Source organism: Peromyscus eremicus, chromosome 2 (assembly GCF_949786415.1).
Source record: "Peromyscus eremicus chromosome 2, PerEre_H2_v1, whole genome shotgun sequence".
NCBI lineage: Eukaryota > Metazoa > Chordata > Mammalia > Rodentia > Cricetidae > Peromyscus > Peromyscus eremicus.
In genome coordinates, this window is record NC_081417.1 from 138,422,167 (window position 1) to 138,492,268 (window position 70,102).

A 70,102-nucleotide genomic window follows, 5' to 3' on the forward strand; every position below is an offset into this window, starting at 1 on the left:
TGGCCATGTAGAAGTAAATCTCTGACCCTAGCCTCTCAGGTGTTCCAAGCTTGCACCACGCATTTCTCCTACTGTGCAGAATAAGGGGTATGGGACAGATGAGGAGGCAGTGATTGCTGTCTTGGGCTTCATGGGGAGACCCCTCTCAGTAAATACTTCACATAGGGTAACTAATGGAATGCTTGCCTGGCCTGTGCAGAGCCCTGAGTTGGCTCTTCAGCATTGCGTAAACTGAGTGTGGCAGCACATGCCTAGAACCCCAGTTCTTGGGTGGTAGAGACAGCATGGTCATCCTCAGTTACATAGTGAGTCTGAGGCTAGCCTGGGCTACTCATCTCAAAAGCAACAGCAACAATATATATGCATCAAGCGTTCAGTTGACAGGACAGGTGGATGGCTATTACTGTTTCTGCTGCTTCTCGCCCTGCACACTTACCTGCTGTGTTGCCTGCCCCTCCCCTTCCCATTCTGTTCTTGGATCCTCTAATAAGTCTGGGGGTTCAGAGGAGAACCGGGCTTAGGCATTCCTGCAGCTGGGGTGGGGTCAGAAGTCTTCAGGCAGAGCTGAAGGGCAGGAGAGTTCACCCAGGAATCAGCCAACAAAAGGCCCTTCAAAGGGTCCAGCCTTGTGCTTGATTCTCCTGTGACACCAACCCAGAAGGCGAGGCTGGGCCTTTGTGCTAGACATCCCTGTGCCAGTTACATAGAGGGCGTGGGGGGAACGGTAGGCCAACCCTAAGTTGTAAATTCCATGGCAGGGAATACGTGACCGGTTGGCTAGGTTGGAAGTAGAAAAGGCCATGGACTTGGCCTGGCACAGAATCACGTGTCCCTTGGACCCCTGTTGGGACGTGGCTCCCGCTTCTCATTTTCTGGTGGCCATGGCTGGCACCAGCTTGGAGGCCAGAGCAAGTCACACACAAATGAAAGAAAGTGCTGTGGTGTTCATGCCAGAATTGACATGAGAATGGAGACCCATGCACCTTGTCTTGGATTGATCCATTAGTTACTTGTACAACGTAAGGGGCAGATACGATTGTCCCATTTTACAGATGAGAACACTGATACCCAGGCAGAGGAAACAAGCTGTTTATGGTTCAGCTGAGGTAGCATAAGTGCAGGTAGATAGCTGCCTTTGTCTTTCCAGTTCCCAGTTTGAGGTTGTTAAGCTTTTTCTTCTCGATCTCTGGAGTGGGAAGAGAAACTGCCATTGATGGCCCAGAGGTCTCTGGAGGCCTGTGAACCAGAGGGCTCTAATTCCCTCGGGTCCCACCATTTTGGGGCACCAGGGCTGCTCTGCTGTGTTCTGCATGCTCGAGATGTGGGAGGTCTCCAAAAGCTTCCTAGGCGAGCAAATTCCTGGATATACAAAATGAAAGAGTTTCCACAGTACCCATTTCTGATCCACCAGGCATGGCTGCAGTCTCTGCCCAAGGCTGTCTGAGAAATCCTCTCTAAGAGGCCCTGGGTTTAGTTCTCACACATTTAAATGGCTTTCCCTTCATCTCTAGCCAGCCCTTGGCAGTGCCCAGGACATCTTACCTGCATTACTTTAATCCTGTGACATCGCAGACCCGAGGGAGAGACTGTTCTTGCTCCCGTTTGAACATGAGGGGTGGGGTGGGGTGGGGACTTGTGAGAGAGGAAGGCAATTCCTTAAGGCCCTTGTTGATTTAACTGGTGCACCTGGTCTATAAACCTGGATGGTTCAGCTCAAAACTTAGAAAAGACACTCTCTGTCACCAGCCACCCCTGGAGAGAGCCTCAGAGGAATTCTGGTCCTGGGATGACTCCTCTCAGCAGGAGGAGACTCCCAAACTGGGGATCTTGGACCCTTGAGGCGTGGGAGTGGGGTGGGGGTGGACATGACTGAGAACAGATGAGCTGGAAGTCGCTGGCCATGACGGGTAAGGTTGGTCAGTGTGGCTGTATCTCAGAGGGCTTTTGGAAGTCCTGAGGAGGGAGAGGAAGCTCACACTTCATTGGTAGGGTTTCTTGGCTCCATGGCCCCAGCTAAAGAAGGAGCTGGGATCCAATAAGTTTTAGTGACAGGATCTACTCAGGGCTGGTAGTGGACGCTGAGCCTCCTCACAGGCTCGTCTGTCTCTGCGGCATCGCAAGGGCCACCCTTCTCCTTCTTTCTTCTCCACCACTCCCTTCCCTCTGCAGAAGAGCACATCTGGGTAATATAAGCAGACAGGAGGAGCAGAGCTGTGTTTAGGGGCAGAATTTTGAATACTGATCTTTCTGAGCTCTCCAAAGCCCTTGGAAGGAAAGATGTGGAGGTCCTTTCTGAGGCTTCTGTGCACAGAAGAGTGGGCAAAGTCAGCATGGAAACCATTCATTCACATCTGCTAGTACCAGACATTCTAGATCACAGACTCCTGCAGCAATGAGACCAGCCTAGTCATGGCCCCTTTGGAAGGGGTGCTTTACCACTGGAAGGCATAGCATAAAAATGTAATGGCTGAAGAAAGTCATTTCAAACATCCGTAAATGCTATGGGGCAGCAGGACAGGGTGATGTAGAACGAACCAGGGTAGGATAAGGTTGGACTGTAGTTAGAGTGAGTGGTCAGGGAAGGCCTGTCTGAACTGAGTCCCGAAGATGAGACAGAGGAAGCCATGGGAATATCTGGGGCAGAGTGTTCCGGCAACAAGAACATCAAGTGCAGAGCCCCCTGAGGTGGGATTTTCAAAGAGATTATAGGTGGTATGGGTTATTCACAGGCTTGCATGAGCCTGTCTGATGGGTCAGGAGATGCATTCAGACTCGGCCCTGCTGGAATGTCTTGAGTGTTTTGGAAGAGTAAGCCCATTTTCTGCAGACTTCTTGCCCCCAGCTCCCAGGAAGATTTGATTAAATAAAGTAACGAAGGGAAGGGAGTAGGTCTGCAAGCTTCTCTCCTTCCCTTCTCTTCCTCCTCCTCCGTTTCCTGTGGCAGGGAAGGTAGGAGAGGTATTTTCCTTGGAGTCTTGAGGGCCGGGGTTGGGCCGTGGGGCTGGACTGAGGGAAGCCAGGGACCAGGGCGCCCACCTAGCAATGGAGATATTGTCAAAGGTATCAGAGCCCAAGTAAAGTCAGATTGGTCAAGGGGGCTCAGATCAAAGTGGACGCGAGAGAAGGTGAGGGGGTGGGAGGAGTCCAGGGGCCAAGATAATAATTGTGGAACTTGAGTTGTGGGCCAGGGGTTCTGGGCGCTTTACTGGTTCCGCCATTCCCAGTGGACGTGCAGCCCCAGCCATCTGACCTGCTGTCGGGTGGGAGAGGGCTAAACAGGGAAACAGGTACAAGTAACACAGGGAAAGGGGATGGTTAGGTAAAACCTGAAGGCAGAGCTCTCCACAGCACACATGGTTCAGTCACAGGCATGGAAGAACCCAGGCTTCCAGCCACCAAACAAACCCTAGGCCTCACCTGCTGGGAAATCTGTTATGTGAAACCGGCAGGGGGCTGACCGCATGGGCCCCCGCCCCCCTGGGAGTGGATAACACTGGCCCCCTGTTAAGGAGCTCCAACCTCCATTTGCTGCTATCTGGACCATCCCGTCTAGCTGTAGGGCTCCCAGCAGCTTCCCGAGGAAGCAGTGAATCAGCTAATATTTAATTTTGGAAGTCTCCATCTTCACCTAAGGCATCGCTTGTGTCGGTCTCTGAGATACTTCCTTGAGCACATCTGGATCCCTCCCTGGTCCCCAGATGCGGACTGTCAAGAACAACTTGTCTCTTCACTGGCAGAGTACCACTGGCCTTAGATGGTTGTCTCGGAGAGCGTGAATGACCTGCTCAAGGTCACACTGTAAACCGGTGAAGCAAGGGAGAAAAGTAAAACCGCACATAGTGAGGGACACTTGTTTGGAATATTTACTGTGTTAGCCGCAGTGCTAAGGAGTTGATGTGGTTTATTATTAACCACGTCATCAGCGCTTTCACGATGCCCCCATTTTAGAGATGAGAAAGTGGTGTCAGAGCGGTACATCACTGGCCCCTGTACACACAGCTAGTGCCTAGAGAGGGATTTGAACGTAGCTAATGAGATGGCAGGCCCCATACCAATGACTGCTTTGATCTCGGGGTGGGGGTGGGGTGGCGCATCTGGGAGTCAACCTAGGTTTCAAGAAAGGAGTATGGAGTGCTTTGGCTGGGTAGGGCCCTGGGGCAGAGGAGGAAGTACCCTGACTTCTGTAGCCAGCACTTTTCTGTCTCCCATTTTCCATTCTTTTTCTGGAAGGTAATTGCTTGGGGCAGTGACAGCCTCCTGGCGAGTCACACAGCTGGCATCCCAGTGAGATTTGTAACAACAACCTCGCCAGCCTGGCAGCCCCCAGCAAGTTCCGGTTTAAGAAACTAATTGCTGGATTGTGTAGTTGGTGCTAAATTGGGTAATTTCTTGGTGACGGCATCTGTGCCACCTCTTCCATTCCCGGATAGATTTGAGGTCTGTCCACAGAAGGACCCGTCGCACACAGCACCCTCCCAGACCCCCTCACTTTGCACTTCCCAGCCAGCCACAGGTAGCTGAGGAAGCGGCTGCCTCCCGGGCCCACAGGCTCACCGGCTGGGCGGCAGCTGTCTGTGTCACGGGATGAGAAAGGTGACTTGATGTGGAGAAAGCGAGGCTGGGGATGTAGCTCAGTTGGTAAAGGTGTTTGCCCAGCCAAAGCCCCATAGTTTGGTCCCCAGCACTGCATAAACCCGAGTTCAGGCATGCCTCGATCCCAGGACTCAGAGGTAGAGGCAAGATGATCACAGATTCAAGGTTGATACATCGTGAGTTAGAGACCAGAGAGACAGGGAGAGATGGAACCAACTTCAGGAAGTTTCCTTTATTCTCTTTATTTGACCTTGAACTTAGTATACAGTTACACACCCCACACAGGGAAAATGTCAAATGAGGCTCTCATTAGTGCTGTGGTATGTATGAAATCATTTTATTTGTTTGATTGCTTAGTACCTGTTACTTTCAAATGATGTTTCATCTTCTCTGGGCTAATAGCATGCTGGGCAGTAGCCAAGCCATCGGGCCGTGGAGTTGGGCAATGTGGGCTTTGCTATCAGCTGTCAGTGTGATCTTGGGTAGGTCCATGCCTCAGTTTCTTTGTCGTTAGATGGAAGTGTGTAGAGGAATGATAGGCTAGTTTGGGGAATCAAATCAAATGCTTTAAGTGAAAGGACCTTGTTCTTTTCAGGCACACATTCACTCCACAAATACCTACTACATGCCAGGCATTGTGCCTAGGGGCTCGGGGGATGCACTGAGGATGGTCAGAATTCCTGCGTGGAATTCAGTCTATCGGGAGGGACAGGCAGTCACAGAATCGCACAGATTTAAAATGGTAACTAGATAAGAGCAGGGTACAGGATGCCTTGAGAGCAAACAGCAGGGGGATCTGACCTAGTCAGGGAGGCCAGAGAAAGCTTCCCTGAAGACGCAACAACTGGGCTGAGATCTGAAGGGCACACAGAAGTCAGCGAGGCAGAGGTGGGTGGGGAAAAGCTTTCTGGACAGGGAGTAGGCCCCATGATGTGAGGGATCATGGAACAGAAAAAAGGCTGGCTTGGCTGAAACAGAGTGAGCAAGCGAGGGGGAGCGTGTGGGGAGAGGATGCTGGGAAAGCAGGAAGGGACAGGTGTGCAGGCTCGGTTGGCCAGGTTAAGGTGCTCATCCAAGGACACTGGTGAAGAAGCAGAGAAGTGACACCATCCATCACACCTGCATCTCCAAGTGATAATTTGGGTTACCGGAACAGGGAGATCAGTTAGGAGCCTCCTGCATATGCCCCAGCAGAAGGTGATGTTTGAGGTGCAGCTGGATTTGGTAGCACTGCTTTTTGCTGCAAATGCAGAAAATCTGGCCAACGGTGGTTTAAAATAGTTAGTTCCTTATCCTATATAGGCCTGGAGAAAGGCAACCGCTTGTGTTGTTTCGGTGGCCTGATGGTGTCAGGACTAACATCTCTGCGATTATCTAAGCCTTTCTCCCACAGTGAGCTAGATAGCCTAGATAGCCTAGGCCATCATTGTCTTGTTCCAGCCGGGAAGCAGGGGAGGAAAGATGGCACCAGCAAGCCCCACCCCTTGTCACAAAGGCAGACTTTTTCCCAGGAACCTCATATTTTCGTGTATAAATCATTAGCCACAATGGGATGGCCTGGCCTCTTCACAAGGGGGACTGGGAAGGGAGAAGGGGTTTGAGAATCAGTCTTTGCTATCAGCCAACAGTGATTGGTGGGTATGGAACTAAGTGGGCATGGCTATTTTTAGGACGCAGAATCCATAGGAAGTGGTGATGGATTGGATGATGAGGCCCCTCCTCACTCGCTTTTCCTCCCCATCCATTGTATTTAGTAATGAGGTGAGGCCTGAGGGGGAAGGCATGGATCTGAAGAATAGTACACAGGAGAAAGCCAGTTCATAATTCAATCTCTCCTTTGAAACTGGGTGTGGTGGCACATGAATGCATTCCCAGCACTCTAGAGGTGGAGGCAGGAGGATCAGAAATTCAAGGTCATTTTTGGCTGTGTAAGGAATTTAGATCTGGCTTGGGCTGCATGAGATTGAATTTTCCTTTTCTTTAGGAAATACAGAATGGAAAATCCCCTTTCTTCAGTAACAGTATTTAGCTGCATTATTTGCTGTTGGTATGTGAAGGTTCTAGACGCCCAAATAAAGGTTTCTGGTGGTTTTCTTGAACACCTGTAATCCCAACACTCAAGAGGGTGAGGAAGGAGGGCCTCCATGCTTGGGCTACGTAGTGAGATCCTGTCTCAATAAAAAAAAGAAAAAGAAAAAAGTATGGGCTGGAGAGGTGGCTCAGTGGTTAAGAGCCCACAGTGCACTGGCAGGGGACCCAGGTTCAGGTCCTAGCACCGTGTGGGGTGGCTCACAACCACAACCTTGACAACCACCTGTAACTCCAGCCCTAGGAGGCTGACAGGCCTCTGGCCTCCGTGGCCATCAGTCTTCACATTTGAGTACCCCACACAGACAGACACACAGCATATACATAATTGAAAATAACACATTTTTTACAAATTGAAAGCAGTCGTCAAATAAAGGTGTTATGTTAGAGATTACATTGTGTAATCTTTGGGGGTTTAAAATTTAAATAATTAGTTAATTAATTTAGTGTGTGTGTGTGTGTGTGTTCATGGGGGTGTGCACAAATGTTATGAGGCCCATGTGGAGGTCAAAGGTCAACGGTTAGGAATCTATTTTCTCCTTGCCCTTTGTGGGCTCTGGGGGCCCAACTCAGATCGTCAGGCTTGGCTGCAAGTGCTTTTCTACCCGCTGAGCCAGCTCGCCGGCCCCGATCTTCCAGAGTTGTAAAATGGTCTCATATGCATGGTGTCATTTGGTGTTCACTGAAGTCCTGCATGATGTATGAACAGGCGGTGTTAGGCTTGGAAGACCCTACCGTTTGTCCGATACCGTAGACCTGGTCCTGGGGGCTGAGAGTTTTATTCCTAGACAGTTCTTTCCAGTAGGGCGTGAGTGCTCGGTGTCTGCCTGGAGAGGAGTGATTGTCCAGGCTAGGGCTAAGGGAACTTGGATTGGTGAGAATGAGGAGCAAGCTTGGGAAGAACTTGATGACAAGCTGGGTGGGGTGGCTCACACCTGTAATCTCAGTAGTTGGTGGGTAGACTCGGCAAGATCAGGAGTTCAAGGCCATCCTTGGCTACAGAAGGAGTCCTAGGCCAGCCTGGGATATGTGAAACCTTTCTCAAAAAGTGAGACAGAGAGGGCTGGAGAAACGACTTAGTGGTTAAGAACATTTGCTAGGATCTGGGTTTGTTTCCCACATCCACATGGTGGCTCACAGTGATCCGTAACTCCAGTTCCAGGGGATTTGGCTCCTTCTTCTGACCTTGGCAGGCGCCAGGCACACGGGTGATGCATATACATGCATGATGCAAAACACTCATACCCATAAATAAATCTTAAGAAAAATAACCAAAACTAAGCTAAAGCAAAACAAAACAGTTTGATGGCAGCCCAGCAGCTTGGTGGCAGCTGGTGTGGGAAGCTGGAGGAAGGGACACCTGTGAACACCCACTGTTGGGACGTTCAGTGTGAGGTTCCAGTTTGATATGACCATAGACAAGGTGAACGGGGTGGTTCGAGATTCAGCCAAAGTGGCCTTTGTGCTGTGAGACTCGGGTCTATGTCCTTCTTGGGGCAGCAAAAGGAATATGCCGTAGACAAAAGTCCAGGCTAGTCAAAGCTTCGTCCCAGGGGGGAGACGCTTCTGAATGGCTTTCTACAAGAGCCGTCTTGGTCTGAACTCCCCCTGTTATCCTAGCAAAAGGACAACAGAGGGGAATTGCCAAGCCAGTAAGGTCACCCCCGTGTCCCTCTCGGCAAGATGACGGATAGCTCCTTTGGTTCGGGCCCTGGAGCTGGGAGCTGCACATGTCTGAACCTTTCCTCTATAGAAGACTCCTACCAGCTTCTACAGTCCTCTTCATTGTGTCACATTCCTCAGGGCCAGGAAGTTCTTCCTGATGTCTGATTGTGTCTCGCTCACTGTTATTAATCATGCCCACAAAGCTAGCTTTTCCTTCTGACATCCCCGTGTCTAATAATGGCTTCATTAGTTCTTCCAGTCACGGCTGCTGCAAACTTCAGAGTCATCCTCCCCTCTGACTCTCTCTCTCTCTTCCAGTTTTGCTAAACCTTAACCGCTTTCTGGAGCTTTCCCAGACCACCCCTCAGAATTTGATATTTGCATTCTTTGTCTACCTTGTACCCACCATTTTCTCCACTGGGAATTATCCCACACCCAACCTTTGCCTAACCCATACTGTACTTCAAATACCTCTTTCTCCAAGGAGGCTTCCTTGATTTTTCTCTTCTGAATCTGGTCTAGTTGTTAATCCAAGGTAGCCTAGCATTTTGTCCTCTCTCTCTGGCACAGCCATTTCCTCATCCACTCAGTGGAACACTCACTTAGGACAGGCTCAAGTCAGAGATGACCCAGTCCTATTTTTCACCTTACTGGAGACCTTGGTAGTTGGGGGAGATGGAGGCTGAGCAAACAATTTCAGTGCAGCCTGCTTGCTGCTGCCTGGGGGTACCCGGAGTGTCATAAAAGCCCAAATGAGAGGCATAACCCAGAATAAAGAGTACAGAAAGTCTCCATGGGAAGGTGAGGCTTCATATGAGTAAGTGTTTGCCGGGAGGAGGACTTGAGGGTAGAGGAGAGGCCATTCAAAGAGGAAGGAACAGCTTGTGCCAGAATATAGGAACCATAATTCTGTCCGGTGAGACTTCAGACCCTTTAAGGACAGGGGCCACACTTAAATGACCTCAGTACACTTCTCATTCAGTCTGCCTTGCAGTAGGCGCTCTACAAATGTCTGTGGAATGCAGCCATCTTTAAGGGCAATGAAAACGCTGAAGCTGAGCACCATAGACAGATCACACAGACACCTGCAATTGGAGGTAGTCCAACCTGTGAGTGCATTTGCATACATTTGCATAATGAAGCCAACTTCATTTCCCTGAGGGTCTGAAGCCTCTGCATCATGGGGGATCCAACCAGTCCTGGTTTGGGGGGTTGGGAAAGAAAACTGTCAGGCCAGGGACCTGTCCTGAGGACTCCAGAAGGAATCTCATTCCTCCTCTATTGACTATTCACTTCTTTCTTGCCTGTCAGGAGCCAGTGGTCCTGCGCCTGCTGAAGTTAGGATTCTGCCTGGTGGTGGGGATCCTGATGGCGAGGATGGGACACCCTGGATGGTGAGTATTAGGGAGATGGAGGTTGTATTCAGAGTCTCAAACCCAAACACTCGATTTGAAGTGACTCAGCCCCTTTACTGGCTTTTCCATCTCCCCATTCTGAGTTCCATTTTCTCATGGTAAGTGTGGATAACGTCTACATGACAAGATTTTTCCGTCGGCTGAGAGGCCGCAAGGTGTGTGCGGTAGCCGGCGCATCACTAGTGTTAAGGAAATAGGAGGAGATGAGCTGCCGGCAGGGTCTGGAAGAAACCAGAAGCAGAGTGGGTGCGGGGAATCGGTGTGGGAAGGAGGGGAGATTGAGTCTTAGGAGGTGCTGCTGTCTGGAATCTCTGAGACTGCCATCTCCCAGTCAGCAGATGGCCCAGGAGCTGGTCTGGGGTGGGGGAGGGCTCCGTCTGCCAGATCCTCTGTCCCTGTCCCCCCTGCTGTCAACTCCTCCTGCCATAGCTCCTGTCCTGGCAGCTCCTGGAGTCCTGATTGGAGGCAGTTCTTGCTGAGAGCTGACCTCTCTTGTCCTGTAGCCTTGGCAAGCCTGGGATGGGGGCCAGAGACATTGGTTCCACAATGGCTTCTCCACTGGCTGCTGGCCTCACCGACCCCCTGTTCCTGGGAGGAAGAAGTCCTGAGTTCCAATCTCAGTCTGGTGTCACATGTGGTCTGGTCTAGACAGCATCCCTTCTCTGTGGTCTTTCCTCCCTTCACAACGCCCTCCGTGGGGAGGGAGTGTGGCAAAGGGTAATAGTCAGGGGGAGGGCAGGGATGGACTCAGTGGGGAGCATCTGGAAGCCAGCAAAAGTAGGAGGAACCTCTGGCATCCCTGAGGAGGGAGGAGCCTGTAGTCAGATTGGAGGAAGTAGATGTGGAAGGAAGTGGGGGTGTGTGTTAATGGAGTGGCGTGGAGATGTGGACGTGAAGTTAGTGTTCCCTTCCGTCGTGGTGCTGGGTGCTCTGCCTCCAAGGCCTGGCGTCGGCAGCAGTGGGATGTGGGCTAGGGTTGAGGCAGAGGGATGGCTGTGGATCAATTTGCTCCAGCTTAGCTTGTTAAAAGCCAGTTCACCTAATGACTGGTTTCTTTGAATATGTTGTATGTCTGCTTGGGTCTCCTTTTGTTTTTAATAATCTAAGGATATTTAAAAGCCCATTTGGCTGAAAGCATTTCCTCTAGTGAATAAGTATTTATCAAATTTGCAGCATTGATGAATGATGGGATTATTTTGTGCCCTTGTGTCTTTGTCTATTATGACTGTTTTAAGGACTTTTCAGTCCATGTGTGGAAAGATAGTATAATTAATCACAATAAATTGGTATGTACTACCAAGGGGATGCCACGGTGCCTAGTGAAAGATGATTTTAGGTGAAGTGGCCTGTTGTTCAGTCCAAATCCCTTTTCTCCCTCTTTTCTCAGGAGGTTCCTGGGGCCTGGCCCCCAACAATATGAAGAGCCTTTGCTGAGGCCATGAGGGGTTACCATGGCGACCGAGGCAGCCATCCCCGCCCAGCCCGCTTTGCTGACCAGCAGCATATGGACGTGGGCCCAGCTTCTAGGGCCCCGTACCTGCTGGGCTCCAGGGAGGCCTTCTCCACCGAGCCCCGCTTCTGTGCCCCAAGAGCTGGCCTGGGACACCTTTCTCCAGAAGGGCCCTTGAGCCTGAGTGAGGGTCCATCATCAGTAGGCCCTGAGGGAGGCCCAGGGGGGGTGGGGGCTGGGGGAGGCAGCAGTACCTTCCCCAGGATGTACCCCGGCCAGGGCCCCTTCGACACCTGCGAAGACTGTGTGGGCCACCCACAGGGCAAGGGTGCCACCCGCCTGCCTCCCACACTCCTGGATCAGTTTGAAAAGCAGTTGCCAGTTCAGCAAGATGGCTTCCACACACTCCCATACCAGCGAGGTCCAGCAGGGCCTGGGCCTGGACCTGGATCTGGCCCGGCCCCTGAGGCTCGCAGCGAGAGTCCTAGCCGCATCCGGCACCTGGTTCACTCTGTGCAGAAGCTCTTTGCCAAGTCCCACTCTCTGGAGGCACCTGGGAAGCGAGACTATAATGGGCCCAAGGCCGAGGGAAGAGGTGGCTCTGGGGGAGACAGCTACCCTGGCCCAGGCTCTGGAGGCCCTCACACCTCCCACCACCACCATCACCACCACCACCACCACCACCACCAGTCTCGACATGGCAAACGGAGCAAGAGCAAGGACCGCAAGGGGGATGGGCGACACCAGACCAAGGCCACAGGCTGGTGGAGCTCTGATGACAATTTGGACAGTGACAGTGGCTTTCTGGGGGGTGGGAGGCCCCCTGGAGAGCCCGGTGGTCCCTTCTGCCTGGAAGCTCCAGATGGGTCCTACCGAGACTTGAGCTTCAAGGGGCGTTCGGGCGGGTCGGACGGCCGCTGCCTTGCCTGCACTGGCATGTCCATGTCACTGGACGGACAGTCAGTCAAGCGAAGTGCCTGGCACACCATGATGGTCAGCCAGGGCCGGGATGGATACCCAGGGGCCGGGCCAGGAAAGGGGCTCCTGGGTCCAGAGACCAAGGCCAAAGCCAGGACTTATCACTATCTGCAGGTGAGGCTTTGTAGGGTGGGGAACCATGTTCTGAGTCCTCACCAGTCTGGTCCACTGGGGAACAGTGGACATGGTGGGGTGGCATCCAGCTATCCCTGGATTGGAGGTCCTGAAGGCAGGAGGCTCTGCTTCTGGGATATCTTGAGTCCGATTTGGGCATTCACTTTACTCATTTGTACAATGAATAGACCCCTCTAATCTGACCATGCATGCCAATACCAGGAAGACTTCTTGACCTTCTGGTTTGGACAGGATGCACTGAACTCTGTCTTCTGGGGTTGAAGGCAGTGTGAGGTTAAGGGAAGGCAGTGGATGGGACAGTGTGGTATTACCTATAGCACTACCTTGGAGCTTGGAGTTCAGCAGTTGGAGAGACGTTCTTCCAGCCCCAAGCCTTTCCCTAGACCTTTTATACTTAAATCCAGTTGGTCCAGTTATGGGAATATGAAGATCAGTTTCCAGAACATGCGTCTACTTGGGTTTGTCATTCTGGGCTGTGGTGTGGTGGGACAGTCCAGGAAATTATGGAGGAACCCAGAGGCATGCATTTTGGGGGTTTTCCAAGGCTAGTGACATCCTGAGGTTTGAGTGATTCCAGGCAGGGCTTCTTAAGAGTGGATGACAGAGTGATGGCTGTGGAGATCTCTCGTGCTGTCCCATGGGACCTTGTGGTCCTTTTGCCCAGGCTGGGAGCTCTGAGCCCTCCCCGGGGCTTTTGTTCCCACTTCAGCCGGCCCGTACTCCTGTCATTTTAGGAGGACAAATCAATACAAGTCTTGGCGATCTAGCAGATGTAGGGCTATCTCCAGAGTCCACATGTCTCCTAGGTTGTTAATCCACATCCATTCATTCAATGAACGTGTCCTTGATAAACAGTGATCAGGACCCCTGCCGCCGAGGACTCACAGTTTCTAGGGACTAGACCAGGAAGCAGATGGTAACACAGAGGAGGTTCCTCGCTCACCTGTGGGTGGTGGCTAGGGGTGGCTCGGGGAAAGCTCCTGTGAGGAATGTCTCTGTGGAGGAGCTGGAGTTAGTCAAGTGCAGACTGAAGGTGCCCCAGGAAGATGCTACAGCGTGTTGGAAGGTATGGAGAGGTGAGCTTGCATGAGCCTTTGGGGTGACATTGGCCTTGCATGTCAGTTATACACATGTTAGTACTCTCCTGGGGGATCTCATGAAGGCCCAAGAGAGCAGATAGGCCTATAGCAAAACTAGGACTAGACGTCTTGAGATTTGAGATGTGTAGGTTAGCTTCAGATTTCTCCCTCCCTGGGTGGGCAGGTAATCTAGGCTGAGAACTGAAATGCTCAGGGAGGAAGCACTCACCCCTCCTCCCTTGTAAGCAGACCTGGCCACCATTTTGCTGCTCCCTGCTGCTTCTCCGGGGCTGTCCTGGCCTCCCTGGGGGCTTCCTTTTTAACATGCACCTCACAGTGTCCTGCAGAGGAGCAGAGAGCTCTGCAGTGGCTGTGGAGTGGGAGCCCTGCAGTGTGGCCGCGCGTGCCCTGGCCATCCCATTTGCTGGCCCCCTGCCACGCCTCTCCATAGAGGATGGGGGTGGGGATGGTTCTCAGAGCCTGGGGTTCCAGAGCATCGTAACGGGATGGGGTTTGGGTGGGGGCCTGAGTCCATTTGTGGGTGAACCAAAGGCTGCAAAGACCTTCCAAGACAGCCTAGTGCTTCCCTGGTACAGAAGTCGGGGAGGTTGGCTTTATGTGACCTGGTGTCTTCATTGGGATATTCCCCTCTCCCCCTCTCTTTTGAGATAGGGTCTCATGTAGCCCAGGGTGGCCTCCAACTAACTGCGTAGCCCAGGTTGTCTCCATCTGCCTCCACCTCCCAGTTGCAGTAATACATCACCACAGCCAGCTTCCCACGCCTTTAATGGAGCCCGATTTCTCTCCCTGGACACCAGTGAGCCTGTGAGCCTTTTCTTCCCCCTCAGAGCATCGCTCATTTCCTCTCTGTTTCCATCTTCCTTCCAATGGAGCTCTGGTCCCTCACTGAACCTGCTCCCTTAGGAGGGTGTCTCCCTGTACCGTCATTAGCTTCACTCCTCTCGTGAGTGCCCCCCTCCCTCAGCCTCGCTCCTTCTTGGAACCTCCATACTTGCTCTGTTTAACCTCTTCCTCCCAGGATGTGCTGTAAATCCTTCTCCCCTTAGATCTCATTCTTCACAACGTGGTGACCGTCACGGACTCGAACCCATGCTGGCTTGGTCCCTCCTCTGCTAAGGCTCCTCAGCCCCTTCCTCCCCCTGCTGCCCCTGTAGTTAAAGCTGATCTTGACTGGCTTTCTTGAAAATGCACCCACAGCACCTTTTACCCTGAAACATTTCTCCAAATCCTCACCCCCTACCACTTTCTGCCCATCCCTTTCCATAGAGCATAGATCCCTTCCTCACTTCCTTTCACTTTTCATCCCAGTCGGATGTTCACATCCTGCCCTTGATAGTGCCCTGGGTGCTGGTCACCAGTGGTCTCAGGGAGCAGTCCCCAGAGGAGCCTTCAGTGCCTAGAATAAGAGCCACCATTTACTGAGTGGTCCCTTGTGCTGGGCACTCCGTTGCCTGTTTATCTTTCCCACCAACTGTTCTGATGTAGGTATAATTACTTTTACCAATTTATAGACCAGGAGACTGATGCTTGGAGCTTAATTAGCCTTGCTCAAGTTCACCTAGCTAGCAAGCGACAGGGCCAGCATTTGCTCTGGGTCTCCTAACTCCAGAACACAAGTTACTAACCTTGGAGAGCACTGTGGCATTTGACATAATTGACTCCCTTTCTTCTCGAAATGTCTCGTTTCTGTGACATGGCATTCTCCTGACTCCCTCCTACCCCTCTGCCCACTCCTTCTCAGGTGACTTCACAGTCCCCTTTCCTTTCTCTGCAGTCCTTTTTAAAATGCCAGTGGGTCTATCCTCAGACCCTCCCCCCTGGGGTGTCTCCTTTACCCCTGGGCATCTGGTTGCCGCCCCCCCCCCCACCCCCGATTTCCGCATGTCTGCCCTCCAGCCCATCTCCACCGGTAAACCCAAGAGTAAGCAGAACAAACACCTCAGTTCTAGGCTAAAGTCAGGTACTCAACATTGAACCTGTCACCCCTTCCCAAATGGATTTGTTTGGAGTTCTGGGCTCAGTGAAGGACAGTACTCCCACCCCCAGGTCCTTAGCCATCCCAGTCATCTGGGACTCCTCTCAGCTCCTCTTGCCCCCCCCCCCCAAATCAGACTCAGTGATGCTCCTTAACACCTCTCATCTCCGTCTCCTCCTCTTCCCCTTGGTCTCATTGTCTTAATTTAGGCCGCATCATCCCTTGCCTGCAGAACAGCCTCAGCCTCCTAATTAGCTTCCCTCCTGCCACTTGAGCTGCTGCCTGGGCCCTGATCTTCTGACCATCTAGCCTCGGTCTAGACTGTGGAAAGTGACGATGCTCTCCCTGCCTAATACCCTCTGTGGTTCTTTGAGAGCTGGGAGAGAGCCAGAGGATGGGGGAGTGGAAGCATGTTGAAAGGATGAAGAGGATGGGCGAAAGCTGACAGGTCAGGTGATGCTGGACGTATGGGGATAGGATTGAGAGGCCACTCAGGCCTCTGGTCTTCAGTGTCTTGGCGTCATCTGAGATGTCACCCAGAGGCTCTTCAGCTGACCTTCTATTGAGTGGCTAAAGGTCTCTGGAGGATGATGCAGCAACTCCCACAAGGGAGAGGAACGCCCCTAAGACATCCCCTCTAGGTCCTTTGTGCATTCTCTTCAGAGTGACTTGCTCCCCAGCAGGGCAGAGCGCCTCCCGCTGGCGGTGGGAGGAAGAACACCCTCTCCTCCACGCCGAAGGATGACTGAGTCTGAGAGATAGAGGCTCTTGTCCTTGCAGGTGCCGCAAGACGACTGGGGGGGTTACCCCACGGGTGGCAAGGATGGGGAGATCCCCTGCCGCAGGATGCGGAGCGGCAGCTACATCAAAGCCATGGGGGATGAGGACAGTGGAGACTCAGACGGTAGCCCCAAGACATCTCCCAAAGCACTTGCCCGCCGCTTTGCCTCCCGCCGCTCTTCCAGCGTGGACACAGCCAGGATCAAGTAAGGAGGGTGGTGTGTGTGTGTGTGGGGGGGTCAGGGATGATTCGGAGTCCCTGCAGGGACAGTCCTACTCTCTGACTTAGCGTTTCTCTTGTGGTGGGAGGGGAAGAGACCTGGGGAGCTTCTTTGTCGGGTGGGGGTGGGGGGTTATGAGGTACAGAACCTAGTCGGAGGCCCTAATATTATCATGCCCACTCTCCCCCTCCTAGCATACCCCCATTCTGACTGGGTATTTCCTTTTTCAGCTGCTGTGTCCCACCCCGGATCCATCCCCGGAGTTCCATCCCCGGCTACAGCCGTTCCCTCACAACTGGACAGGTAGGGAGTGGCCCTGTATACCCGGAGGGAAGGGTAAGAAAGGGAAGCTCTGTGCTCTTTCTATGCGGTCATGCCAGTCTATCCGTGGAGAGAAAGCAAGCCTGGTTGTGGGCAAGCCCCGAAGCCTGCCTGTGACTTCAGAGCTTCTTGGGCTGGGAAACCCCGAGAACCCACCACGTGTGCTCCAAGTGTGAGCATGTGCGGAAGGACAGCATCATTTCTCTGCGACTCTCCAGCCCTCCTCAGGCCTGACTGCACCCGACTCATAAGTGAGAGGTGCAGACAAGGCAGAGGCAGATTTGAAGTCTCCCAGGCTATCTGGGCCTGAGTTCTGCTGCCATGACCCCCACTCCCGTGGACTACATTCCCTTTCAACACCTCTGTTTCCTCATCTTTGAAAGGATAAGGGTAAGCCAGAAATGACGGCACATGCCCAGCAGTCTGGGCAGTCTTGGCACGTGTGAAGGGAAGGTGGGCAAGGTCGTACGTAGTTCAAGGCCAACCTTGGCTACATAGTAAGACTCTGATCTCAGAGAAACAAAACCAGAGGACAGTGTTAGTGTTAGATAACTCTTAGGGGATTTGTGGGGTTCAGTAGAAAACAACAGTCAAATGCAAGGTACTGGCCCCAGACCGATGTTTTATAAAATTGAGTTCTAATGCTGGAGTTCCAATGTAGCTCACTTAGCAAAGTGCTTGCCTTGCATTCACGAAGTCCTGGCTTCGATCCCGTTGAGGCACACACCTGTCTCAGCAGACAGATCAAGAGTTCAAGGCCATCCTCAGTTACTTAGCAAGTTGGAGGCCACTCTGGGGTACAGGAAACCCTATCTCAAAGAGAGTAAAGTGATTTCTATACCTGAGTCTAGGCCTGCCTTTCCATTAAATGGAGGCAGTGGTAGTTTATATTTGAATGTAGGGGACAGAGGGTTGAAGAGAGGCTGAACTACTTACCAACTGAGTGACCTGGGGCAAGTTACATGACTTTTGAGCCCCTTCCTTCCCTTTTTAAAAATAGGCATCATAATAGCATTCTTGGCGCAGAGCCAGTGCTCAAGAAAGGTTAGCTATTTTTACTGTTTGCTGGGGGGTGCGGGGAGAGCAGTGCGCAAGGCCGCGCAGAAGACCGTCCATCGGCTCCTGTTGCGAGCCTCGGCAGCCTCTCAGGACCCTTTCCTTTGTTCCGTTTCCTGAATCCGATTCTGATTTGGCACAGCTGTCTCTCTGCATCAAGCCAGCCTCTGTCCCTGGTGCCACTAGTTAACGCCCGGTCCTCATGTTCCTTGACCATCGGTGACGTCTGACATAGGGGATGACCCTTCTTCCTGGAACACTTTCTTCTGGTGGCTCTTCGGACACCACACCCCCTCCACCTCCCCCGACTGCTAATTCTTATCTGTGTCTCAGGATGTCACCACCGGAGTTTTCCAGGGCTCTGTCCCTGCTCTGCTTTGTACACCCACTCCGTAGGTGATCTCATCCAGGCTTGTAGCTTTGAATATTACCGAGAGCCTCTTGACTCCCAGATGCATAACTCCACAGCCCAAAGCCTCCCTGGGATGCCAGACATGTACATGGAGCTGTGTATTGGAACACACTTGGATGGCTGGTACAGAACCCCTCCCCCCATTCTCTTCCCCCCAGATCCCTGCTCCACCCACTGCCATCTCCTTTTCAGATAATGGCAGTTTTATTTTTCTAGGACGTATGGTCCGAAAACCCAAAGTCAGTCTTTTTTGGTCTTCCCTCCCTCCCTCCCTCCCTCCCTCCCTTCTGGAGCTGTGATTGAACCCAGTACCTTACTCATGTTGAGCACACACTCCATCACAGAGCTATGCCCCCAGTCCATGAAGTCAGACTGTTCTCTCTGCTGTACATGCCCTGTCCTTTGGTCCTTCAGCTAGTCCTGTCCGTGGTATTTCCAGGCTCCATTCACCCTTCACCAACTGCACTGCAATCCCCACGGGCTTGGTCGGGGCGTTGCACTGCCTTCTTGTTGGTCTTCTGTGTTTATCCTGACTCCGACTCATTCTCTGTCAGTATAGCCAGAACAGTTCTTTAAAAATATAACTCCAGCTGTTTGCCTTTCTGCTCAGAGGATAGCCACCCAGGGCTTTATTGGGGTTTACAAAGCCTTGTCTGAGCTGGCCAGTGTTACCTTCTGTTCATCTCTTAGCTCTGTTCCCTTCCCCTCCTTCCCTACACTGCCCCCGCCTGCTCCCCGGACATGGAAGCGAGACTCCAGCCTCAGGACTTTAGCATTTGTTCCTGCCTGGATTTCTCCTTCCCAGACTCTCCTGTGGACCACTCTTCACGTTCTTTTTTTTTTTCAGCTCTCTCCCAACTGTTCTGAAATTTGAATCTAAACCTTCCAAACATTTCCTATTCCTCGCCTTCCTCCTCCCTCTCTCTCCCTCCCACTTTACATTATCTAACAGTGTATATACTTGGCATATTTCTCCTGGAGGTGTGACTTAAGAGTCTTTGCTTTACAGAAGAGGAGAGCGAGGCTCAAAGCGCCAGAGATGCTGTCCTGTTATCCCTAATGATGCTTTTTCCTCCCGAGTGGATTTATCTCTTTAGTATCTGCCTTGAACATCGTTTTCCATCTTTGGCTTTAAAGTGTTTTGTCCCATATGTTTCAGGTATGTCTTTTTAAATAGTTTCTGACTAGATTTGCCCTTACATCCGTTTGATAATTGCTTGAGAGTTTTGTACATTTATATTTATTGTGGTTGCTGATACACTTGGATTTATTTCTATCATCTTACTTTGCAAGGCTTCCATTTATCCTGCCTGGGTAAGGGAGTGCATGCTGGGGCGCACGTGTGGAGGTCGGCTGGCAACATGGAGGAAGAATCGGTTCTCTTCTTCCATCGTGTGGATCCTAGAGGTTGAACTTAGGTTGTCAAGCTTGGCGGCAAGGCCTTCACCCGATGATCCATCTTGCCTGGTTCTGGCCAGCGTTTTAATGATGCTTTTCTTCCTTCCTTTATGTCTGTCAGTCTGTCTTTCATCCTTGTTGTGATAGGGTCTCACTGTGTAGCCCAGGCTGGCCTATAACTTGCTATGTAGCCCAGGATGGCTTTGAACTTGTGACCACCCTCCTGCCTCAGCCTCCTGAGGGCTGATGACGGGTTTATATCACCACACCCAGCAGAGCTGGTGCTTTTTTGCTCCTTTGCTGCCGTCTTTGGATTGACTGAGCTGGCTTTTTTCCTCTCTCTGCCAGATCCCACGCTGGCTTGACAGTTACATATTCCGTTTTAATCTTTATGGTTACTCCTGTAATTTTAATGTGCATACTTGACTTAGTCTGAAGCCGACAAGGTTTCCCACTCTCGCTCTGAATAATGCAAAGTCCTTCGGGTGCTTTAATTTTGATGACCTCCTCCTTTTCTTTTTTAAGCCATAGGAATTCATTTGGGGACAGGAGAGAGTGCCTCTAGCTCAGTGATGGAATACTTGCCCAGCATAAATGAGGCCCCGGGTCCTCTCCCCAGTGCCCACACGAAAACGTTATTTTCCTGACATTCTAGATGCTGGAAATGGAGTGTTAAGATGTCAGCCACGGTGCTTTCCTCTGTTGAAGGGACTTGTGTTCGGATTTTGTTTGAAGAAAAGGCATTTGAATGTTGTGGTTATTATTGTTACATTTATTCACTTATTATCTGTTTATGTGCATTTCCCTGCGTGTGTGCTGCGTACGGCACACATGTGGAGGCCAGAGGACAGCTTGGGAGAGTCTGTTCTCTCTTTCTACCACGTGGGTTCTGAGGTCGTCAGACTTGGTGGTGGCAGTCACCTTTACCCGCTGTACCACCTCACAGTGTGCAGGCTCTCTCTCTCTCTCTCTCTCTTTTAGTCCTAGGGCCGTACACGTGCTGGGGACGTGCTCTGATATTGCATTATATCCCAGAATTCTTTTGTTTTTACTTTTTTTTATTGTATTTTTATTTTAGTGTGTGTGTCCATCCGTCCATCCGTGTGTGTGTGTGTGTGTGTGTGTGTGTGTGTGTGTGTGTCCATCCATCCATCTGTGTGTGTGTGTGTGTCCATCCGTCCGTGTGTGTGTGTGTCTCCGTCCGTCCATTCGTCTGTGTGTGTGTGTGTGTGTGTGTGTGTGTGTGTGTGTGTCCATCCATCCATCTGTGTGTGTGTGTGTGTCCATCCGTCCGTGTGTGTGTGTGTCTCCGTCCGTCCATTCGTCTGTGTGTGTGTGTGTGTGTGTGTGTGTGTGTGTGTGTCCTTCAGTGTGTGCATGTGGAGGTCAGAGGACAGCTTGTGGGAGTCAGACCTTTCTGTCATGTGGATTCCAGAGATTGAACTCAAGTTGTCAGGCGTGGTGACAGGCTCCTTTACCTGCTCAGCCATCGCCGGCTGCCAGAAGTCTTTTAACTTTTTTTTTTTTTTTAAAGAAATGATTTTTGTTACTGTTGTTGTTGTTGTTTTTTGTTTTTGAGACAGTTTCTCTATGTAGGTTTGACTGTCCTGGAACTCACTCTGTAGATCAGGCTGGCCTTGAACTCACAGAGATCCACCTGTCTCTGCCTCCTGGAGTGCTGGGATTAAAGGCATGTGACACCACCGTCTTTCTAAGTAGGTCTTGAAGTCACTCTCCTCCTTCCCCAGTCTCTTGAGTAGCTGGTTTGACCGTCCTGTACCACCAGCCCCCCCCATAACTCACATTAAATTTAATGGAGGTATATTAAATGGAATTTTTTTTTTCCAAAGTTTTTGTTTTATTATAAAATGGAAAGCTTTGCCTAGGCCATGATCACAACAAAATTAATGTCTCTTGCATTTTATTTTAGGCATATGATCAATTTTGAGGGTGTTTTTGTGGGGAAGGCATGTGACATTTGATTTTCATTTTTTGGGGATCTACATGAGGGTCTCAGGCTGATTTCAAATTCAGTATGTAGCTGAGGATGATCCTGAACTTCTGAACCTCCTGCTTCCACCTCCTGAGTGCTGGGGTGACAGGCCTGCATTGTACCACTATGCTTGGTTCTCTGCAGCCCTGTGGATCGAGCCCTGGGCTTCATGCATGCTTGGAAGGCACTCTGCCGACGGAGCGCACTTCAGTCCTTATTAGTTTTTACTCTACTTTTTTTCTAGTTTTTTGAGGTAGGGTTTCGTCGTGTAACAGCCCTGGCTGTCCTGGAACTCACTCTGTAGACTAGGCTGGCCTCGAACTCAGAGATCTGCCTGCCTCTGCCTCCCGAGTGCTGGGATTAAAGGTGTGTGCCACCGCCGCCCGGCTGTTTTTGCACTATTACTCCTGTTATCTACGCCCCTGTCGTCGGCCCTTTTCCGTGTCATTCTAGCTTCCTGTGTGAATTCCTTCCTCCCAAAGTGTATTCTTTAGTTTTTCCAGTGACCGTAGGTAGCAAGCTCTGACTGATGGATGTAATTTAGCTTATTAGGGGACATCCAAGTCAGTATTTGTCCCTCTCATTGTCTGATACTAAGAAGTCTGCTGCAACATGACTGTCTTTGTGTGTAATTCCCATTTTTCTCTGGTTGCTGTTGAGATTTTGTTCAGACTTTGGTGTCTGCACTTTTACTGTGTTGTACGTGCGTGTTTGTGGGTACACCTCCTAAATCTGAGGATTTGTGCCTTTCATGGATTTTGGAAAATCCCCTTTCCTCCCTCTTACTATTTGCCAGTACACTCCTACCCTTAACCTCCACCTCAGCCTAGTAACTGACAATCGAACCTATAGTCGTGCACATATTGGGCAAATACTCTTCCATGGAGCCATACCCTCAGGCCTCTCTCTCTCTCTCTCCCCCTCCCTCCCTCCCTCTTGGTTCAGTGGTGGTATGTACCTTTAAATCCCAGCACCAGGGATGGAGGAAGGCTCTCCTCAGAGGCCAGCCTGTTCTACACAGCAAGTTCAAGGCCAGCTAGGGCTACATAGTGAGACCTTGTCTGAACAAAAATTCTCTTCTTTTTGAGACGAAGAATTTTGAATTTGTTCAAGGCTGACCTTGAACTCATTCTGTATCCTAGGTGGGTCCTGAATTTATGGTCCCTCTGCCCCAGCTTCCTGAGCGGCTGGAGTTCTAAGGCTGTGCCGCCATGCCTGCCTGGTTTATGAGGTGATGGAGGTTGAACCCAGGTCGTCTTGGGGGATAAGCAAGCACTCTACAATTGAGCTACATTGAGGCCTTTGACCACGACTCCTTCAGTTTGTTTTTGTCTCCCCTTCCCCTTCTCTTTCTCTTCCCTCTCCTCCTCCTCCTCCTCCTCTTTCGGGTCTCCCATCACATGTGTGTCTATGTGCTTGCTGTTGCCCTGTGCGTCCCCAGGGCTTGCTCACTCTAGTCTGTAGTTTTCTCCTCTCTGGACTGGACAGTCTGATTGGTTTGTCTTCAGATTTGTTGATCGTGTCTTATAACTAAACCTCTCCATGGAACTTTTCATTTCAGTTGTTGTACTTTTCAGCTCTTGAATGCATATTTGTTTCTTTTCTTAATTTGTACAAATTCATTGCGTGTGTGATGTCCATATGTATATGTGGTATGTATTTTGATGCACACACATGCTACAGTGCCCATGTGCAGGCCAGAGGGGAGCTTTATGGAGCTGGTTCCCTCCTTTCACCTTTCTGTGGGTTCCAGGGTTGGAAGGAGGGTAGCCAGACCTGCTTGGCAAGCGCCTTCACCTCCTGAGCCATCTCACTGGCCCCCCATTTCTTTTTTAAAAACAAATTAATAATAGTAAGGGCCAGCGAGATGGCTTAGCACTTAATAGAGCATATTGCTCTTGCAGAGGACCCAAGTTTGGTTCTCAGAGCCTACATCTTGCTGTAATTACAGTGTGCTAGGGGATCCAATGCTTTCTTCTGGCCTCTGACACCACCTGAATGCACATTTACATATAATTAAAATAATAATAATAATAATAATAATAATAATAATAATAATAATAAACAGGCTGGATGTAGTGATGCATGCCTACAGTTCTAGAAAGCCAACACAGGATAACGTGTTCGATGTCAGCCTGAGCTACATAGTGAGTTTAAGGCTAGCCTGGGTACTCCCAGGAGACCCTGGAGTCTAAACTCCTCCTCCTCCTCTTCTCCATTTGCGTATTGTGACTTCTGTCCATGAAATCATTGTTATGCTTGCCTTTCAGTCTTTGAACATGGCTTCCTTTAGCTCTTTGAATATGATTATAATAACTACTTTGTTGTTTGGGTGTGATAAACCCGACCATTTATACTTTCTTCTTTATTTGCATGACATAATATTTTGTTGAATACGGAGCATTTTAGGTAATATAGTGTGACAATTCTGGGCTCTTATTTTACTTCCCAAAGATTGCTGTTGCTTTGTTTATTTGTGTTAATTCCTGGAGTAAACCTGTGAAATCTGCTTCTCCTGTAACACGCAGCCTCTGATGTCTTCACTTTTTTTTTTTCTTTTGCTTTTTAAGCCTTGTTTCCTAGAGATTGCTGTGGTGTCTGCATAGCTTTGTTTTGGCCAAAGATTGGGTAGAAGTTGTCCTTGAAACCCTTAAGCCAGAGAGGTTTCCTCTTTCAGTCTGTGTTTGTTTTTAAGCCTTTTCCGGCTTCACTCATCATCAGGGGCTCTTGTGTTTCCTGTGCACATGTGTGCAGATTTCACTGCTGGGGGACACTGGGGTGTGGGACCTGTGATGGTGTACAGGTTCTCAGACTCTTCTCTGTCACACTCCCAGAATTCTCTGTAAAAGATCAGACCAGGACCAGTGAGATGGTTCATGTGGTGCTTGAGTAAATCCCCGGGGCCCACATAAAGATGGAAAAAGAACATTGACGACACGGTTGACCTCTGACCCCCACACCTGTGCCGTGGCACCAATGTGCATACACATTATGTACATATAACAACAGACAAATTTTTAAAATAGCAGTCTTGTCAGCCAGTCTGTTGCTAGCCCCACAGCCTAGCATTGCTGTGGCCTTCCTGCTCATGACACTGTGACACCACTGTACCTGATAATGCTACGAGGTCAGAGGGCCTCTGGCAGTGGCCACGGAGCAGCCATTTTGACAGTACAGAGCCGGGAGAGCCCTGAGAGCTGGGGCCTTGGCGAGTGGCAGCAGGACCGGAGCCCTACCTTCTCATGAAGCTCGGTGACTTTCACGATCCGTCCGTACCCTCTTGAGTGACTTTGATCTGCCTTCAGAGTGACACAATGGTTGTTCCTGACAGCTGTGTCCATCTTTAGAGCTGTCTGGGGAGTAGGGTTTGTTGTTCTTATTCTGTTTTGTCTGAAGTCATGAGGAAGTCGGGGGAATTCCCAGCCAATGTCATCTCTTAAAACATTGCCTTCCCCACAGTCCCAGAGACTCCATCTGGCGCTCCCGTGAGTTGTATCCGGGACCTTCCCTGCATGCCTCTCAGCCTTCCGTTCCTTCCCTGTCTCTTTGCCACCCTCTACTTGGTATTGTCGCCTTATTAAAATTTCTTCTATTGTTTTCTGTGGACTATTAACTTATAAATTGGGCTTTAAATTTCACTGAGTTTTTTAAAAAAGAAATTTCTTGGAGTTCTTTTTCAAATCTTTAGTATACACCCCCCCCCCCAGCCAACTTTTTGTCCTTGCCTTTATTTATTTATTTGTTTATTTATTTTACATACCTACAACAGTTTCCCCTCCCGCTCTCCTCCTGTTCCCTCCCCCCACCTCCTTTCTACCCGCCCCCCCCCCATACAATCTTCAGAAAAGACCCATGGGAGTCAACAAAGCATAGCGTATCAGGTTGAGGCAGGACCAGTTATCTATGTTTTTTCTAATGCTGGCTTTTTTTTGTTGTTTTTTTTTTTGCTGTGGGTTTTTTGTTGTTGTTATTTATTTATTTGTTTTTTTTTGAGACAGGGTCTCATGTAGCTCAGGCTGGTGTAGAACAGAACTGTAGTGGAGGATGACCTTGAACTCTTGATCCTCCGGCCTCCACCTCTGAGATGCTGGGACTACAAGCATTCACCACCATGCCACCTAGTTTTATCATTTAAATTAGAAACTATTAAACATAGTTTAATGCTTGGTGCAGTGTATCCCCAGTATTTAGGAGAATGAGGCAGGAGGATTGTTTGAGCCTAGCATTTGGGGCCTATCCTAAGCAAAATAGAGAGACTTGTCTTAAAACAACAACATTATTTATCCATTGTGGTGAGCACATTTTGGAGGTAGACATAGGAGGATTAGGAATTCAAGGCCAATGTTGACTCCATTGTGAGTTCAAAGCCTGCCTGGGCTACATGAGACCCTTTTCAACAACAACAAACAAGGAACTCCAAACCAAAACAGTGGCAACAAGAACAACAATAAAAACAACCTCAAAACAAAACCAGCCAGCCAGCCAACCAACCAAACAAAAAACTAACCACAAAGCACAATGTGGTTTAAAAGAGATTTTGTTATAGCTAAGGTATCGTTATTTGCTCTAACAGAATGTCTAGGTTCTGGCATTACTTAAAACTCAGTAACAATTTAGTTCTTTTTTTAATGTCATAGTTTAAATTAGTTATTCACTGCTATGTAATAAATCGCCTGAACACTGAGCCTTAAAAACAACATAGTTTGAATCCACTGGTTTGTATAGGCCAGAGTGCGGCTCAGCCCAGTGCACCTGCACATGGTGTCTCACAAGGCTGTGGTTGCCTCACAGCCTGGCTGGAGGAGGACTCGCTTCCATGCTCACCCATCCCATGTGGCTATTGAGAAGACTCGGCTTCTCCATGGCAATTGGGCAGCAATACAGGTTTTACCTCCTTCGTAGCAATAGTAGAGAGGGAGGGTGGGGGGCAGAGAGACGGAAACTAAGATGGAAGCCACTCTGTCTGCTACATTTTATTCATTAGAAGTAGACCACTGTCTGGGTGGTGGTGGTGGTGGTGGCGGCGGCGGCGGCGGTGGCCGTGCATGCCTTTAATCCCAGCACTCGGGAGGCAGAGGCAGGCGGATCTCTGTGAGTTCCAGGCCATCTTGGTTGGTCTACAGAGAGAGAGTTCCAGGACAGCCAAGACTGTTACATAGAGAAACCTTGTCTTGGAAAACAAAACAAAACAAAAAAACAAACAAACAAAAGAGTGGACAACTGAGTTTAGTCCACATTCCAGAGGAAGTACATGCCGTGAAGGGTGCTATTAGAGATATCCTACATGTAGACAAGGTTACCTCCTTTTCATTGTGGCTTCTTCTTGGTAAGGCCAAAGCAGCTTCAGTGAGGCATGATCTCCTGGGATACATTCTGTGGTTCTTTCTGTTACAATAGTCCTGATCTGAGACTGCTTGATGTTAATTTTTAATCTGGGCCATGTAAGCCCGTGCACAGACAGTCCTGAGTCTGGAGGAAGGCTGGTTTGTGTGTACAGCAAGGCCATGCACACACAGTCCCGAGTCTCTAGGAAGGCTGGTTTGTGTGTATAGCTTCTTAGAGGATTTGCCTCCTTTCCTCTCCTTGGCATCTCAGCTACAGACTGGCTTCCTTGTCATGAGCCTATGGTGATGATTGATAGTATTTTTTTTCTAGTCTACATTATCATCAAAGGTTTATGAAGGTTCTAATTTCTGCTTCTCATTTGGGCGTCACACAGGCCCAAAGCCTCACTCTGGCACCAGAATGGGTGTTAAAACTTAAACCTTTGGTTGCTGAGACCAGTAGCCCCTGCCTCCAACCTTCCGCCTCCACCAGGCTCTTTGCAGCATTGGCACACACAGTTCATATTCTGATTTTCCAGGCTCCTCTTTGCATTTGTCCCCTGGGGACTGATCTTGCTTTCTTGTGAGCTCAGCTATGCATATAAAACAGTGCTGGTTATGTTTCATCCAGTGTTGCGGACTGCTTTGAAATGGGAGGTGTTTCCAAAGATAAGCTAAAACAAATAACATCAGGTGTCCAGGATATTGCCTGGCCCCCAGCTGGACCCACCGACTCTAGCTTGGACAGTTTCCAATTAGACCCAGACAGAGTATTTTCTCTCTGTGGCTTGTGTGCTTGGAAACAGCTGGTGACTCTGACTCAGGCTGAAGTCAGGCTGAGGACCTTATTTCCCAAGAGGACTCCTTTTAACTCTTCTGCAAGTGGGTATTGGAGAAGTCGGGTGGAAGTCCATGTAGGGGTAACAGGGGTATTCACAGTAAAATGTTATCATTTGATAATCATAAATAGTACAGGTCATCTCGTGGACCATGTTCCTTGGAGTCTATGTGTCCCTGTGGTTTCCTTGGACCTGATTTTTGTTGGGATCAAGTCACCTCCTGGCTAACCAATCCTGTTGGAAGATGGGGACTGCTTACTTTCCCTCTAACTATTTCCTCTGTCTGCTTTGGATGGAGTGCATTCTGAGTATATCTGTGGGTGGAATTTTAAGGGCTCTGGAACCCCTGGGACAGAGAAGCCTCTCATTCTGAGTGGTCTTGTCAACATTATCCAAGACACTCTTGCTGCTGCTCATAATAGTAGCCAGTGTTTATTGAGCATCTACTGTGTGCCTCGTGCTTTACACACAGAAGAGGCTAGAGGTAAATGCAGGGCATTGGAGTTTCAGAGATTCCTTCCATCTCGGAGGCCCCAACAACACAAGCCCAGAATACCCAGAACACTAGAGTTAGCTCAGCTCTCCTATGCTCTGGGCATAGGTTGGGTAGTTTCAGTGGGGAGGGCCTCAAGTCCAGGAATAGCAGTTAGTTTAGCTCCCGCATTTCAGGAGGTAGCCTGGCACCTGATGTCTTTGATGCCATGGAGAGGAGGACTGAACCAGGTACAGGAATCATGGGAGAGCTGCTGCTGGGGACATAACTGCTACAGGATCTAGAAGCTGCACAGTGTTTGGACTTCTGCACACTGGTAATGAAGTTGCTTTGGGAAAGGCCACAGGAAGAAGTCCAAAGAGTTCTGTGTTATTCCTTGGGTCTACACGAGAGTCTCTGAGTATCTCCAGCAGTTTTGGTTCTAAGTATCCAGGCACCAAAGCAGAGAGTGGCATCTCTAGCTTGAGGGCAGGTTCCACAACCCAGGATATCCTGATGACCAGCCACCTTTACAGGGAACCCACGAAATAAGGTGTTGCAATTCAGTTTTACTGCCTGCCAGATGTGCGCCCTTGGACAGTTTGTCTGCTTCTTTGAGCCTTCATCTGCCCGTTGGTAGATGGTGCTGGAGGTGCCTGCTGTAGTCAAGGCAGAGAGTCTAGAGGAATCAAATCACTGAGGAGGCCAGGTCAGGGAAATACTGATCTGCCTTTTCTCCAGGGACCATGCTCCTCTTTCAGGTTTGTGACTACAGATCACTGTGGTGACACGAATCTTTCCAGGGAGGTATCACAAAATGCACTCGCTGTTATAGTTCCCCTGGACTGTTTTTGAGAACCTCGTCCATGACTCCGTCCAGTGGCCTCTGCACAACCCTCAGCAAGGGGTTTGCTCTTGGGCTCAGGAACGGCAGTGTTGTAGTTCTTATGAGCAACTGGCCTGTGCGTACCAGGCAGCGCTGGGACATCCACGTGCCACTGAGGGGTCATACTGTGCCAGTGTCTGCTCCAAATGCCTTAGGTGTCTCTATCAGTCCTCTCAGTAGCCCCAAGCTAGTGCCGTTAGCACTCCCATTGGACAGGTAAGCAAACTGAAGCCCACAGATCTTCATATTTCCAAGCTACACTTCTAGGAAGTGGCAGATCTTGAGTCTACATTGTGGCCCATGCAGGAATCTCCAGGCTTTGGCTGAATGGCAGCCCACAGTCAAGTTCATATCCATGCAGAGTGATGTTTGGGTTTTGTACCTGTGCTGTGTTACAGACGTAGCCATGAACGTGAGGACAGGGCGGTGGTCGTTGGATTAAATGAGAACCGTAGTTAGTAGGTGTGTGTAGCAGGGAGAGGCTTAGGATACTTGTAGGTTGGTAACTTGGCTCTGTTACCCATCAGTTCCCAACCTGTCAGTTCCCAACCTGACTTTTGGCAAAGGTCTCTTTACTATTGCTTTTAATCAGTTCGTAGCCAAGCATGGTGATGAACGTAGGTGATCCCAACACTGGAGAGACTGAGGCAGGAGAATTGCTCTGAGTTTCTGATGCCAGCCTGCATGACAATGAGCTTGGTCTCAGAAAAACAACAAACAAACAAAGCTAAAACAAAGTCATAGTAATAAGTGTTTACTCCAGTAGACTGCTCTGTGCCCAGAAGCTGTCCAAGAGAGCAGATATTAGTTCCTGGTTCCCTCTGCCAGGATCAAGTGAGGGATGGGACTAGGTGGAGGGGCAAATGTGGAGGTCTGGAGTCTGGTGTACAGCATCCCTGAAGGGAGGTGTAGGTAGGCGATTGTGTGTCTAAAGGAAGAATGGACCAGAGTGGCCCCAAGGTAGGCCTGGGGAACCTCCTGCCCTCAAATGGAGGAGAGTTGTGACCTAGGTGTTCTTCAAAGCAAAGCAAAGCTCATAGTTGACCCCGTCCTATCCCATCATCTCAATAAAAGTCCTCCTGGTCCCCTCCCCAGCTCAGCGAGGAGTTTAACCAGCAGCTGGAGGCCGTGTGCGGGTCCGTGTTTGGGGAGCTTGAGTCCCAGGCCGTGGACGCCCTGGACCTGCCCGGCTGTTTCCGCATGCGGAGCCACAGCTACCTCCGGGCCATCCAGGCCGGCTGCTCTCAAGATGACGACTGCCTACCCCTCCTTGCTGCCCCTGCCTCTGTCTCAGGGAGGCCCGGCTCCTGTAAGTATGTCTTCTCTTTGCCTGGGCCGCCAATTGCGTAGATCGCTTCTCTCTCCGGGTCGGATTAGACGGGAAGTGGTCCTTGGCCATAGGGTCCTTTGTACCACGTGGGTGTGGCAGTGTGGGGATGACGGGCAACCATCTCCATCCTGCATCCCTGTTTGCAGCCTTCAACTTCAGAAAGGCCCCGCCCCCCATCCCGACGGGAAGCCAGGCCCCACCCCGCATCTCCATCACCGCCCAGAGCAGCACCGACTCTGCCCATGAGAGCTTCACTGCAGCAGAGGGCCCAGCCCGGCGCTGTAGCTCCGCGGACGGGCTGGACGGCCCGGCCATGGGCGCACGCACCCTCGAGTTGGCACCGGTGCCACCCCGGGCCAGCCCCAAGCCCCCCACACTCATCATTAAGACTATCCCTGGCCGGGAGGAGCTGCGGAGCCTAGCACGGCAGCGGAAGTGGCGGCCGTCCATTGGGGTGCAGGTATGGTTGGCAGTAATAGCTTTATCCAAGGTTCTGGCCCTAGTGTCGTTGGGAACAGATGGAGGGAGACTGAACGGGACTTCTGCATATACAGACCTGTAAACAAACAAGCAAACAACTTTTTCCCGAGCTGCAAGTAGACCCGTCTCGGTCACTGATGGATGAGACTGCCTCTCAACAGTCCATCGTCCTTTCCCTGGTACCCTGGGCCGAGGGCTGAGCGGTGCCCAGTGGCTTCCGTCTTGATACTTCCACTCTCTTTTGTTTGGGAATCGCCAGCTAGCTTGGTGCACAGCCCCTTGTGGCCGTCCTAGTCCTATGTGGATCGAGCGTTTCTTTGGCTAGCCACAGCCACTGACGCCTCCACCCTGACTCCAGGTGGAGACGATCTCGGACTCGGACACCGAAAACAGGAGCCGAAGAGAGTTCCACTCCATTGGCGTTCAGGTGGAAGAGGACAAGAGGTGGGTCACAGTGTGGATCTCTCGGGTATCCTTGGGGGTTGGGGACGAAGGGAAGCCAGGCCTGTGTAAAGTGTCATGTCTTTGCTAGCCCACTGTCCGTGCACAAGCTGGAGGTGACATGTGCGTGCGTGTGTGCGTGCGTGCGTGCGTGCGTGTGCGTGTGTGTGTGTGTGTGTGTGTGTGTGCGCGCGCGCGTGTGTACTTCCATGTAGAGGCCAGAGGTCAATTTTAGGTTTTGCCCCCCCCCTTTTAATTAAAGAAAAATGTGTGTGTGTGGCGGGTGGGCGGGGTGGGGGGGCGTGGTACCAATGTTGAAGATTTTCACCTTCCATCATGATTTGTGGGAATCAAACTAAGGTTATGAGGCTTTTGTGGCAAGCGCTTTTGCCCACTAAGACATCTCACCTTGTTTTCTTGAGACAAGGTTTCCCAATGGCCTGGTGCTCACCAATTAGGCTAGGCTGGCTGGCTGGCCACCGAGTCCCAGGAATCCTCCTGCCTCTGTCTTCCCAGTGCTGGGGCAACAAGCGCATGCCACCATACCTGGCTTTTTTCACATGGGTTCTGGGGGTAAAACTGAGGCCCTGATGCTAACATGAGAAGCGCTTTAGCACTGAGCTATCTCCCCATGCCCTTTTCCTGGGGAGCCAGAGTAGCTACGTGTTGTTCATGATGGGGTTGCCACGGTAGCCATCAACTCTACACAGAGTGCTTGAACTCCTGCCAGAGCAGGCGATGAGAGGCTGCAGGACAGATGCAGTGGTCAGGGGAAGGGAAGGGGCGGTGGGGGGTGGGTTATAGGTAGGTGCGAGCAGGCCTCCAGCCATTGTCCTTTAATGGGGATAACAGGATTCTGCCAGTCCCTTGTTACATCCTGCGGTGTACAAGTGTATGAGCTCAGAAGAAACAAACAAACAGGAAGATTGCCTCTCGTGGGTCCCTGGCAGTTATAACAACTCCTCCTCACTTGGCTCGCACAAGCATTTAACCAGCGGGGGGTACCTATTATGTGCCTGAATCGGTGGTGAATCAGAGACACTAGAATTGCCAGCAGCCACTATTCTGGCATTAGGTGGCCTCAGAAACATTGCCTCCTTAATTTCCAGCTGAAGAATTAGCATTGTGAGCTCTGGAGGGAGTCCTGGAAAGAGTCCTCTCTGCTCTGGGAAGCCTGTAGGGAGACACTTTCACTAATGACCAGGTGGCAGTGCCACGGTGGCCCTATGTGTCCTCTAGGCTGCAGTGACATCAGGCTGGCGGGCCCGAGTATGGTGGCAGGGAACCTTCTTGGCAAAGGGCTCTGAGGGCTTTTATGGCAATCGAAGTCATTAAGGCCATATCCATGGTGGGAACGACATGAGAGCCTTCGTAGACCCCCTGATAGCCGTTCCCAGGCACCTTGTCGGGCTTTCCAACCCTCCCAGGGTTATTACAGTCTCTGGGAACCCCTGGATTGGCCTTGTCTGAGTGCCTGGTCAAGTCCTGGGGTTCCTAGGGAGTCACTGTTTCTGCCCACTCCTACTACTGTAGCTCCGTGAAGCACCATATGCTCCTGGGATGTTAGGGTGACAAAAAGCTGCCCCATTGCCTGGCCTATTCCGGCAGGTGCTGTCCTCCAAACCCTTAATATGCCATGAAAATTACAGAACAGTGGCATTGCATGACAAAGTCCATTTGCAAACCACGAGAGAAGTCAGAGTCCTGCGTGGATACAGCTCTGTGCTCCCAGCCTCCTTCCTGACTTCCACGCCTTTCCTAAACCAACCCACAAGTCTTCATTGGTTCCCTGGAAGGCTTTTTGACTCCTCATTCAGATGGTTGCTACTGGAGAGTGGTCCTTCATTCCTTCGAAGAAGCCGGAGTCCTGCAAATGGTGCAGCAGGCCTTTGATGAGCACATTGCCACCCAGCCGTTCACCGATGATGTCAGTCAGCAGATAGTTACTGAGCATTTGGTGTGTGGCAGCTCCTGGGCTGTGCATCAAATGCTCTGGAAACTGTCAAAGATAAGACTTTTGCCTCATAGAACTTACGGGCTAGAGGGAAATCAAGACAGGGTATACATAATCCACAATGAAAAACAGTATTCTGTGTAACGGTATAATACATAAAAGAAGGGGTAAAGTGAACTTAGTTCAAGTGGGCATGTGAGGAGCACACTGGGGTGATGTTGGGAGCGAGCATTTGGGGGAGAGGGGATAGCGTGCTGGGAGTGGAAAGACTTGGGCATGTGTTGGGAACTGGGGGAAGGGTCATGTGGCCAGTGTGGAGGGAGTGGGCAGTGCTGGGAGTTGGAGAATGCCGGGGCCAGGTTGTGCAGGACATAGGCTAAAAGAACTGGGCTCTAATTATACGTAATGAGTAGCTATTAAAAGGTCAAAGGAACAGCGTGACACGCTTTAATTTATGTTTACAAAAGAGCATTAAGTACTGAATGGAGACTTTCTTCTTTTTTTTTTAAAGATCGGGTCTCACATATCCCTAGCTGGCCTAGAGCTCACTTATGTAGCTGAGGCCGACCCCAAGCTCCTGATCCTCCTGCCTCCAGTTCCCAAATTCGGGAATGACAGGCGTGTGCCACCATGTCACGCCTGGCAGTAGATGGAGAATGCGTTTGAGGGAAGAAATAGTAGAAATGAGACTGATCGGGGTGAGTTTCATGATGCAGGAGGGTGGTGGGTGGTGTTTTGAACTCTGCTGGCTGTTACATCAGGCCTTTCTCCTATGGTATTTATAACTGGCCACTGCTAGTGCACGCGAGCTGTTCAGTTTTGGGATATTGATTTTGTATTCAGCAATCTTGCTGACCCCTTATCAGGTCTCAGGTTGTCGGAGAATCGTGATGGATTTTCTATATAGTTAATCAATTTCTTCAAGTTAGGATATTTTTTTCAAATCTGTATTTGAAATGTTATTTTTTCTTTGCTGGATGTGATGATGAATGCCTGTAACCCCAGCACTTCGGAGGCAGAGGCAAGCAGATCCTACCCTTGTGGGTTCAAGGCCAGTCTAACCTACATAGTGAGTTCCAGATCAGGCAGGGGTATATAGTAAGACATTGGTTAATTTTTTTTTCTTATGATAATGTATTGAATTATATACCGTGTTGAGTGGTAGTGGGCTCATCCCATTCCTGATTTATGTGTGTGTGTGCGCGCACACGTGTGTGCATACACACACAAACTTGCATGTGTACAATCAGAGGATAACTTGCAAGAACTGGTTCTCTTCTTCCATGTTGTGGGTCCCAGAGATCAAATGTCAGGCTCAACAGGGCCTTTATCTGCTGAGCCATCTTACTGGGCCTGAGGTACACTTTATTTTATGTGTCTGGATGTTTTGCCTGCTTTGTATATCTACATACCACAGGCATGCAGAACCCCTGGAGGCCAGAAGAGGGCATCAGATCCCTAGAACTGTAGTTCCAAATGGTTGTAAGCTGCCATGTGGGTGCTAAGAGTCAAACCTGGGTCCTGTGGAAGAGCAGCTAGTGTTCTTAACCACCGAGCCATCTCTCCAGCCCCCCAGGATAGACTTCTAATGATGACATTTGTAACAAATTTTAATAGGTACCATTTTTGTCCCTTTAAGAATTCTCTTCTATTCCTACTCTCTTAAGGGTTTTAAAAAATGAAAATCCTTGGGCTAGAGAGATGGCTCAGGAGTTAAGAGCACTTGCTGTTTTTTCAGAGGACCCAGGTTCTGTTCTCTGTACTCATGTGACAGCTCTCAACTGTCTATAACTCAAGTTTTAATGCCTTCTTCTGACCTCTGGGGACACCAGGCACATTCAAGTAAACACTCATAAACATGCAATAAAGTAAATAATTATTGAAAGAAGGAAAGAAAGCCAGTTGGTGGTGCACACCTTTAATCCCAGCACTCAGGAGCAGAGGCAGGTGGATCTCTGAGTTTGAGGCCAACCTGGCCTACATAGTGAGTTCCAAGACAGCCAGGGCTGTTACACAGAGAAACCCTGTGTAGGGGGAAGGAAAGAAAGAAAGAAAGAAAGAAAGAAAGAAAGAAAGAAAGAAAGAAAGAAAGAAAGAAAGAAAGAAAGGAAGGAAGAAAGAAAACCCTTTATCCCCCTCCTCCTCCTTTTTTTTTCTGGTGCTGGTACAAAAACCTAAGGCCTTTGCACAAGCCAGGCAAGGCTCTACCACTGAGCTACATCCTTATCTTTATTTTTTTTTAAACATAAGATCAAACTTGAATTTGATTGAATGTTGGGAGTCTACTGAAATGATCTTAGACTTTCTTTTTCCACGTGGAATGTAATATAATATATGAATAAATTTTCCATGTTGGTCTAGTCTTTCAGACTTGGAATAACCTCTGCTTGATTTTATTGTGTGCTTAGATTAAATTAGGCTTTAATGGGGTTTCAATATTGTCATAAACAATTGCACTTATTACTTTAAAAAACCCAGCTAGCCTTGACATAGGTAATGCAGTGTCAGGACCCTAGGGTCCTTCTCATTTGTTGCTCTTCCACCTTCATGTATTACTTCATATTAAAAGAAACTGAAGTTCAAAAATTAGACTTATCGCATCTATACTCTTAGCAGTTGGAAGAAGGGTGGGAGGACGATGTTACTGTCTTCTTTTATAAGAGACTTCCTGAAAATTGGAACACTTTCATTTATACTGTATTTGTTGTAACTGCATCACATGGAGTCACCTAGCTGCAAGGGAGGCTGTGAAGTATCGTCTGTAACCCAGGAAGCAGTGTGCAAGACATGAAGCACACAGCTAACAATCAGGGCTTTTTTGGCTAATGACAAAACCGAAAATGGATATATGGAGCCTTAGCAGTTTTTCTTCTTTCTCTCTCTCTCTCTCTCTCTCTCTCTCTCTCTCTTTCTTTCTTTCTCCCCACCCCCACCCCAGGCAGAGTTTATCTGTGTAACAGCCCTGGCTGTCTTGGAACTTGCTCTGTAGACCAGGCTGGCCTTGAAATCAGAGATATCCGCCTGCCTGTGACTCCCTTAGTGATGAGGTTAAAGGAGTGTACCACCATTCTTGGTTGCCTTAGCAGTCTTAAAAATAAGTCTTCCTATGTTAGTTTTTATATAATTACATTTTTGAATAGTTATTGCTTGAAGATTGTAATGTGTTCATAAGTAATGTTGACCTACTGTTTTGTTTTGTTTTTTTTTTGTCGGAGCTGAGGACCGAACCCAGGGCCTTGCACTTGCTAGGCAAGCACTCTACCACTGAGATAAATCCGAAACCTCCAGAATTTTTTTAGATATGATATCTTGTAGCCCAGGTTGGCCTTGAACTCTGATCTTCTTGCCTGTATCTCTCAAGTGCTAGGATTACAGGTGTGTGCCACTATGCTTGTGCCATAATTTTGTTTCAGTTGTTATTCAGTTTAGATATGATGCTCATGCTAGACTTTTTTTTATTATTTTAATTTTACATTCATTGGTGTTTTGCCTGCATGTGTGTCTGTGTGAGGGTGTCAGAAGCCATAGAACTGGAGTTACAGACAGTTGTGAGCTGCCATGTGGTTGCTGGGAATTGAACCAAGGTCCTCTGAAAGAGCAGCCAGTGCTCTTAGTCACTGAGCCATCTCTCCAACCCTCATGCTAGACTTCTAACATGAGTCTGATAGCTTCCTCTCTCTCCCTCTCTCTCTCTCCCTCCCTCTCTCTCTCCCTCTCTCCCCCACCTCTCTCTCTCTCTCTCTGTGTTCTTAGAAACAATCTTATAAAGCAGAGGTGACCATTTCCCTAAGAGTTAGCAAAAGTTGCTTATAAAACTTTCTAGTCTAGTGCCTTTGGGGGAGGAAAGAAGTTTATAAGTTATCTTTAGTTTATTTAGTGGCTATTAATCTATTCTGGATTTATTCTATTTTTCTTCTTGAGTCAGTATTTTTAAACCATTGTATAAAAACGGACAATTTACAAAATGTGTGGCACAAAATAACCCTTCCTCTTGCTATTATAATGTTGTAGATGTTCATTCTTTCTCTATGTGGTTTTTATTTTTTATTTTTACATTCCTAATACTACGTTGTCTTAGTCACTGTTCTATTGCCGAGAAGAGACACCGTGACCAAGGCAATTTATAAAGGGAGGCATTTAATTGTGGGCTTGCTTGCAGTTTCAGAGGCGGGTTAGCGTATGAGCATCATGGAAGGGAGCATGGTGACAGAGAGTCAGGCAGGCTGGCCAGCCTGCGTGGTACTGGAGCAGTAGCTGAGAGCTTTACATCTTGATCCAAAGGCAGCAGGCAGAGAGAGAGAGACAGAGGGGGTTGGAACCCCTGGGACTGGAGTTACAGGTGGTTGTAAACTGCCCCTTGGGTGCTGGGAATTGAATCTGGGTCCTCTGGAAGAGCAGCCAGTGCCCTTTGACACTGAGCCATATTTCTAGGCCAATTTCTTAGATTGTTGAGACATTCTCCATCATGCATACATACATATAATAGATGAATATATGTGTGTGTGATGTATCTCATATATAATTAGGCTTATAAATTGTAATTCCCAAATGTTTATCTTCCATTTTCTTGTTATGTTTAATTCACAAGTTCAGGCAGAGAGGTGTATGAAAATATCTCACATAGGCTGGGCATGGTAGCAATCAGGAAGCAAGGCCATACAGATCGCCTTGAGTCGGAGGCCAGCTTGGTTCACATAGCCAAATCTAGACCATCCAGGGCTACATAGTGTGACCCTGTCTCAAAAAGAAAGAAAGGAAAACAGATTCATAAAAGTATTCCAGGAATTTGAAGCCATCCTAGAAAAACAACAAGACCTTGTATTTAAAAAGAAAGGGACAAAAAGGCAGAGGCAGGTGGATTTCTGTGAGTTTGAGGCCAGCCTCATCTTCATAGCAAGTTCCAGGCCATCCAGGGTTACATAGTGAGACATTGTCTCAACATAAAATTGATAGCACGAACCCTCAATTTCTTCTAGGAACACAATTAGTCAGTAGTTCCCTATAAACATAAACAAGAGCCTTGGAATACTTTATTTCATGGAGCTTTTTTTTTTTTTTCTTTTGAGGGTGGCCATTCTGAGGCAGGGTTAGCCTCAAACACACAGCAATCGTCCTGCCTCAGTCTCCCATCTGCTGGGATTATAGGTATGCTTACCACATCGTCTTCATTCCCTCTTCCTAGCCTGCCTGTAGGCTTGAGTAGCGTTTTAATTATAGCTCTTCAGAGGGCTGAGCTAAATCAGCCCCTGTGTCTGTGTGGTCTGATGGTGCAGGTTCACAAGCACACCTAAATGACTTGTGTGTGTGTCTGTCACTGCCCATTCCTTCCTCGGGTACTCCATTTCCTCCTCACTGGGGGACTGCTGGAGCTTTAGATCCACTTGGAAATGAATATCTCAGCTTGAAGTTTCTGTGTTTCCCTGGTAGAACACACTGGAGCCCCACATCCCCATACAAAACATCTTTCATGTTCTCATTTCCCAGCATCCTCCTTCCAGGCTGCCTGCCTGAAACACTAGCATGGGATTTTTTTTTTTCAGTCTACGTTTACAAACAAAGCTGACCTCTTTGGCTGTTGGCTTTGTGCGGGAGATCTCCCTCTAGCTCCCCATGGTGTACAGATTTGGGGGTCTCTCCTCTCTCCCTTCCTCAGCCTTCCCTTCTAGCCTTCAGGATATGTCTGGCCTGACCCTCCTGTGGCTTTCTTGGCTTAGCAGTCCTCTCTCCACTCAGGTTTGAAGACTGCATTTTGTTTCTGGAACCTGAAGCGGTCTCCTATTTCCAAGCCTGGCATCGGAGCCGAAACACCTTTCTGATTTTATTTTCTCCGGCTCTCCTAGGTGTTTGGGTGTGGGTGGGTGCTTCCTACAGTCTTTCTTCGGTATCGGTCAGTCATTTTCCATGAGGCCGAGAGCAGCCACCACAGGGAAAAGGGGATCCAGTGAAGGAGCAGTTTGAAGGAAAAGGGAAGCTGGGGCAAGGCCAGACGGACAGGGAGTGTGGTGTGAGCGCTGAGGTCTTGATGGTGAGCGTGTTGGAGGAGAGACGGTGAAGAACTGAGTCTCTGGGACAGGTGATCACACTGGGCATTCAGAGTGTGACAGGTGGGGACAGGGCAGATCTGGCCCACCTCTCTGGCCGGCCTTCCTTGCTTGTCTGCCGAAGGCACCCTTTGTTGTACACCTGCACAGCTCCTGCCAGCCCTTCTGTCCCTGGCACGTTAATTCTGACTCACCACACACCATGCCCCAACTGGTACCTAGAGGTGAGCCATGGAGTCCAGTAGCCCTGCTCGGCAGACTTCCAGGCCTCCCTCTACCCACTGCCACCCATTTTTCTGGATTCTTATCTTTCTTGCTTCCTAGTCTGCACTTTGGTTTTAAAAACTGCTGGGCAGCGCCAGGGAGAGGGATGCTTGCTATTATCAAATCTCACAACCCGAGTCCAGTCCCTGGAACCCATGATGGAAAGAGAAAGCCAACTCCTGCAAGTTGTCCTGTGACCTCCATATTTGCACTGTGACATGCATATACTAAATAAATAAGCAAATAAATGTAGAACTAACATCGTCCGTTGGTACACGCCCTGATGGCTTCTTGGGTGGAGTTCCGATATATTGCCTCTCCTTTCTGAAGCTTGTCTGTGGATGCTTCCAAGTTGCCCATCACTGGGACCAGTCTCTCAGTGCCATCTCCTCTGACCCTCTCCATTTGCTTACCAGGTTACTGGATCCCTGTTATACTTGTCAAGTACTGTGTAGGTACCATGCTACCAAGATGAGCAGAATCAGATGAACCCCTGCCATTTGAAGCTTAGCCTCAGGATGATCGAGACTCTCACAGAAAACAGAGTTAGAAGTTCCTACCGCACTTGTCTTCCCAGACCCAGATGCCTGGACCCCAGTCAAAAGAGTACAGCATGGGCAGAAAAGCTATTCCTGGGACTTAGGGGACCAAAGAAAAGGTGATCTTTTTGCTGTTATTCTTGTTATGTTGAAATAGGGTCTCATGTAGCCCAGGCTGACCTCAAAATTCTATATCCCAGCACCGGGGAGGCAGAGACAGGTGGATCTCTTCTAATTGAAGACTGGTCTATCATTGTACCTCCCCTCTATGAACCACACCCCCCCATTACACTCTCTTGTTCTTCCTCCAACTGTCCCTTTCCTCCCTTCAAACTGTCCCCACTCTGATTTAATGTCATATTTGTCCATATGTATGTGTAAATATATACATGTGCATATTTAAATCATGTTCCATATGTGAGAGAATTTGAGGTATTTATCTTTTTTTTTTTTTTTTTTTTTTTGTGGTTTTTCGAGACAGGGTTTCTCTGTGTAGCTTTGCGCCTTTCCTGGAACTCGCTTTGGAGACCAGGCTGGCCTTGAACTCACAGAGATCCTCCTGGCTCTGCCTCCCGAGTGCTGGGATTAAAGGCGTGCGCCACCACCGCCCGGCCGAGGTATTTATCTTTTATCTCTACCACCCTCTCTGTTCTCGTCTTTCTCCCTTTAAACCCCTTTCCCCCTACATAGTCCCTCTTCTACTTTTATCACACACAAGGACACGAACACACACATGAACACACACTCACACACACACACACACACACACACACACACACACACACACACATCCAGATTCTGCACCTTAGAAGAACGGGCTATTTCTTGAGTCTGACTTATTTTGCTAACATGATGGTGTCCACTTTCTGTGATGTCAGAATTTCACCTTCTTCATGGCTGCCTGGAGAGGCTCTTAACTGACCCTTGTGACCTCTAAGTCTGCCTTGCTGGACCCTGGCTTGAAGTCTTGGCTGCTCTCTTAGAGAGGAGCTTCTCCAGAGATTGGTGCACTGACGTGTTCCTCCCCCTTCTCCCTGCCCACTCCTCTCCCACTCCCGCCACCCTGCTGCCAAACTCTCCTGGCAAAACCCTTGCCAGTTTGTGGGTACTGAATGTTCCTTGGATGCTCTATCTCTTGGGGTAACACAATTTCTGCCCAGAGAGCCACAAAAGGGCCAACTTCCTGAAGTCGCCATGATAACGACTTCCAGGATTACCAGGAACTCAATCATTGTTAGCAGAAAGAACTGGTGTGGGGGCGGGGCGGGGGGAGGGCCCTCCACAGCCTAGTTAAAGGACCCAGAGAGGAAATATGATGCATTGTTTTATATGAGTGGTAAATCACAGCAGAGGCCATTTCCTACCTGGTGCTTACCGCTGGTGAAGACCACAGCAATGGCTACCAAGTCCAAAACCAAAGAGGGACCTAAGTCCTGGGCTTCAAGACCTTGAAGATTCATGTTGTTTTAGGATTAGGTTTGGGTGTGAGTTACAGAAAACCCATGAATGACAGTGACTTAAATATGGCAGAAGTTGCTTTCTTGCTTGCTTGGGTATCCAAAGGGTTGGTTGGTGTCCTACAGGCTCAGAACCCAGGCTGCATTCTCCACAGGGTATCTATATCGTGTTCCAAAATAGTTGTTTGAGGTCTAGTCATGGAGTCTATATCCTTCCTTTTTTTTTTTTAGCAGTGTGTGTGTGTGTGTGTGTGTGTGTGTGTGTGTGTGTGTGAGGTCTAGGTTAGAGAGGACAGCTTGTGGGAGTGGGCTCTTTCTTCTACTTACATGGTAGTCAGAGATCGGCCTCCTGCGGTTAGGCTTGGAGCAGTACCTTTACTAAGTCATCTCACTGGCCTACTTTTAATAACACTCCCACTACTATGGCTTTGTGCACGCTAGGCAAGTTCTCTCCGACTGAACTACATGCCTGGCCCAACACTTCCTTTCCAAGAACACTTTCTAGAAGTTGTAAGTAACAGTTCTGCTTGCATCCCACGGGCTAGAACTTTGCCGCCTAGCTCTACTGGTTATAAGGGAGATTGGGAAGTGAATTATTATCCAAAGTGGCCACCTGTCCAGCTTAAAATCATGGGATTCTATTACTGAGGAAGAAAGGGAGAATAGATGTTGCGGATAATTGACACTCCCCACCACCCTTGCAGCCAACCAACCAATCGGCCACCCAGCCAACAGTGATGTTTGAGGAACTGCTCTATTTAGTGAAAGAGACGGATATGCAAATAACGGACTCCAGTGCCATGTGATGGGGAGGATAAAGGAGGTTTTGTTCCGAGTGCTGCAGGAGAACAGATGGAAATGATCAACAGCAATCAGAATAATTAATGACTACAATGGCCGAGCTGGGGCCGCGCTGCTACGCTGGGCTATTGTGTGCGGCCAGCTCCTTTTCTCGGCCGGCGAGAGCCACAAACTTCCCTACTTCTCCACAATAGCTCACACAATGGCAGGCCAGGTGCTGGCCCTTCTTCCCATACATTATCTCCCAGCTCTGGGGCTGGTACTGCTGTCATTCTCACTTAAAAGATGACAGAACAGGCACGAGCCATCCAGCTGGCTTTGGAGCCAGGCAGTCTGGCACTAGAGAACCCAGATTTAACTCCTCTACTCTGCTGACACCCCAAAACAGCTCATTCTCCTTCCTCCCTCCGACCCCCACAAATCTCCAGCAGGTAGCCTCCTCATGCACTTCATTGTGATGACTGAGGCCATCTTCCGGGACCTCGGTTTACTTCCACACCAGCTCCTAGCTTGCTTGTATCTCTTCTCTCTCCTCAGATTATCAGCCCGGCCTCAGTGGTCCGACAGCTGATTGCTGTACTATCCCTAAGGATGGGGAGGCCTGGGGTTGGGATGAAATGACTTGAGGTGGCCTCTGCCTGGTTTGGGTCACTGTTCCGTCTCAGGAAATCACTTTGCCTGTTAAGGGTATCTTTTCTCACCTGTGAGAAGGGATGATGCTGTCACCCTGGTGCTAGGGACATTAAGTCATGTTAGGTGATTAACTTAGCATATACTAAGTGCTCAGAAAGTGTTAACCGTCATCCCATGCCCCACTTGGACTGTTTCCCTGTCTTTGATTTCTCTTTACACATGTGTTTGTTACCCATCCCTGCCATGACAGGTGTGGTAAATACATATTTATTATCTTACATTTCTGGGGCTCAGAAGTTGTTCCTAGATTTACCTGGGCTAACAGCAAAGTGGTGGCAAGACTATGTCCCTATTGAAGGTTCGAGGAAGAATCTATCTTGTTACCTTTTCCTGTTTATTCTCCTTTTTATTTTTGTGATGCTGGGGATGAAACCTAGGACCTTGTGCATGCTAAGCAAGTAGTTTTCCCCTGAGCCACACACCCAGCCATACATCCATTTGTTTCTTTCCTGTGTTTTTCTTCCTCCGCCTCCTTTCTGGGCTCCCTCTCTTATTAATAAGGACCCATGTGATTAAGTTGTACACATCTGGCATGGTACTCTTTTCTCATTGCTGTTATAAAATTCCTAGCAGAAGCACCTTAAGAAAGGAAGGCTTTTATTTTCTCTGTGGTTAGGGGACATGGTCCTGCTGGGCGGTGGTGGTGCATGCCTTTAATCCCAGCACTCGGGAGGCAGAGGCAGGAGGATCTCTTGAATTTGAAGCCAGCCTGGTCTACAGAGTGAGTTTCAGGGCAGCCAAGGCTACATAGAGAAACCCTGTCTCAAAACACCAAAAAAAAAAAAAAAAAAAAAAAAAAAAAGACATGGTCCTTTATGGCTGAGCATGAGGCAGTTGGTCATATTGCATCCAAGGTCAGGAAGCTGAGAGCTGAGTGCCCAGCATGAGAAGATGCTCAGCAGGCTTTCTGCTCCTGTTCGGATTGCTTAGGGTAGCTCTGTTCCCCTCAGTGGAACATCTCCATAGCTGCCCTCACGGACACACCCAGGGGTGCGCTTCCTGAGCAATTCAGAAACCCAGCCAGGCTGACTATTAAGATGAACCATCAAATCTGGATAATCCAGGATAGTCATCTCATCTCGGGATCCTGAACTTGGCCAAGACCACAGAGTCCCCTTTGCCATGGGAGGTGGCGTACCTCCAGGTTCCAGGGATCAAGAAATCCTTTGGATACCATTGTCTCACATGCCCCCTCAGATTCCCCCCTCCCCTCAGGATATGGCTACCTAGAGCCACCCCAAAACCAACCTCTCTTCCTCCCGTGGGCATCCCCCTTACTCCTGCTTGCTTCTCAGACGCCATCTTTGATGAGGTTGTTTTAACTGGTTTCCCCCACCTCCTGACGGCCCATGCAGTCAGCAGGGACAGAGCCTCGGCCAGCCTTTCGTTCTCAACCAGCTGCTAACTCTCGTTGGCTGTTTAGACCTCCTTGAGGTCTTCCTCTCCTCTGTCTGCCTCTACACACTCCTCCTGGCTTAATGGTTTTTTTTTTAATCTTAAAATTATATTTATATCTGCTAGGCAGTGGTGGTGCACAGCTTTAATCCCAGCACTCGGGAGGCAGAGGCAGGCGGATCTCTGTGAGTTCAAGGCAAGCCTGGTCTACAGAGGGAGTTCCAGAATAGCCAGGGCTACACAGAGAAACCCTGTCTTGAAAAAAAAATCACATCTATCTCTGTGTGCATTTGTGTTTGTGTGTGTGCTTGTGCATATATATGCATGTGCATGTCCACCTGTGTGCACCACGGCACATGTGTGGCTGTCAGAGGACAATTGAAGGAGTTGATTCTCTCCGGGCACTGTGTGGGCCCTAGGGCTTGAACTTGGGCTACAATCCTTGGCAGCAAGGGCTTTTACCATCTCAGTCTCTCTCCTCCTGGCTCCCACTCCCCATCCTCTCTGGTTCCGTTCTCTCTCTGTGTTGCCCTGTCCCCACCTACCTGTGAAGTGTCCAGCTCTGCCCAGGGTCTTGGACCTTTGATCCAGTGCTCTTTCTTACTGTGATCTTGTCCCACATGAACAGCTAGTTCACAAGGATGGCTGACTCCTGCCCACCCTGTGCAAACATGACTGTTGGCTGGGAGCGACAGTGAAGACCGTGCTTCACCGAGCCCAGCGGCTCCCCAGCTCCCTCAGCCTTCCTTGGGGTTTATGCATTGAGAGAGTTCTCCGAGGAAAGGACTTAGAACACGAAGCCTGGGGCACTTTCCTGTTTCTGTCTGAGGTGGTGTGGAATCCTCTTGGGACTTCCCAGAGGTCAGATGAAGGCATCAGGGCCAGTGGAGCAGAAGGGCAGAGTGTGTTTCATGGGGAGGGACACCCTAAGCCATAGTGTGTTTCATGGGGAGGGACACCCTAAGCCATAGTGTGTTTCGTGGGGAGGGACACCCTAAGCCATAGTGTGTTTCGTGGGGAGGGACACCCTAAGCCATAGTGTGTTTCGTGGGGAGGGACACCCTAAGCCATAGTGTGTTTCATGGGGAGGGACACCCTAAGCCATAGTGTGTTTCGTGGGGAGGGACACCCTAAGCCATAGTGTGTTTCATGGGGAGGGACACCCTAAGCCATAGTGTGTTTCGTGGGGAGGGACACCCTAAGCCATAGTGTGTTTCGTGGGGAGGCAATTTCCAGGAGGAAAACTTTGCTTTGGGTCACAGTTTCAAAGAGTGCAGGCTGACATTGGGCAGCAGGATGTCCATGTGGCCCGTTCACTTATTGGCAGATTGAGAAGCAGAAAGGCCAGGCCTGCGTCAGAAATAGAAAGGTCCTCAAGGCTCACTCTGCAGTGACCCACTCTGGCTAGTTAGGTCACAGGTCTCAGAGGTTCCACAACCTCCCAAACCTCGTCAACAGCTGGGGGCCGGTTGTTCAAACAGGTAAGCCTGTGGGGTCATTTAAGACTCAAAACTCTTACAACAGGGAAAAGGGTTGGGATGGTACCTCTTCAGAAATGTAGCTGCTGGAGAAGCCTACTGTGACCGTGACCTCTGGTGTTTGCAATCGCTAGAGCTTGGAAGGGGCCACGGGCCAACTGTAGCTCAAAGGCACAAATATTTATAGGGAACCGAGGTGTGTCCTGAGAGTATAGTTAGACACATGTGGCTGTCACCAGAAAGAGAGACTAATTAATCAAAACGGTGGAGTTGCTTTAAATGCAGGAAGACTGCTGAGCAGGCCAGGAACTGAGGAGTGATCTCGGGGGCGGACAGAGGACTCACAGGGGCTTGAGCAGAGACTAGTCAGGGAGCGAGAATGAAAACAGCCATCTCAGGCAGGGGAATAGCATGCTCAGAGGTTGGGAGTCAGAGGATAATCTATTTAGGGATCAAAGAAGATGGAGAGAGGAGGAGGCTGAAGATGCGGGCACGTCCAGAGAACAGGGGCTTCAGGTCAGTGCTGGATGGAAGTTTGAGCTATCTCTTGCTGGCCGTGGGGAGTCATGGGAAGGGTTTGGGGCAGGGGAGTGATTTAGAAGAGGTTATCTTTAGGAGGACTACTCCAGTCTTGGGGTAGACTGGGCAGTAATTGCTGGGTCCCAGATTTTAACAGACACAAGATATAATTTTCGACAGAGGAAATAAATACCTTGGAAATATTGTCCCATTCCTGTGGTTTTATATGTGTGCATATGTATATTTATTATGTATATGTACTTATATATAATACAAATTTAATCAGACTATTTGTTGTTATTTTAGATAGGGTCTCACTATGTAGCCTGGCTGGCCTGGAACTCACAGAGATCTGCCTGCTTCTGCCTCCTGAGTGTGCTGGGATTAAAGGTGCGCTTCACCACCACCCAGGGCTATTTGACTGTATTTTACATGCACCGCACACATATTAGATGGCCTGGATGGAGAACTTCCCTAAGGCACACACTGACAAAGTTAGCGTTAAGACTCAGGCGAGCTTCCTGGTCCAGGGCTTTCCCTTCCTCTTTACTATACTAAGTGCAGAGGTATCTGAAAGGGGACCAGGCCAGTAGTCAAGGTGAATGGTGCCCAGGGCAGATACCAAGGTGAAGGTCATGTGGGAGCCAATGAAAGTATGTTCTCTCTCCTTTCTCTGGGTGGGGGTGGGGACATGGGGTTCGTTGGAGACTGCACATGAGTGCATCTCTCTTTCCTGAGTCCTGCAGCATCCTTCTGGGCCTGGTTTCTATGGCAACAGGCTCCCAGCAGGCAGCCTGCCAGCTGGAAGGAAGCAGGCAGGCAGGCTTGGAGAGAAGGCCTGGGCCACAAGAGGAAGGTTGAAGTTGGGGGGGGGGGAGCATAGGGGGGATGGCTAGGAGAGTCTCCTGGGAAGCTGGACAGGACCCTGGAGATGTCTCATGAGACCTCCTTGCCTTTTAACTGTGTGGAGGTGGAGGTAGTGAGGACCCAGGGTCCTTTCCTTTGAGGTTCTTGAATTCCCAGACTACTTCAACTTCTGTTCATCTTTGACAACACACCACACACACACACACACACACACACACACACACACACCAAGCCTGACTCCTACTTCTTATTGTCTGGCCCCAGCCTCATGCTTCATAGTGCCCATTGACTTCTTTACAGAAAAGAGCCCCTACTCTGAACTCTGAGTGGGAAAAATGAACAAGGCCAATTGACTTTCTGTTTTGCATAGAATTTGCATATAATTAACTCAAAGACAAGAAATTTCCAGGCCCTGTGTCATTCCTGCCAACAGCTTAATTCAGCTCCACTGGCTCTGGCAGACTGTCTGGCCAGGCTCTGGGCTGAGCCATCCGGGGCCCCAGGGCTGAAGTCTTCCCTGCTGTATTCCCCCTCCAGGCCAAGCTGCTCCCAGGCATTTCTTCCGTTAGCTGGGGCTGTCCTGGGTCCAAATCCTGGTTCTGGCACTCTGAAGCTGGATGACCTGGGACATCTTTGGGCCCCATTTACTCACTTCTCTGTAGGCCTAGGACATGCTGGATAGCCACTGTAAACACGCAGAGACGTATCTTTTCTAGAAATACTGAAGTGCAAGCTGGGTGTGGTGACTCAACCCCTAGAATACTAGTCCTGAGGAAGTGGAGGCAGGCAGCTCACTAGAATACTAGTCCTGAGGAAGTGGAGGCAGGCAGCTCACTATGTGTGTGCAGCCGGGGGACCCATGGTGAGTTCCAGGTCAACCTGGGTACAGAGTGAGACCTTGTCTCAAAACAACAAACCACAAAGAAAAGTAACACAATGCTTCTGCATTCCTAGTTCAAGAGCTACCACAGTCAGGAGCCCCACAGCTGGCTTCTGCTAGGTCAGTCTCTTTACACGGTGTGTTCCAGCGTCTCTTCTGGTCATAGGTACAGGTAGTTAAATATTTCGACTGTCACTGCTGTTCAGTGGAAGTGCAATAGGTAAGTATATTCGGTACCTACCAGCTGCGAGGGCCGATTGATTTTTGAGTGTGTGCATCAGTGGCTAGAGTTTTGTATTGTAGGTCTCTCATCTTCCTTTTTTTTTGCTTGGAGTTGGGATGAGGGTGGTGACCTGGGGTGACCTGAGCAGGAGCAGAGAGGACAGGCATCTCCCTCCCACAGGCGGGCGAGGTTCAAGCGCTCCAACAGCGTGACAGCCGGTGTGCAGGCAGACCTGGAGCTGGAGGGCTTGGCCGGCCTGGCCACTGTGGCCACAGAAGACAAGGCCCTGCAGTTCGGACGTTCCTTCCAGAGGCACGCCTCTGAGCCCCAGCCCGGACCCCGGGCCCCCACCTACTCAGTCTTCCGCACGGTCCACACGCAGGGCCAGTGGGCCTACCGCGAGGGCTACCCACTGCCGTATGAGCCGCCGGCCACTGATGGGTCGCCTGGCCCTACCCCTATCCCCGCCCCCGGCCCCGGGTCCGGCCGCCGAGATTCCTGGATGGAGCGCGGTTCACGCAGCCTCCCCGACTCAGGCCGCACGTCCCCCTGCCCACGGGACGGCGAATGGTTCATCAAGATGCTGCGGGCAGAGGTAGAGAAACTGGAGCACTGGTGCCAGCAGATGGAGCGTGAGGCAGAGGACTATGAGCTGCCCGAGGAGAGTGAGTCCACTGCCGCCCACGCGGGGGAGAGGGGCGCTGGCATCCTGTGCGTGGGTGCCCGGGCATGGGGTATCGTGGTGGGGGTCCCAACTGCAGCACACCAGCAGGCCCCTCCCTTCAGGCTTGGGCTTGCCTCCTCTTTGGTCCTTCAGTAGTGGAGCTTGAGGTTCCTACTGGCAACAGGGCATGATGGGAGGGGCGCCCGGAAAGGGACATCTTTAGAGGCCAGGGCTTGGACTAGGGGTGGGGTGGGTCATGACCAAGCAAAAGGAAGTGGCTACCAGTCTAAGTCACTAACTCCGTGAAGAACAATCTGTTCAGATCTGGACAAGCATACGGTTCCAGCGTGAGCTTGGTGGTGAGGCTGGGACCCACATGCCATTCTGATTGGAGCTGTTCAGAAGGGCTCTCCCAGAGGATGCTGGGATTCCTCAGTGAAAGATGTAGGGTTTTAACATTGTTGGAGGAAATGGGAGGTCCGCTTGGCAGACAGCCCTGTGACAGAGGGTATGCCCGTCCCCCTGAGTGCAGTCCGAGGGGAGCCAGTGTCAGGTTCCCGAGATGAATTAACAGTTCTTAACCAATCAAGGACGCATGTACTGATTAGTGACAGGATCTGGCCAGTGAATGACCATTGAGCTTGTGCTCTGGCCAAGGCTGGGAGGCGAGATTAGGGACCCAGGTGGGAGGAAGGCCATTCTCAGAGGGACCAGCACCTGGTAAACACAGGCTGTGTGGAGGAAGGAGCTTCATTGAGGAGGAGGAAGTCTTGGTGTGGTTGGAAGTTTGATGGTAGGATGGGCATCTCAAAGGGTTCACTTCCCGCCACCTCCTTGAGCCCGCTTCTGTCCTGCAGTCCTGGAGAAGATTCGCAGTGCCGTGGGCAGTACCCAGCTTCTCCTGTCTCAGAAGGTCCAGCAGTTCTTCAGACTGTGTCAGCAAAGCTTGGTAAGTGTGAGGGCAGAGCGAGGGGTGTGGATCTGGCAGGTGACCCAGTGTGACTGAGAAGTGGGACCAGGTCTGTGTCCCTGGAGGGGTGGATTGCGTGTGGCCCAAGACAGGTCATCCAGGGTGTCCCAGAGAAGCCAAAAGGTCAGACGTGTCTTGTTTGGAGTGTTGTGCCTCAAGGTGGAGCCCAGCGTTTCTGCCCAGGTAGGAGAGACCTGGGCACCTCCATCCCTCAGCCCATTCCCCTAGGCTGAGTTTCCTAACCGTTCGACTGAGTGTGGCTTTCCCTGAGCCTGCATGGGGTCAGACCTCCCTGACTGGCTGCCTCCCCTGTGTGTCCCACCACGGCAGGACCCCACTGCGTTCCCTGTGCCCACCTTCCAGGACCTGGCGGGTTTCTGGGACCTCCTGCAGCTCTCCATTGAGGATGTGACCCTCAAGTTCCTGGAGCTACAACAACTCAAGGCCAACAGCTGGAAACTCCTGGAGCCTAAGGTGTGTTTGTGGGTCCCCTCAGGCCAAGAAGCCACAGCACCAAGAACAGCTTTAGATAAGACAGCCACTGTTCACGCCACGGCTGCCTCCTCAGCCACCTCTGGTCAGCTGCAGTGTGGGGAGTAAAAGTAGATTTTTTTTTTTAAAGGCGATTTTCAGCCTTCTACTTGCTAGATTTACGTCTTAGGTGGGTTAGGGTTAGGGAGCCCTGGCAACGTTCCCCCGCCCCGCTCCCCAGCCTGCACGTGGGTGCTAGCTGTTGAGAACGGTTCCACCAGGGGGCGCTCGACCCCCGCCATCCTTTGGAGACCTGTACTGGGGCTTTGACCTTGTGGAAACACGTGCACCTGCAGCCTCGGGTCCCCGGGCCAGCCCTAGGCGCGGTCCCGTTTCGATCCACGCGAGTTCAGTCCCTCGGGGAGGGGGAGCTGGGCTGGGCCGGGGGTGTGGGGCGCGAATCGGGCTGCCGCAGCGGTCCGCGCCGCCCAGCTCAGCCGCGCGCACGCTCTCCGGACAGGAGGAGAAGAAGGTCCCTCCGCCGATACCAAAGAAGCCCTCGCGGGGGCGGGGCGTGCCGGTGAAGGAGCGCTCCCTGGACTCCGTGGACCGGCAGCGGCAGGAAGCGCGCAAGCGGCTCCTGGCGGCCAAGCGCGCCGCCTCGTTCCGCCACAGTTCGGCTACCGAGAGCGCGGACAGCATCGAGATCTACATCCCCGAGGCCCAGACCAGGCTGTGACCCGCCCGGGCCGCCCAACCTGGCCCGGGCCCGCGGTTTTCTACCCGTACTGTACACCCAGCGTCGAGGTCACTGTGAACGCGGGCTGCTCCGTGCGCCCGCCCTGCCGGCACCGCACGCCCCGGCTCCTGCCCGCCGCACTTTCGTGGGTTTTTTACCTTCCTGATCCCACGCAAAGGCGCCCGGGCTAGGCTGGGGGCCGTGCCTCTCCGCCCAGCGCCCCTCACTTGGAACTCCCATCTTCCTGGTCCGACGCTTTGTCCCCACCCTTCCCCCTCCCTCCATGGGCACCATCTCTGCCATTATTTTACACCCCACCCCCCACGGGCCAGGCCGGGCCGGGTCCCCCATCTGGGCTCTGCGTCCCCCCCACACCCCGCGGGGCTGGGCTTCGTGGGGATCAAGCTTCGTGGCTTTTTATGAAGAATCCCGAACCCCGCCTAGGAGCCCGCCCCACCTTCCCAGGGCTCCACCCTCAGCCCTCCGCCCACAGGGCCCAGGGACCACAGTGGCTGGACCAACCCAGGACCAGGGCGCCTGGGCCTCTCCCCTTTCCCACATCTGGGGAGGGGAGACAGGGGCTTCCCCTCACCACACCTGTGGCTGTTCCCACATCCCTTTGACTATCCCAGGAAAAATAAAACCGCAGAACTGCACCGGAGCCAGCTCTCTCCAGAAGAGACCACCTCTGTGGGGGGCTTGGATAAAGTGCGGGGTGGGGGAGAGGAAGAGAGAGGGCCAGGAGCTTGAGCACTCTTGATTTGGGGGTTGCCTGAGCCCTTACTGGGAAGGGAGAAGGGGGATTCTGGCGGTCACAGTAAGGACCTGTGCCTTCCTGGAGGGGTGCTGCTGGTGTGTAAAGGGGAGGGAAGGAACCTGTCCGTCCCTCATTCAGTCCAGGGCTCTTTGCCTCCTAGATCCAGAAAGGGAAGCCCTGCGTTTAGTACTTGACACACAGCACATGCACAAAGGGGAGGGGGGTTGAGGTTATTATAAATCAATGAATGCACACACGCTTTCCATGGAGGACAAGTACTCTTTTCTTGCTCCAGTCCAATCCAGTCAGCTGCAGCAAACTCCAGATCCGCGCTGCCATTTTCTCTGATGCCTCCTGTAGGTGGACACTTTGCAGGAGGGGTCATAAAGGAGGGAACTTTACTGAGAAACTAACTTCAAGTTAGGAGGCGTGGCTAGTATTTCCTAAATGCCTCCGGAGGGTCCGCCAAGGGATGAATGCTTCACGGATAGAGGGCTGACGCTCAAGGAGGCTTGAGTGGGCTCTCCAGAATGACAAAGCCACAAGTAGTGGACCAGCCGGGGTCTCATGCCGAATCATGAGATTCAGAGATGCACGGTATTCCCAATTGGGAAGGAACGTGACGACAGCCCCACTAAAGAAGCCCCTTTTATTGTCTCATGGGGCTGTTGTTTTGAGCCACACTGGACCAGCCAATTCTTACTCTTTTGTTCACCAAATGCTTGTCACTGGCAGACACCATGGGGGTAGCCCTGAGCCCTGTTCTTTTTAAAATGTGTGCGTGTGTGTGTGTGTGTGTGTGTGTGTGTGTGTGAGAGAGAGAGAGACAGAGACAGAGACAGAGACAGAGACAGAGACAGAGACAGAGACACGGGAGAGAGCATGTAAGCTAGTGGTTGATGGTGTGTGCCTTTGGTCATTCTCTGCCTTGTTTTTTGATCCAGGCTTGCTGAATCTGGAGCTTGCCTATTCTGCTCTAATGGCTGGCTGTCAACCTCCAGGGCTTTTTTGGTCTTTACCTCCCAGCACTGAGATTACTGGCATCCACTTCAACGCTAGGCCTTTTTTTTTTTTTTTTTTTTTTTAATTTATTTTTTTATGTGTGGGTTCTGGGGATCCAAACTTTGGGTCCCTATCTTTGCATATCAATCACTTTATCAACTGTCCTTACCCACTTTACCCAGTCCTTAGTTTCTGGGGGTTTTTTTTAAATTTAAATTTAAAGTGTATGAGTGTTTGCCAGTATGTATGTGTGTGATGTGTGTGTGCCGTATGTGTGCCTCCGAGTCCAGATGAGAGTTCAGACCCTTTGGAAAGGGAGTTTGGATAGTTGTGAGCTGCCATGTGGCTGCTGGGAATTGAACCTGGGTCCTCTGGAGGAGCAGCCAGTGCTTTTGTCTGCTGAGTGGTCTCTCCACCCCTTCCAATGGGCTTTAAACAGGTGTTGCAGGTGATTCTGACACACAGCCAGGTGTGTGGGAAGATGTGGACTGGAGCTATTTTCTGTTGGCTTTCCAAATGGGGGCTGGGTGACCTTACTTCTCTTGAGAGTGTTTTTTTTTTTCTACCCTAAATTGGGATGTGAGTGAGTTTTGAATGATCAGAGCAATCCTGTGTAGCAGGTATTGTGGTTTTCAGATGAGGAGACAAGCTTGGGAGCTTAAACTCCTTACTCCCAATCCTGGCTTCCGCCTATCCTTTCTGCCTTGCTATTGGCTGTTCAGCTCTTCATTAGACCAAGCAGGTGTTTTAGACAGGCAAAGTAACACAGCTTCACAGGGTTAAACAAATGCAAAATGAAAGAATGCAACACATCTTTGCATCATTAAAGAAATGTTCCACAGCATAAACTAATGTAACACATCTTCAACTAATAATCTACAACAATTGGCTCTCAGCCTGATCATAGCCAGGCACAGGAGCAGAAAAGCTATACTTTGAAGAGGGACCTGCTCTCAGAGAAGCTGAGTACATACCACATACCACATACAGGTCCAACAGAAGGCTGATGCTGGGTATTGTATAATGAACTTAGTTCTGGAGGTTGGGAGGTCTCATTTCAAGATGGCAAAAAAAAAAGCCAGGTGTGATGTTGCATACCTGTCATCCCAGCATTTGGGAAGTGGGGGCAGGAGGATCAGAAGTTTGAGATTATCTGTAGTTACATAGTGAGTTTGAAGCTATTCTGGTATATATGAGACTCTTTTTTTAAAGACAGGGTCTCACTGTATAGACCAGGCTGACCTTGAACTTGCAGTGGTCCCACTCATCTGCCTCCACTAGTGGTGGGATTAAAGGCATGCATGCCACCTTGCCCAGCGAGACTGCCTTAAACAAAGCAAAATAAAAAATACAAAAACAAAATGCCTAAAGCGGGGTGTACCTGTAACCCCACCTACTTGGGAGTCTGGACAGGTGGAGCATTTGAGCCTTACTCGGGGCCAGCCTAGCTAACATATCATTTCCTGTCTCAACAATAAATAACTGGGTGGGCTGCAGAGTTGATTCAGTGGTTAAGGGGACTTGTTGCTCTTGGAGAGAATTGGGATTTGATTCCCAGTATCCACGTGGCAGCTCACAACTCTCTGTTCCAGGGAGGTTGATGCCCTCTTCTGACTTCCTTAGGCACCAGGCATGCACAAGGTGTACATACAGCCATGCAGGCAAAAGACTCATACACATAAAATAACAAATATAAAAAAATCACCACCACAAATACAATAAAGTAATAATAATAATAATAATAATAATAATAATAATAATAATAATAACTGAATGTGATGAGGCATGGTTATAATTCCAGCACTTTAGAGGCTGAGACAAGAAGATTGTAGTGAATTCAAGGCCATTTTAGGCCACATAGCAAGACTGACTCAAAAGGAATCTGAAGAGATGGCTCAGCTGTTAAGAGCACTGGTTGCTCTTTTAGAGGAGCCAAGTTAGGTTCCCAACACCCACATGATCACTCATAACTGGAGCTCCAGGTCCAGGGGACCTGGCACCCTTTTCTGACCTCCTTGGGCACCAGGCATGCATGTGGTACACTCATGTACATGTAGGCAAAACACCCATAATTTTCAATAAAATTAAAAAACAAAAAAAAATTGTCTCAAAAGAAGCAACAAACACAAACAGATACCAGCATACATCTGTCACTCCAGCTGGAGGCTGGAGCATCAGAAGTTCAAGGCCAGTCTGGATTGTATGAGATCCACCTATTCTCAGAACAAACAACAAACCAGCACGCATTTGGTGGCAAAGGCCTTCTTGCTGAATCCACATACGCCCCCTTTCTAGAAAGCAAGAGGAAAAAAAGGGTGTGAGGGAGACAAACAAAACACCCTTTTGCAATCTCAGCTATTGACTTGGAGTCCTTGTGGCCTAGTCACTTATCAAAGATGCTTAGACCTCTTTGCATGGTTACAATGGTAATTAGATTTCAATGTATTTTTTTTTTCAACAGGAACAAACAACGGTAATTAGATTTCAATGTAACTTTCAGCAGGGACAAATATCCGTCTGAAGCACAGGGAGTTTGGGAAAGCTTGGGAACTGTCTTGCAGGATGCCTTGGAATTTTGCAAAGGAGAAATGGAAAAGGAGGCCACTCCCTCAGGCCAAGGGACTAGTGTGGGCAGAGGCTTGGAAGGATGACTGTGTTGGGAATGACTGGAAAAGCAAGCTACAGCAAGATGACAGATCAGGACAGGGTTGGATGACTTGGCCAAAAGGGATCCATGGGCTAACCCAGAGATTCCAGTGTTTTATTTAAGTTTTTCAATGATCCTTTGGCCAAAGGAATAGACACAGAGTGGAGGGGCGGTGGGAGGGTGAGGAGCTGCTAATATGGTCCAGGTAAGAGGTAATGGTGTTGATTTTGAGGGGTAGTTAGGAAACATAATCCTGTAGGCTGGATTTGGGGAGTGATGAAAAGAACAAACTTGAAGATATTACACAGATTTTTCTGTTAATGAACAAAGAATGCCCCGAGTGAACATGGCAGGAAGATTCATGAATCTGGGGAGTACTTAACATGTCAAGAAGCACTACCAACACTTATCTGGAGATGCCAAGAACTATGGTGCTTTCTGCACATTAAGATGGTTTAAAACAGCAACCCCAGAGGATGTCTTAAAGTTTTCTTTTAATTGCTTTTATTTATGTGAGTGTGTGAGGGGGAGTCACATGCCACATTCCACAACTCTGTGGGGAGGTCAGAGGACAACTTTCAGGAGTTGATCTTTTCCTTCTGCCACGTGGCTCCTGAGGATTAAACTCAGGCCATCAGCTTAGTGGCAAATACCTTTATCTGCTGAGCCATCTGGCCAGCCCAAGGGTATCTTCTTAGTGTCTTAAAAAAAAAATACAAATTGGGCTGTAGAGGTGTCTCAGTGGTTAGAGAACATAGCACTTTAGCAGATGATCCAAGTTGGGTTCCCAGCAGCCATGTCTGACAGCTCACAACCTCCTGTATCCTCAGCTCCAGGGGGATGATACCCTCTTCTGACCTCTACAGGTGCCTGTGCTCATGTGCACATATTCCCCCCCCATATACATACACACAATTAAAATCTTTTTTTAAAGATTGTATCTTTTTTTCAGATTAGCAGGCCACAGAGTCAGGATTTGAATCCCTGACTAATTTCAAAGTTAGGGATTTTTTTTTTAATTTTAATTTTTTAGACAGCGTCTCAGCATGTAGTTCTGGGTGATCTGGAAGTACTAAGTAGACCAGGCTGGCTTCAAACTCACAGAGATCCACCTGCTTCAGCCTCTGGAGTGCTAGAACTAAAGGTGTGCACGACTATGCCCAGCTTCCCCTACCCCCGTTGATATAGACTCTTGGTATATAGCCAAGGTTGACCTTGAGCCTCGTGACCTCCCAAGTGCTGTGATTTCATCTGAAGTTGGGGCTCTGTGCTTCCTCAGGTCTGCTGGAGGGAGCTTCTATTCATTGTTACGATACAGCCTGTGGCTCTGTCCTTCCAGGGAGTGCCCACTGACTTCTTTGCAGGGCTGATGGTGCCCTCTGTTACGGCATTTCTTAGATTGCTGACATTTTTGTGGGCCTACCTGCTTCCTCTTCAGGCAGAAAACTCCCGGGGGCAGTCTGTTTTGTATCTCCAGTGTCTAGCATGTAGAATGGCTGACTAAACACCAGCCTGCGTTCTAGACAATTCTGACCTCGTCTCTTCTCTTCCTTTTCAGTGCACAAGTAATCAAGTTCTGCTAATTACGGTTGCTAATTTCCGGCAGCTTCTTTCTCCCCATCTTCACTCTCAGGCTTAGCTTTGGGCTCTTCGATCTAAAATGGGAAGGAAGAACCTGTAAGGACAGTGCAGTGTAGAAACTTCCTACGGAAGCACCCATGACCTTGAAAAATGACTCACAGCTGACTTAAGGGAAAGTGAGTAGACCATTCCAGGTAGATGAAAGAACATGGAAAGACACAGGCTCAGAAAGATGATTTTTTTAAGCATGTATTACTAATAAGGAGACTTGTCAGTTTGAGATCGGTGCCGGGAGGCTGGGAAGGCAAGACCATGTTGCGGCACTAAAGAGCGTGGGCATGAGGCTTTTCCTGTATGTGATAAATTATATGTCTGTTCAGAGAGAGTGGAAACATGGAGGAGAGCAGATGCTTGTATCAGAGGGTCTTCTACAAATGCTTCACTATCTTTCAGCTATTTGTAGACGCACCATAGCTACCATCTATTTCCCTGATTTCGGTGTGCCTGGCACAGTACTTTACACACGTGGTATTATCTAACCCTCACAACATCCTTGCGAATATGGGTGGTATTAATGCTATGCAGAAGAAATGAGGCTCAGATTAATTAATAACGTTCCTAAAGACACACAGCCTGAAAGCACAGACCGGAAGAGGTTTTAAAGCACTAGATTATCCTCTTTGGAGGTCAGGGGTTGGGTTTTCCGTTTCGACCTAGGTCTCAGAAGATGCCTAATGAACTTCAGTTCGATCAATGAATACGTGACTTTTCACTTTCTCCGCTAGAAAAGCAAGAGGCAACGTCGCTTTGGGGAGCCTCCAAGTCGCCAGGGGGTGCTGCATCCACCTCCGTTCATCCCAAGAGAGAGGCGGATGCCTGGCTTCCTTCCTCTTGTCGCTTGACCGGAGCTCAGCCAATCGCCGCTCTCCGAGAGCGCCCGCGCGCCAGTGGGCGGGGCCTCGGGCGACGCCCCGCGGGCCCCTGGGAGCAGCGACGTCCGTGTTGCTCCCGGCGAGCGGGCGCAGCGCGGGGCCGGTCCGGGGCGTGCCGGCTGGGCCGCAGGTGAGTTCCTAGGGCCGAGGGCGCTCCTTTTCCCTGGATCGCCCGCCACGACTCGCACGGGGACGGCTCCTGGCCATGTCCTCCTAGTCGAGGGAGGCATAGTCTCCGTGGCCGTCCCGGCCCCGGCCAGCTCTAGTGTGGGCTGCAGTCAGAACTTGTCCGCCTCCGGCACCTGCAGGCCAGAGGGTGGCGAGGCCACGCGTGTGGTGTAACGGGACAGGGGACTGGGAGCTGATGACCCTGACCTCTGGCGCTCTCATCTCCAGACCTGACTGGGGTAGCTGTCAAGGCTGGTTCTTCCACCTTCTTAGACCTCTTCTGACTGTTCTCGAATCTGGAGTGTAGTTTCCGGTGGGACCAGCACAAGGACAGGTTTCCGGGCGGCCCAGTTGATCTGTACCTGGACTCTTTGGCAGGTTCCCCTGCATGCTGGGCTGGAAATAGGCGTCAGCATTTGCGAGACGCTCCTGCTACTTACGTTTTGATCCCCTAGGGATGACTTCACGAAGTGTAGCTGCTTGTGATGGTATTCCTGCTCCTTTGTGATTGTGGCTGGAAGACTGCTTTAAGTCTTACGTTAGCGACTTGTTTATGCTGCCTGTGGTTCAGTCGATCAACAACTTTCTTTGGAGCTCTTTGCCAGGCAGGTTAGCAGGGGTGGGTGGGAAGAGACATAGCGCATAAGACGATCCGGACATCCTTGGTCCTTAACCTCCTGGAGCTTCAAGGTGTTTTGAGAGATGTAGGCAAGCAGGGTAAGCTCACACAATGCCTATCACAGAGAAAATGGTTGTGCTGGATACGTGGATGACTGGAATACATACAGGACCATATAGAACTTGTGCTTTATATGTAGGAGAATAATAGTTGTAGACTGGTACTTAAGACAAACTGGCACATTGAATGGAGAGTTGCTGTCTGGGAATACTATGAAGAACTTGCACCTGTAGTCATAAGCACTTGGGAAGTGGAAACAGGAGGATCAGCAGTTAGAAGTCATCCTCAACTACACTGAGGGTTCGAGGCCAGGCTGGGTGACATGAGAACCTGTCTTAAAAATAAAAACTTAAAAAGGCAGAAAACAGAATGGAGAAGTATTGGATTTGGTGTTCTTTGGGGGCTTCCCTCTTTCTTAATGTGTACATTGTAGGATTTTGCAAATCTCTTAGGATAACCTTAGAACGCACAAGGAAGGAAGTCTTTCAATGTAATGAAAAGCTAAGCTAATGAGGAGCTGCAGGAAGCACTGCCTACATCTGTGGTTTGAACAGACACCTTACACACACATCTGCCCAGGCTTGGCCTCAAAACCAGTGGGCCTGCCGCTTGTAGTGATTTTGGCAAGCTAGCATAGTGTCTTTGAGCCACCTTAGCCAGGAATCTGGGCATGTAATTCCTACATCATAGAGGTATTGTGAAGGCCAGATGATGACCAGGGGGCTACTGTGAAGTACAGGGCCTGGTGTCAGGTTGAAGGACCAGGAAGAGAAGCCTGAGTCTGCTGCAGTTCGGTCCACGTGTAGTCTCAGGCCCACAAGACGCTCCAGTCCCTCCAAAGAGAATCAGAACCAAAGGGAGACAGGGAGAGCCATGGAATCCTCCATGAGGTTTGGATGTCTAACTGTAGAGCAGAGAGACAGCAGTGTTGGAGAAGGAAGCACAAGTGTCCTAATGCTGGTGACTAAGGAGTGACTTTGAGGATGAGAGATCATCGGATGTGTGAAGTGCTTAGCTCAAGGCCCAGCTTGGAATTAGTGCTCAGTCGATGGTGGCTAGCATCATTAGCTCATTGCCAATGGCCTTTTATGATTGTAACAGTAATTAAATAATGGTATAAATAGTCATTTAATAGTGGTAATCATTTGCGACTAAGTGGCCATTTGAATGAGCGGGTTTGTATATTACTTTGGTATTTCATTGCAGAAGGCCCTGGGGGCAGCTCCACAATTTTTGTTATTTTTATTTTACAGTGTTTTCCACAGGGACTTTTCAAGTGTTAGGGTTCTAGGGCATCTGGAGTACTGTATTCACTTGCGATATTTTCAGGAGCTTTCTGTGCACATAAGTGTGAGGATGTGAGTGTGGTTGACAATAGTGTATTTTGAGGGTGTTTTGACCAGGATTTGTTAACTACAGGTTACTGTCATTGTTAGAAAAGCTAAGTCCAGAATAGGCTTAAAACCCTTATCTATCTTTAGTCGAGGGTGGTTAGGTAATGGATCATAGTTTTGAGCTGTTTAAATAAGTCCCTTGTACTTTACCCAAAGAAAAGGACCTGCTCATTATCAAAGAGTCAGAATTCGGAGTGTGTGTGCATGTGAAGTTTCACAGAGCAGAGAAAAGACTTCTTTTCCCTTCCTGAAATGTTGAAAGACTGGAGGAGGGGACCTGAGGTCACACCAGGTTTGAAGCTCCATTAGGTGACACTCCAAGGTTCCTCATGGGGAGCTCCTGCATACAGGAGTGCAGCATAGTTCGTGGAGGTTTTACCTCCTCCCTTCACCGTCCAATCTTTCACAACTTCCTAGAGTATTTCAGGACCCAGCTGTCGTACAAAGCACAGCGGCCGCTTGCTGCTCTGTGGGGTGGCTGTTCAATGATTAGTGCCAGGCTGTCAGGTAGGTAGAGCGCCCAATGGGCCGTCCACCCCTGCTGGGGCAGGGGATGCTCGTTTCTCCCTAGTGCTCTCTTCTCCTCTGCAGATGTCATGTGGCCTGTGCTTTGGACCGTGGTACGGACCTATGCTCCCTATGTCACCTTTCCTGTGGCCTTCGTGGTCGGGGCTGTGGGCTACCACCTGGAATGGTTCATCAGGGGAAAGGACCCTCAGCCCGTGGAGGAGGAAAAGAGCATCTTGGAACGTCGAGAGGACCGAAAGCTGGATGAGCTGCTAGGCAAGGACCACACTCAGGTGGTGAGCCTTAAGGACAAACTGGAATTTGCCCCCAAAGCAGTCCTGAACAGAAACCGTCCAGAGAAGAATTAATGGAGGGCCCAGGTCCCTGTGGTCCAAAGGGCTGTGACGTGCCCTGCCGCCATGTCGACCCAGCTTCAGAACATACATCTGATTTGCTTTGCTGCTCACTCCGGCCCCTTCTGCACCCCACAGCCACACACACACTGGTTGGCCCTTTATGGCTGTGCAGCTGCAGCAGTGGGGGCCGACCCAGAGGAAGACTGCGAAGAGGAAGACTGCGTCTGCTGAATGGGCTGTGTCACGACAGTGCAGGCTTCTGATCTTACCTGGGAGCTCCAGCCCAGGGGAATGAACACCGCTCTCAGGCTCCCTAGGGAGGGGCATGGCCTCAGCTGGGAATGGTTGGGGTTTGTTGTTGCCATTAGGAGGGGCAACCTCCATGTCTAGTTCTAGTTTTTGCACTGGAAAGAATCAGAAATCTCCCTGGCTCCCTTGATGGGTTTTTCCTATTCTCTGGCACATGTGTCCCTTTATCGGCTCAGGAGTAGATTCTCAGGGGAAGGAAAGCATGTTTCTGCTGTGGGGAGCTCAGGCTGTTTACCTTGGGGCAGAAGGGGTGTACACCTGGAGATAATCACTGTCTTCCACCCTTCCTCACTGTGTAGTGAGAACCTCAATTAAAGTGGCGCCTGAGACACATTGGTGGTGTTCTGTCTTCTGGATGGGGTCTGGGTTCTCCTAGAATTCCTGCAGGCATTGTGGGTATGACATCAGTAGTGTCTGTGGACTTCCAAGACTGAACACAGCTGGAAGCTGTGTTTTACTGAGTGCTAGCTGAGACTCCTGGAGGCACAAGTTCCCAAGAGTCTTTTGATCATGGTTGCAGGAGGCTGCAGCGTCTCCAGAGTCTGAATTGGTAGCACACGCACTCAGAGATATTTGCACATTAAAGAGATTGGGCAGGAATGAGAAAAGGTCGCCACACATTCCCAGGGCTCCAGTGCAGATGCTGGCCACACTTTGTTGCCTCCACAGCCGTCTGTGTGGGTTTTAAAAATTTGCTTTGTTTTGAAACAGGGTCATTATGTAAGCATGGCTAGCCTAGAACTCATTCCGTAGACCAGGCTAGCCTCAAACTCACAGAAATCTACCTGCCTCTGCCTCTCAAGATCTGGGATGGAAGGCGTGTGCCACCCCACCTAGCTTTCTGTGTAAGTCTTAAAGAGTCCATGGCTATACTTTTTGTTATTTTTCATCTTACCATGTGGTGGTTGGCATTGTTTGGGAGAGTGGAGGTTGCTGAGATGGAACTCGGAGCCTCGCACATGCTAGACAATCACTGAGCTACATTCTCAGCCCTCCTTTTTTCAGTTTTTATTATGAGACAGTCCTATTAGGTTGCCAGGATGTTCTTGACTCCTTGGCCCTCCTGCCTTGCCTCAGCCCCATGAGTAGCTGGGATTATAGGCTTGCACTACTAAGATGGACTTCATCATTGCTTGCTTGCTTTTTTCTAATAGTTTTTTTAAAAAAATTATTTTGTCAAGCAGTGGTGGCACATGCCTTTAATCTCAATACTCAGGGAGAGGCAGAGGCAGGCAGATCTCTGTGAGTTCAAGGCCAGCCTGGTCTGCAGATTGAGTTCCAGGACAGCCAGTGCAGAGAAGCCTTGTCTTGGAAAAACAGAACTATTTTATCATTTTATTATGTGTGTGGGTGTTTTGGCTGTGTGTAAATCTACACCATGTGCAAGCCTGGTGTCCCATAGAGGCCAGAAGAAAGTGTCAGACTCCTTGAAACTGGAGTTGTGGATGGTTGTGAGCTGCTGTGTGGGTGCTGGGACTCAAACTCGGGTCCTCTGGAAGAGTAGCTGGTGCTCTTAACCACTGAGCCCTCTTTCCAGCCCACATTTCTAAACTTTGTAGAAATATATATATACATATATATATATGTATATATATATGTGTGTGTGTGTATATGTATATATATATATATATATATACACACACACATAATTTGTGTGTGTGTGTGTGTGTGTGTGTGTGTGTGTGTGTGTGTAGTTCGGAAGACAACTTTTGGGAATTGGTTCTCTCCTACCATGTGGGCCCCGGGGACTAAATGCAGGTCATTAAGGTTGGCAAGTAGGTACCTTTACATGCTGTGCCATTTTTTTTCAAGCCCTTATCATTGTTTTTGTTTGTTTGTCTTAATATTTGCTTGTGTGTGTGCATATAATGTGCTGGTGCCCACTGAAGCCAGAAGAGGGTGCCAGGCCCCCGGGGCTAGAGTCACAGATGATTGTGAGCCGTCTGATTCTGGGTGCTGAGAACCGAACTCAGATTCTTTGGAAGACATGGCGCTTAACCACTGAGCCATCTCTCCAGTCCCCTTCATCACTGTTTTTAGTAGCTGTGCAGTTATGGACCCATCAAGTGAAGCTAGAGCAAAAGCTGATTCTAAAGTTCCCCTATTGCTGGATATGGGTATTGTTCTTATTCACAAGTTTAAATCCTGCAGTGACTGTCTAAGGTTTCCCCTGCATTTTGGAGTCAATGGTAGGAACATTCAACTTGGTTGAAGTGGGTCTTCATGCATAATACATCTTTCCAAAAGGACTGTAGTGTATGTTACCACTCAGGATGTTACTGGGGAGGCTGGAGAGAGTGAGAGCAGAGGGCTGGAAGAAGCAGGTGGTTAACCCAAGTGAGCAAAGAAAGCATAGTGAGCATTGATTTGATTAAGCATGAATCTGTTGCTAAATGAGGAAGGTGCCTCAGCTGCCTATCTTAGGAGCCAGAGGTCTGTTGGATGGTATCAGGTGGAGAAACCAGTATGGAGTGGGTATCCTGGGAAGAGGGGCAAGTGGTGGCCTGGAAGAGAGCAAATGCTTCTCCTCTGTGCCTAAGAGGATTGAGTTGTGGCTCGAACATGTCTGATAGGGAGTTTTAGGAGCAATTGTGTACCAGCCAAGGAAGGATGAAAAGATTGGTTCTGAAAGCGTCAGCTAAGCTCAGCTTTGGCCAGCTCTGGCTAGGCCAGTGATGTGCCTCATTAATAGCCTGGTGCTGCCACTCTGTGGCTGTTCTGAGTATTGCCTGGTCTGTGACTGCCCCGCTGGGCAAAACTTGAGTCAATGTTGATGCCTGCAGGGGGCAGTCAAGTGACAAATGAGTGACTGGGCTGGCCAGGCTGGAGACTGGAAACCACAGGTTTGTCAGTAGGGGGCAGTAAAGATCCAGCTTTCCACATGTGCTCATGCACCGGCACCAGGTTTTCTATATCTCCTCCCCAGAAGATGCTAGAAATTGAATGGAGTTTTCCTTATCATTTCTGTCTGTAGAACCTATTTTATAAATAATGACAACTCATTAAAGAAAATATGGGGCTGGACATTCAGTTCAGTTGGTAAAGTGCCTGAGTACCCATGTATGAAGTCCTAGATTCTGTCTTTGGCACCATATGAACAGGGCAGTGGTGGAGGGTATGCCTGTGATCCCAGCACTTGGGAAGTAGAGGCAGATAGATCAGAAGTCCGGGGTCAGGCTGGTGAGATGCTCAGTGGGTAAAGGCTCTCGCTGTGCAATTTGGTGACCAGGATTCAATCCCAGGAACACCCTCAAAGGTGGCCAGGAAGAACCAACTCCACAAAGTTGTTCTCTAACTGTCCCCTATGTTGTGCTGTGGCATGTACACACACACACACACACACACACACACACACACTAATAGTAAAAAAAATATATTTAAAAGTTCAAGACTTGTCTAAACAGCAAGTTCAAGGCCTGGAATACCTGAGATGCTGTTTCACAACAACAAAAATAACCAAAAATTAAAAGTGGGGGCCAGCAAAATGGTTCAGTGGGAAAAGGCACTTGCCACCAAGCCTGATAACCTGGGTCTGATTTTTGAAACCCATGTGTTAGAAGGAGGGGGACCAACTTCCACAAGTTGTCCTCTGGTTTCCACATGCAGAATGTGGCAAGTGTGTATACACACACAATAAAAAGTATAATTAAAATATTAACAAAAACCAAGCTTGCCAATTCGTGACCTCTCAAAATGCTCTTCTTGGGGTGGGGGTGTGGTTCATGTGGTCCAGAAGGTGCCAATGCTAACATGACATGGAAGAAAGTTGCCTCCCCTAATAAGATCTAAGGGGCATGCATTTACTATCCCCAGAATTGGATTCCTGTGAAAGCAAGTTTGGAGCCAGGTGGGGCAGAGAAGCTGAGGCAGGAGGATGGAAAGCCTTGGCCACATAACTAGTTTGAGTCTAGCCTGATTACATGTGAGACCTGTGTCAAAAATCAAAGCAAATCACCATCCCACAAAGAAAAAACAAAAACAAAAAAACCACCAAGTGCCTGAGTGTGTACAGTTCAATACAGCCTGGGTAAAACACTGAAGGGTGGAAAGAAAGCCACAAACAAAAAGGTTTTCCCATAGACGGTTCTAGATTTTTTAGATATTTTAGAATAACCCTGTCCCCATGGGTGCACCTCCTACCCGTGCCTGGCCGAGGAAGACCTATCTTTGGAAATCCAAGTGTTCCCTTCTTCCAGCTTTACTTTGTGCCTACTTTTAAATAATTTCATTTCCTGGGGCGTGTCCTTGCTGAATTTCTGTCTCCAGTGAGTCTATTAATATTCTCAGCTAGACCTTCCTTTCCCACGGGCTGGCTGAGGTCTCTGCTGTGATGGTGGAAAGACGGTAGCTGCCCTCTTGCCTCTGTGCAGGTGACGGTTTTAAGTAGCAGGGCTTCTCTGCATGCAGTCAAATACAGGTCAGGGTTGCTGGGATGAGCAAGGCATGGGCCGGCTTTCTTGGTGAATCATGTTCGCTGATTCACCTTGGAGACATGTGAATCGTGTCTTTTGATTGGCCCAACAGTCAGGGTTCATTGAGATACGTTACAAATGGTGGTTCTTGGAACCTCTTGGCTCACCACCCTTCCCTGGGTCTTTCCCCAGCCCTGTGATGACTTTGGAGCAGGGTGATTCCTGTCTGAGTGTAGCAGGACTGACCTCTGACCCCTCAGGGGCTCGCCGGTGCTTTTCCACTCTCTGAACTCTTTCCTGAGTGTGTTGGCCGTGTTAGCACGAGTCAGCTGGGCAGCCGCCAGGACAAGCCTGCCAGAGAAACCTTTGACTTTGGTCAGCTTCTCGGGGGACCCTGGGTTGACGAGACTGTTAGAGGACTGAGATGGGGGGGAATTAGCGTCACAGTGTCTGGTTTGGGAACCGGGCCGTCAGAGTGAAAAGGCTCGCAGTGTGTGTGCGTATACATGTGTGTACGGGTGCATGTGCACCTGCTTTCGTGTGTGGAGGCCAGAGGTCAACATCAGATAGCTTCCTCATTCACTCTCCACTTTATCTTTATGAGGTGGGGTTTCACAAGGAACCCAGGGCTGGACAGTTGAGCTAGACTTGCGGGCTGCAAGCCCCAGGGTTTACTTGACCTTTCCATCTCCTCAGCCCCAGTGGCTCTGTCTTGATTCATTCTCTCACTCTGGGGTGGTCCCTTAGTGCTCACTGAGTGCTCAGCTAGGTAGTGTAGCAGAGGGAAAATCAAGGGCCATCTGCAGACTTGGGCTTCGTCTTCTGCCTGAACAACTACCTGAATGACCAAGTCACTGAGCCTTTCTGAACCTTGGTGTCTTTGCCTTTTAAAGGGGAAGAGTTTTTGATAAATAACATGCAATTTTCAGCATCTGAGCCAGTGGTTCTCAACCTTCCTAATGCTGCGACCCTTTAATAAATTCCTCATGTTGTGGTGACCCGCAACCATAAAATTATTTTCATTGCTACTTCATAGCTGTAATTTTGTTACTGTTATGAATCGTAATGTAAATATCTGATATGCAGGATATCTGATATGCGACCCCTGTGAAAAGGCCACCCGACCCCCAGAGGAGCTGCAACCTGCAGGCCATTGCTCTAATAGCTGCATGTGGTCCTAGTGAGTGGGGAAGAGGATAGAACAGCCTTGGCTGAATGACGACAGAGGTCCCTAACAGGCCACCTGGCTGAGGACATCTTATTTTATAGACTCCAACTTGGCCTGAGGGATCAGGATCTCAGGCTTTAGACCTATAGTGTGCAAAGCCAGAGCCAGGAAGTGAGGAGCCAGCAAGAGTTCACAGATCTGGAGAATGGGTGGAGCCTTAGACCTGAAGACAAGAGAACCAGGTGGCTTGTGGTTTGCCTTCCCGTCTCCTGCTTTCCTCTCCGGGCTTTCCGCCTCCCCACCTGTACGCTGGGATGCTGTTACTTGACCCCTGCCGGTAGTGCAGAAAAATGTGCAGAGTTTGTCCAAACCAGTGCTAGCTGTAATGACCCAGGAGAGCCTCTCTTCTGTTTGAGTGGGATGGCGGCCAGCCTGAACAATTCGATGTAAATAAGTGGTCTTTGATTCCTCACTGTACCTAGCCTCTTCTAAAAGTGTTTGCTAAATAGATGTCGCTGATGGAAAGCAGCTACAAAGTGAAGAATAATTAGCAATTGGGAGATCAGTTTTCATCCTGTGCCAGTGGTGGCTCTCGTCTGCCTAGAAACACTTAATTCATTATGAATTACATTTGCTAACATTATTTGTTTTTAAAATCTTTTTTTTTTTCAGAATACAGAGGTAAACCATGGCTTTCAAAAAATGTCTAATGGGTCCTCCAAATTATTGAGATATAAACAAATCAATAGTTTGCCTGCAAGGGCAGCTGTGTGTGTGTGTGTGTGTGTGTGTGTGTGTGTGTGTGTGTGTGAGTCCGAAGGTGTTTGTGGTTTGTGGCCCCTCTGCCCCTGTGCCTCATGCTCAATTCTAGGCCCCACCCCACCCCTGGCCTGATCTTCCTATTTGCCTCTCGGCCTGAGCTGGTAGATGCAGCTGGAGCAGTTTAGCCTAGCACTGTCCCTTTGTGGCTTCTGGATGTGACATCCTCTGCAAGACTTGCGGATGGGCCTCCTTAACGAAGCTCTTCAAGCCCCCGGCACTGTCCCTGTGCACAGCCCTTCACTTCTTGCATGCTCGCTGTTCAACCCCTTAGGGCCTGAAGCTATCTGGGCTAAAAGCTTTTGGGATGATGCATCTGGCGTCCTCAATTTAGTCTCAGTCATGTTCTACCTCTTTTCGGTGGGTGTCACTGTCTTTGTGGCCATGTCCCTTGACATCGACAGCACCTCCACATCCCATTCTAGCGCGGCTCTGCCACTGAACCACTCTGTCCTTTTAAATGAGCTATGGTGGCTTATGCCTGTAATCTCCACACTTTGGAAGGTGAGGCAGGATAATTGGGATGAGTTTGAGGAGCCTGGACTAGCTAGCCTGGGCTACAGTGTCAGATCCTGTCTCCAACAAAGGTGGAGATGTGCTTCCAGTTTATTCCTTCCTCAGCTTCTTTGTTGAACAGCGTTAGCCTCCTCTGTGGCTTCAGCCACCACCAGTATCTACCTTGATGGCTTCTGGATGTGAATCTCTAGTTCTGAATATAACCCACAACTCATGGAAAGGCATACCATGAGCGCTGTTCATCTCTGCCAGGCATACCATACGGCATGGCGGTTAAAAGTGTTGACTTCTGAGGCTGGGGTTGGAGCTCACTTGGTAGAGCACTTGCCCAGAGCTGGGTTTGACACTGCATGAGACCAGTGGTGGTGGAGCCACGGGTAATCCCAGCATTCAGTAGGGGAGGCAGGAGGATCGTTTCAATGTTAGCCTTGGCTGCATTGTGAGTTTGCGGCTAGCTGAGTCTACATGAGACCCTGTCACAGAAAGAAAAACATGCATTGATTTGGATGTGAACGATAACTCTGAGATTAGTTGTACAGTTAAACTCTTTAAGCATCATCTGTAAATGGGGTTAATTAGTACTATTTCCAGAGCCGTGAGCACAGCATAATGTTTAGAAACACCCAGCGTAGGATTGGAGTCCAGCCTTTTTTTCTCTCTCTCTCTCTTTCCTTCCTTTCTTCTTTTCTTCCCCTCTCTCTCTCTCTCTCTCTCTCTCTCTCTCTCTCTCTTTCTCTTTCCTTCCTTCCTTCCTTCCTTCCTTCCTTCCTTCCTTCCTTCCTTCCTTCCTTCCATCCTTTCAGCTACCATACTGCCACTGAACTATAAACCCAGATCTTTTATATTTTTTATTTTAATTAAAATTGATTTAGTTTTATTATTATTTTGTTTTGTCTTGATTTTTGAGACAATGTCTCACTATGTAGGCCTGGCTAGCCTGAGACTCCCTGTGTAGACTAGGCTGGCCTCAAATTCACAGAGATCTGCTTGCTTCTGCCTCCTTAATGTTGGAATTAAAAGTTGGCCTAAAACTTGTCATCCTCCTGTCCCTTCCCCTTCAGCATAACCTACCAGAGCGCAACACAACTGGCTACTTTCATGACTGTTGTGGGGAGGGCACAGCCATGGCATATTGCTCATGTGGAGGCCGGAGGATAATTTCAGCAGTCAGTTCTCTCCTTTCACCTTTATGTGGACTCCTGGAATTGAACTCGGGCTGCCGGGCTTACACAGCAAGCTCCCTACCTAACCCACAGGGTCTTCTTCCTGACCATATTTTTATTTGGAGACAGGCTCTCACTAAATTGCCTAAACTGGACTCAGCCTCATTCTATAGCCCAGACAGACCTTGAACCTGTGCCTCTCTTGCCTCAGCTTCCTGAGCAGCTGGGATTACAGGCATCCTGTTCTCATCTTGCTCACATCTGAGATCATTTTCCCCGAGGCCTCCTTCATGGATTCCATTGCCAGCCTTTGGTGACCCTTTCCTGCATCTAGACCCCATCTACCCTGCCTTAGGCCCTCATCATGTTCTGCCTAACCAATCTG

General features: G+C 49.7%; 2 protein-coding genes across 5 annotated transcripts; both read left to right on the top strand.

Moving 5' to 3' along the window:
• Positions 1–11,199: 11,199 nt before the first annotated feature.
• On the top strand, positions 11,200–51,968 carry Dlgap3 (DLG associated protein 3). Of its 2 annotated transcripts, none has more exons than XM_059254989.1 (10): positions 11,200–12,303; positions 16,180–16,385; positions 16,631–16,703; positions 30,197–30,410; positions 30,578–30,891; positions 31,270–31,355; positions 48,644–49,128; positions 49,985–50,076; positions 50,428–50,571; positions 51,089–51,968. In XM_059254989.1, exons 1-10 carry the CDS (start codon positions 11,200–11,202, stop codon positions 51,305–51,307), a joined length of 2,937 nt encoding a protein of 978 aa, XP_059110972.1. In that variant the 3' UTR covers positions 51,308–51,968. The 2 variants fall into 2 exon arrangements, with proteins under 2 accessions (XP_059110972.1, XP_059110973.1); XM_059254990.1 differs by having other exon boundaries at positions 50,461–50,571.
• A 6,282-nt stretch (positions 51,969–58,250) lies between these two features.
• Positions 58,251–61,972, top strand: Smim12 (small integral membrane protein 12). 3 transcript variants are annotated; one of them, XM_059256125.1, is made up of 2 exons: positions 58,251–58,356; positions 61,059–61,972. In XM_059256125.1, the coding sequence occupies exon 2, from the start codon at positions 61,064–61,066 to the stop codon at positions 61,340–61,342; it is 279 nt and encodes a 92-aa protein (XP_059112108.1). In that variant the 5' UTR covers positions 58,251–58,356; positions 61,059–61,063; the 3' UTR covers positions 61,343–61,972. The 3 variants fall into 3 exon arrangements, with proteins under 3 accessions (XP_059112108.1, XP_059112109.1, XP_059112110.1); XM_059256126.1 differs by lacking the exon at positions 58,251–58,356 and adding an exon at positions 58,826–59,111; XM_059256127.1 differs by lacking the exon at positions 58,251–58,356 and adding an exon at positions 59,794–59,963.
• Positions 61,973–70,102: the final 8,130 nt, after the last annotated feature.

Coding starts and splice junctions, on each gene's coding strand:
- Dlgap3 (XM_059254989.1), top strand. CDS start 11,200: ATGAGGGGTTACCATGGCGACCGAGGCAGCCATCCCCGCCCAGCCCGC. Junction 30,892..31,269: donor GGCCGTCCATTGGGGTGCAG/GTATGGTTGGCA, acceptor CCCTGACTCCAG/GTGGAGACGATCTCGGACTC. Junction 50,077..50,427: donor GACTGTGTCAGCAAAGCTTG/GTAAGTGTGAGG, acceptor CCACCACGGCAG/GACCCCACTGCGTTCCCTGT.
- Smim12 (XM_059256125.1), top strand. CDS start 61,064: ATGTGGCCTGTGCTTTGGACCGTGGTACGGACCTATGCTCCCTATGTC.